The sequence below is a fragment of the Brachionichthys hirsutus genome, unplaced genomic scaffold (assembly GCF_040956055.1).
Source record: "Brachionichthys hirsutus isolate HB-005 unplaced genomic scaffold, CSIRO-AGI_Bhir_v1 contig_202, whole genome shotgun sequence".
NCBI lineage: Eukaryota > Metazoa > Chordata > Actinopteri > Lophiiformes > Brachionichthyidae > Brachionichthys > Brachionichthys hirsutus.
The window spans coordinates 510,515-571,462 of NW_027180319.1; the positions used below are offsets into that span (position 1 = coordinate 510,515).

The window sequence follows — 60,948 nt, forward strand, 5'->3', positions numbered from 1 at the left end:
TAGAGTACTCCGGCATATTAATAACAATTTAATCAGCATTATTCTATGAAAATATGTCAAGATAGAGAGATAAAAAAGCACAATTATTGAAACATTTGTCCCTTACACCCTTCCAAGATAATTATTTTATTGTTATTTGTAGAAGCTTTAAATATGCATGTCAAAGTTCACCAAATTTGAGTTTGATCACCATAGCCTAATTGAGAACATTCTATTGAAATGCACAGACTTTGTAAAAAAAACAACAACAAAACTGTCATGATTTTAATTGCAAGCAAGTCTATGCTATTAGGCAAGTAAAGGAAATGACACGAGGGTGTTTTCAAAAAGGAAGTGTCACAAGAAAAACTAAATGCTTCAAAGTTGACCTGTCCTATAAATTGAGTGTCTTGTGAATGGTTGGTGATTAAACTGCAGGTACCCAATTAAAAAGTAATTATTATTATTAATGAATGATTATGTGTCTGCTCCATTTTATGATGAATATTTGTATGCAAGAGAAATAAACCCCTTCTTTACTTAGATGGAGGATTTGGCTGACGCCCTCATTAAGAACATTTACAAGTGGAAGACCATTAAAGTCATTATCATTGCCAATTTTGAATTAATACAATTGATCAGACCTGAAACTTTCAATCGAATAAATTAAGAGATAAAAAAGCAAATGGCCAATAGGAACCTTAACCTATACTGGATGAGATAAATCAGATGATAAAGATAAAGAAAAGATAAAGATATTGTGTTGGTGAGTTTGTGGGAACTACAGTCCAGTGTCATTTCGATTTTCAGTTGTCAACAGATATTGGAATATCTGGAATATTGAACCAGATATTTCTCATGACTAAAGGGTTTCATCAGAGCAGAGTCTGTTCAGTTTAACAAGGTGGGGGCTCGTGAAGACAGGAACACAAGGATTTACTTAACACCAAACATGAATGTCATTTGTACTGGATTGTGGTTTGAAGGCAGGTTCACTACAGTCTTGTTGCTGAAGGAAAAGCAACATTCTCTACTTTGCTGAGTGGAGCTCCTAAAAAAAATGTGAGCAATTTGTATAATTTATTCATGCCTATGATTAAATCCACTCTTCCGCTCAATTCCTTCATCTGGCATTTTCCCACCACATCCAAAACATAACCAAACATGTATTTGTTTGAATGGATTGTTGGAAACCTTTGGATACACCGCACCATCACACATCCTGATTTCACCTGACTCAGGATATGATGATGATGGTCATTGTGAACGCATTTGCTGAGGAAGCATTTGCAGCAAATAATGCACAATCATGTGTGATTGCCGGAAGAGAGCGTAGGGTTATACTGGCAATGGAATGGAACATTTGCATATCCCAGTGTGTGTCACACAGGTGAAGAAGACAGTCATTTAAAATGCTCCAGGCTTCAGTTCACACCGTTCTGTGCAAGACTCTATGGATGCAGGCCGTGTAGCAGGGAAGATGGACAAGTCTGTATGAAGAACCCATCTGTTATGTGCAGCCAACCATTATAAATAAACAAATGTCTTTCATTACACCAATAATAAAGTCTTCTAATTCTCACATTTAAACCATCCTGCTTCTTTAGAGTACTCCTTTTGAAAGAGTTGCAACTACTGGCATTAAAACTAATCTGAGAGCAAAACGCGTCATTAAAAGTCAACAGCAGAAATGAAATCACGTTTGCTGACAAAGATGTGCAGGGCCGTCATTGTCCCTCTTGATGGGTTGCATCCAGTCTAATGTGGCAGTCATCTCTGCTGCCCCCCCATGATTAGTCTCACTACTTGGCGCATTGATGGAGTGAGCAGACTAAATTCTCTTCCACGGCATCATTTTACATGTTTCGAGAGGGTTACATCACACATGTTAGCTGCAATGGCATAAAATACACTAAAATGTAATGAACATTCAAATAACAGATACGAGAAAAATAAAACAAGAGAGAAGCTGTAAAAAGAAAAACAGTTTAGTGAAAGTCTTGGTTCAGAGGCTGTCAGGTGTAGAAAAAAGTCTCTCTTTAATCTCTTTAAAGCTTGTAGGAAATCCTTGCATCTTTGCTGACATTTTGGACAAGCTGCAGCATTGAAAGCCATCTTTGATTTAACCAAAAGTATAGTTTATTTGCAGTATGTAAACAAGGTGGGATAAAAGTGCCTCAAGGTCTGCATAAGGATTTAAAGACATTATTTTATCAAAGTTCCTCTGCTGCAGAAATCAAAACTGAGCAACCTCAAGCAACACTTAGATTTGTATTTTCATCATCCAGCTAAGTCCAGGGTTTTAAATAGTCCATATGTGTGTTTGAAGAGCACACACAGATGGCATGACAAGTGGCTATAGTGTGAAAGTATTTGCTGCACGTCCACTGCAAAAGCAGCTAAAAGGAGGATGTGCTCTATACAGTAGAGAAATAAATGGGGCCAACTATTGTTTGAATATATGTTATGGAATATACTGCATCATTCCTGTCATGTAATCAGTGGTCACCAGTAGCCAGCCTCCTTAGGTGCCCACCACTTAAATCATGAAGAGCATGATCTAAAGAAATCAACAACAACAACAAAAAGAATCAGCTGGACTTGCATAAGTTTGGTTGAAGGTGTTTCACCTCTGATCCAAGAGGCTTCTTCAGTAAATGACTGGAAGAGAGTCCAGATACAGAGCAGAAAACAAATAAAGCACCAAAACCACCAAGACAATAAGTAATACTCCTTAGGTTGCATTAACTTTCAAAAGGAGGGGGGGCATTGCCCACCCTCTGCTCTATTGAGATGCGCCCAGGTGTGGTTGGGGGTTGTGGATTTTGGGGACAGAGGGCAAAACTGCATTGAATGTTGCTGATAGACAGTGTCTTAAACATCCTCCTCTGTTCAGGGATGGTTGACAAAAATGGCTTCTTTATGTCCTCTCTCAAACCGTCCGTAACAAACCAGAGAGTCAGGTCTAATAGGCAGGAGCTGATTAGGTGAGATGTGTAACAGGTGCGCCTCGTTCAGTTCAACAATGTCTCCACAGGGAGGGCAGAAATCAACCTGCAGCCAAAGTCACCATAGCAACCCTCACAGTGAGTGTCTCCCTGGATGAGGCTTTTGGGCTACAAGCCTACCCATCTAACCTACCTATCGCCCAAGTTGCCCATCTATTATTTCTACCAGCCTACCTGTGTAAACCTGGCTCTGAATCCAAGCTGATTATGATGGAATTACCCACATTTCAAGGAAGTCCATCCAATAGTTGTCAACACATAACTCAAACTGTAAGTCAGGGGGAACCATCTATCTATGCTGTAACAGAAATGTATGTTGATCCATCACTCACATGTTGAAATATTTCCCGGGGTTAATGGAAATGTCCCCCTGTTGGTAGTACGGGAGGTAAAATCAGTGGTTTCCTCCAAAGTTATTCATCCGCTAACCGTAAATGTAATTGCACAGCAATTCAATCCACCCGTATTTAAGGTATATAGCTCTGCAGGAAACAACAGCAAAATAATTTCCACCCTTAGCTTGGTTGAAAAGGCATGTCATTACGCTCATTAAAGAAATGTTTACTAAATATTCAGAATTGAGGCAGTAGCTCTGACTATAATTAATTTTCAGACAAATATCAAAAGAATAAATCAAAATAAAACCATTTGAAACAGGGGAAAGGATGAACTTCTGGTTTAATAGATGGTTTGATATCTCAACTGAAAAGTACAAATAAAAAAACACAAGCATCATGTGGCCATTAGTATAGAATCTCCCTCCCTGTTTTTCAGCCCTGTGGCACTAACAACTTTCAGGATTTGTGAGTGCAATAAAGAGACCATAGATTCAAGGTAATTTGGTCCACAATGAGGTGAGACCCAGAGCGCTTACAAAAGGCTTGCTGCAATGTCAGAGCAGTTAACCTATTCATCGGTCAAAAGAAACAAGCCTCCCCACCAACTTATATCAAGCCCTAATTTCATAAACGTGATGCAAAAATGAGAGCCGCTGAGCGGTTTATAGAGAGACCGTGTTGAATGCTGGGAGATGGTAGTCCGTCAGAGCAGAAACCGCTCTGATCTACAGCAATCTATTGATCCAGCGATGTTGTCCAATCAATACAGAGACAGAAGAGGGGAAACAACATTAGATGAGAAAATAGCCTATTTAGAGGTCTGAAGGGGGGGGGGGGGGGGGGGGGCACCACATACGCACTGGGATAGGACAGCTAGACTCTGTATGTGAATCCTGCACACACACGTACACATACGATTAGATTAAAGGAAATGCATTTTTCCTCAGAGACCAAAAGAGAAACTGTATTATTTCCTTTGGAGTGCCAGGAATGTAATGAGAAAACAAGCACACAGAAAAGAAATCTGAGGAGATGCTGGTTGGGATGAGATAGGAGATGAGGCAATGGAGCAGAGCCGGCATGCTGAATAGAGTCATCTGAGTTAGGTAGACATTCCAAAATACATTACTGCACCAGCGAGAACAAATCAGGACTGTCAGCTCAGCATACAGATCTCTCCACCAGGCACCAGAACGACCAAGTGGATTAAACAATTCTAATTGTAACATCACATTTGGCCCACTTAACAGTCAGAGTTTCCATATCCAACCACATGTTCTGTTATTACTGAAACACCTTCCTCTTCCTCTTCATGGAGATCCCCCCAAAAAAACATTGAAAAGACTTCAACCAAGCTGAAACAAGTTCATTTGATTCTTGATTTACCTCACGCTGGATGAGTGAAAACCAAAACAGACATTTGGTGAATAAACCATGACTTTGTTTATGTTCTATATCTGTTTTTTTACATATAAATATATTTTGCAGGCCCTCTACCTAATCTGCCCTGTTGACCTCTCGTGGCATGACTGTGAGGAATGGCCCAAACTGCTCTGTTTGGAAATGCAGTTATTAACCGATAAAGGTTATTTTAGCATCCCTCTGGCCAGCAGCACTTCCTCTAAAGATAGCTTTCATGTTGACATTTCAGGTGCACATTGTAAAACATTTTATTCACAACCGTATGCTTAAGCACTCATCCTCCTACAGTTGAGGAAAATCATTAGTTACGTGGGAGAGGAAGAGCAGAGGTGCTACCGCAGCTGATTCTTTTTCCTGTTCTGTAACAAAGCAGACTGTTTTCCTGCTTTAAACGTGTTCTCAACAGTCATGCAGCTCAGTAGCACAACTGAGTTTTTTGTAAAAGCACTCTTGCAAGACATTGTAAGTTGTCCACGTTATTAAGGCTTGAATAATTGAAGTTGATATATAATGAATATGGCCGCGCTTAAAATCAGAACAAAGCATCTTCTCTACACATGACACCGATGCTGTTCACCCGAGAACCGGTGGAACTGGGACACCAAGGCACTGCGCTATAAAATCCTATCCAGCATGCCTTCAGTCAAGGAGTTTGCTGTCAGTTCCAATTTTTCCACATTTCCTTTTCTGCAGCATGCCACAATGTGTGCATGAGACATTTCCCTGTCTGCAACACATGAAGAAGACTCTTGGTTCTATGAGCAAGTCTCAGAGTCAGATGATGGTGAGTTCAAGGACGGGAAAGCGCTAGAATTATTTAACGATTTAAACCCCTCATTTAGGAGGAAGAATTTAAACTACTAAGTTCCTTTTTGGAAATGTTTCATTATACTAAGTTTATTAGACTGCGGCAGTGCATCTATTAAAACGAAGTTGATGGAACGTGCATATAGAATTTATATAATTTGCCAAAAATAAAAATCACTGCTTAGTATTTGAAAGAACTGTGACACCAGAGAAAGAGGACTAAACACAGACTCAGCTGAGCAGAGGTGACAAGTTTAATCACAGGGCCAATTGGAAAGGAGTAGATGAATGAGGAGGAAGGAAGCAAGGAGGAAATCCAGGTGGTGAGGCAGTGAAGGTTCAGGGAAGGCAGAGGAAACAAAGTGTGAGTGAATGGAGGCAGGAGGTGAACAGCTGAGACGAGGGAGCTGGGGTTGGAACGGATCCAGGGAGGCAGCGGCAGAGCAGGAGCTGGAGGATTCCACTCAGTGAACTGTGGCGATCCGGCAGAGAATGACTGGATAACCAGGGTATTTAAGATGCGTGGATGATTAGATGACGAGCTCGAGGGAGGGAGGTACGAAAGCATAGGCTCCCTAGCGTGGCTATGACAAGAACTTTAAATACCACTCCCGTCTTTGGAGAACACAGAGCACGACCCCCACAATCAGCAATATCACTGGTCAAACATGGCAAACAAAGGATGTGGTGCGTCGATTAGAAATGTCTCCGCACAGCATGATATATCAAAATACGGTGTCATATTCGGTCCACAAAGCTGCTGATTGACTTGCACATCAATTTTGTTGCCGGATGCTGGAAAGTATTAAGTTAATTACCTGACGACTGCAGCTCACCTTTGATATCAGCTATGGCATGAACATCAAAAGTAGAGGTCTACATCCTTAGATAAGGTAATTATATCATGGTAGGCATAGTGTTGAGAGCCCAAGGAAGCAGAAGGTCTTAAACTGTTTCTCAACTGCAAGCAGCAATACCACAGACTGATGCCAAACAGGGATGTTTAGAGTAGAAATATTTCGTGTCATTACAGTTTCAAATATTACGGATCACTTGATAGAAATTAGTTATCTGGTGAGGTCCTCCATATTTAACATCATCCATTGTATCTCATTTCACTACAAAGAGTTACACTACACCTAAATGAGGCTGCTGACGTGTCTAATATGGTCCAAATGAAGTTGGCCCATTTCTAAAGCAGTTAATGTGTTCATCAGCTCTCTAGATGTGGGGTTGTGTTCGTAGAAATATGATATTCACAACGTTTCTCATTTTTGAACGTGCTTGGAATAAAGTGGAACTACGGTTCTGAGCACATCCCAACACCAGTTGGGAAAAAAATATTGGCGGCACCTATTTATTTGCAGGATAAAGCATTAAATACATTTGCATAATCTGAGCAGTACTGCAGCTGGCCCGCAATAACATCAGCTCATATGGGCCCTAATTCCACTCTTATCATTTCTCTACTAAAAGAGGAGCAGCTAAAATCAACCATTCATCTCTTTTACATTTATTAGCATGACTGCATCCTCTGAGTCGCTCAGCTGCCACCGTTCAGTGAGTCTTCTGGGAGAGACATCATATGTTGTTTTATGAGCGCGTTAGCAACCATTGGCCATGAAACACCACAGGCTGACTGTAGTGCAGAAGCAACCTTTTAGATAAGGTGAGACAAGGCTCCCTAGAGTGCGTTTTTTGTTTTTTTTGCAAAGAGGTGCATTAATGTCACAAAAACATAAAAGCACATTTCCTAGATCTGGCACAGTAATCCACGGTGCAAAGGGTTAAAAATAAAGGCTTTTTGTTTACCAAAGAAACTGTTGTGGATGAGAATTTGACACAATTTACATAATTACATTTACATTAATATTGAGCCAATCGTCCATTTTCTTGTAAACGAAACAACGTCAATTATCTCGTCTTCAGCGACTTTATCTGCCTTGCGGGTTACGGGCGCAATGTACGCTAGTTATTATCTGATGTGCACGTTTAACATTACTTAATTTGTGTAACACTGTGTTTTATCCATCCATCCATCCATTTTCTTCCGCTTTGCCGGTCACAGGAGTTGCTGGAGCCTATCCCAGCTTGCTGTGGGCGAGAGGCAGGGTAGTAACCTGAGGGTACACCCCGAATGCGTCGCCAGTGAATCGCGGGGTCTTCTCCAGGTTCTGCTGCATCATCTCTCTCTCCTCATGCTGAGTGATGAGGTTGCAATCAATGTTCTCCAGGCTCACTTTGTTTGAAATACAAATTAGCCTGTGATTCTTTTTTTTTAAAGTAAACGCGAGGGTCTCTCACCTGCCTTGTTTTATGCCAGAAATTGTCTCAGGCAAAAACTCTGGAGACAATGTTTTTTTTTATATAAAAATGAATGAAAAAAGTAATAAATTGATTTTAATTTAATTTACATGAATTTAGAATATGTCTGGTCATTTCTTTCAAAAGCTTTGATGAAATACTTCATAATGGAACATAGACTACTCAAAGGCTTTGCTCCATCACACAGTCTGGTCAACACGTTTACAGTGGTGGCATTTAGCCTGCAAGCATTTTATTCGTGTTTGTAATATACCGGTAATAAACCCAAAAGCAGAGGGGGCAGCATTTCAAGGCGCAAAAGACTGAGGCCCCATCGGTTCATGCGCTTCATTTTTCCCATCACTAACTATCACTCAATAATAAAATCAGGCTTTCTCCGATCACAGTCACAGTTTTCTCTTCAGCCATATCACAGAACAGAGTGCAGAGGCGCAAGGCGAAGGACGACTGCAGCACGCGCGTCTTAAACCAGCAGGATCACCAGCTGGTCCAGCGCAGCTGCGGGGTTAGGGTTAGGATGTTTGTCCTGCCTGTATCAGATCTATTATTCCTTTCAAGTTGTGTTTTAATGAGTGTTTCATTATGTTTGGAATTAAGAGTTCACATGAAATGTAAATGAGTAATGTGAGTATTTAGTAGAGCCTGTAGAGGCATCCTGTTCTAGGAGGATTCGGTATGCACAGTAATGTGTTCAGGTTGTATGAGTTGTCTTGGAAATGTCTTTTTTGTTACTTATTTGTTAAAGAACATGGGCAGCCAAGTATACAATAGAAGAAGTAGTCATCATGATGAGTGCATCCTTATCTGTACGCTACAGGGAGCATTCCTTAAAACCATCCATCCATCCATTTTCTTGTAGAAAAGACAATCGTCTCGTCACCGGCTTCTCATTTGATCCTTCTTCTACTGAGACATGAGGCGTGATTATTTCTTCTCTTTATAACTCAGGCGCCATCATCAACAAAACGATTTCAATGTTACACTGTTCAGGATTATTATTTTTTTATGGGTCTGTGGACTGTGGCAGGAAGAGGCATCACAGCAATGCTGGACCTGTAATATATACAAGTATTTTTTCTTTTTTCATAACTCATTAGGTTGCACCCCCTCCACCATCCCTCACACCCTCATAACCCTACATGCAGCTTCATACTCCATGGAGTCCAAAGCCCTTAGGGCCCAACAATCTATCCTCATCCATCATTCTGTAGGGGGGGGGGTCAGGTTTCCTTAGGGCAGACATGGCTGGGGCTGTCAGCCAATGGTGATTGATCGGCAGGGTGATGACAGGGCAGCTGGGCCAATGCACACATCTCATTTTTGGGGCATGTTGGCTCCTCAACATCAGCCGGGCACTGTTATTCCCTCTGCAGCAGCAACTGTCTGGAGCGGAACATGTAGCAAAGTTGCACCTCCAGGAACAGCCATGGGTGAGTTCTCTGTCAAAAGAGCAATTCTTGTTAACAGCAGAGTTTGGCGGCAGCAGAGGGAAAGTCGTGCAGGCACCCACCACTGGGAGGATGACACAGACAAAGACAGGCTCTGACGCCACCGTTGCAATACAGTAACTAAGCAACAGGAAACCTCACACACTGACCACTGACACCACATAGTAATAGAAATGTGATTTAAAATATCACTCTCTTTTCACTGTCTCTCCATATTTTTTCTCTCATACCCAGCAGACCTGACTCCGCCGCACACAGCTGAACGCAGCCTTCTCTGCAGCCTTCTCTTCCTCCACCTACTCCAACACTATTACACAGCTCAGTTTTCCCTTTTGTAGTCTGTACTCCCCTCTCCTCTCCTCTCCTCTCACTGTAGGATTCCACACACCATCCACCCTCTACTGAGACTTCCTTCACCTCTCGCATAGCTCCCTCCCTCCAGCTCTTTAAGTCTTCTGTTCTGCACCTCCTCTAGCATCCTCTTGTGCAAGTCACCCTCCCATTTCCAGAACAGCATTTTCATCATCCTCATTCTTTTACCTCTACAAGACTCTTCTTCTCTGCACCACTAGCTTTCCATAATCTCTACAGCGTACCTCCTCATTGTCTTTATAGTATTCACCTTCTCATTCAATCCCTTTCCAGATCTCATGCAGCAAACAGGTGTGTATTCCCCTGTATTGTCATTCTACCAAGTTCCAGCGGTCATCCTTAATAGCCCCAGTCGCTCTCGTTACCTGTTCCTGTCTCCAGTCTGATGTTTCCTGCAGCCTGTTGGCAGTGCTAGGCTCAGCGCCTCCAGTGCAGAGAGAGGTGGAGGAGTTATATCAACCCAGACACATAGGAAGCTAAATCCAAGCTGCACAGAGGAGGAAGTGCAAAATTATATGATGCTTGTCTCACATATAATTTAGTGAACTTGGAAAGAAAAGGTTTATGTATATATTATGTTGGGGTTCGTTTGACAATCATTACCTCCGCAGAGGAGGTTATGTTTTCACCTGTGTTGGTTTGTCTGTCTGTCTGTTTGACTTTTCGCACAATAACTCTTGATGAAAGGTTCAGGAAATGTTGGGAATCTTACCAGGAACAGTTATATTTTGGTAATGATCCACAAGAGATCCTGGATCCTGGACCACTTTGAAATTTTTGATAATATTGCAGATAATGGAATCAATATCTCGGTTGATTATTGGCCGATGTTTATGCAATTTGACACAGTCATAAAGGGTCGCGTCCTCTATCTTACCACCGAATTGCATCTGTATCGCATGCGGATACTACCACGATCCGGATTTTCCCATTTACTTATAATTGAGGCTCTTTCAAAAAAACATATCTTGTAAAATAAGCATTCAATTCACTCACCAAAAATCAGAGTTTTCAGATATGAACTATCATGCACAATGTCTTCTGGATCTGATCCAGAACGAGGTCAGGAATGTGACGGTTGACATGTTGACTTTTGCTGCAGGTTGATTTCTGCCCCTGCACAGCTGCAGAGGCTTTGTTGAACTGAACAAGACGCACATGTTACATATCTCACCTAATCAGCTGCTGCCTCTATGGACCAGAATCTCTGGACAGTTCTCTGCCAGAATATCCTCTCTGTGTTCTATGTGTCACCCTATATTCCCTAGTTCTATCTTTAATACCTGAGGAAACAGATCCAGTTGAAATTGGGGTAAACTTTCACAATGGAATGATTATGTTTTTGGACAGTAATATATCTTACCTCCACAAAGGAGGTTCTGTTTTCGCTAGCCTTGGCTCTGGATCTAAATGCAGAAGAAATCCACCATTACTGAAAGTGTGCTTTTTGTGAATAGCATCTAAACTAATCAATATGCAAGAACCTCCATTACTTGTTTCAGATAGATAAAGAACAACGAGGTGGCCTACGCCTGTTATTTCATTGTTCTGACCAATAGTCTCTCATTTTAATCTGTAGCTCCAGGTTTTGAAGAGTCACATAAATTCCAATTAAAACTATTATTTCTCAACTATCAGTTGACAAAAGCTGATGACTTCTTATTACATCTTAGTCACTTGATGACATACAAATGTTGAATTAATTAGATTCAATGAAGGTTTGGATACTGGATTGAAATAAATAAATCAAAAATCAAACTCCAACCCACGAGAGGACAGTGCTATTCCCATCTCAATTTGAATATGTATGTGTTTTTGTATTTGTTAGTCCCATAATGAACTGACAGGTCATGGAGGGTGTTTTTATTTTCTCTCAACAATGTGCTCTGGGACAGTCTGGAGTCAATAGTGTGGGCTAACACGGCGATTTGTTGCCAGTTGTGATTGTCTCTTTGTCTAATATCATTTCCTGCCTGGACAACAGTTCCCCTAAGGCCACGGCAGCAAACACCATCACCATCCCTAAGTACCCGTAGTTTATTTATGGTTCCATATATTCACTTGCGGCAATGTGCACCTCCCACACAATGGCATTAGTTTCAATTCAACAGAGGCTTTTGTGACACTGTAGACTTGCATCACAAAATTATAAAACTTTAAAAGGAAGGAAAAGGGCTTATCTGATTGGTCATGACCAAAGCCAGGCACACAGATAATGCATTTCTCTGAATCCAACCTAATTTCAAGCTCTACTGTTTGCCTCTGGCCACATTATTAAAAAGAAATGACGTTGCCACACCCTGTTTACGCACATCCCTTAATCCAGAAACAGATCAAACAATGTTACCAAAGAAACATGCCCTTCTTTTTATCTTCTGTTTTATGACAGCAGCCCTTTCTCACAGTAAAACTGCTCTCAAGTGTCTTCATGCGCTCTCTTTTCTCTTACTTTTCTTCTACCCATCCTTGAAACTTTGCTCCCTCCCTACTGTTCCTTTCAATTCTGCCTTTCTCCTCTCAGATCCTACAGCTTTCTTTCTTTCGACTTTATAGTTTTGATCATTCCCTCTCTTTATCCACCCTTACTTCCCTCCTCTCTGTACAGTCTGTTTCAGTGAGGTCATGAAAGATCTTGTGTCCCTTGGTCTCTGTGTGCCAGTGTCCAGTTGGTGTAATTATGATGGATGGAGTAATTTCCAGAGGTGCCTTTTTCCAAGAGGGTTGAGCCCACCATGCTTTCTCTTAGCTTTAATGACTTTTTAATAGAGCTCACTCCCAAACCCACATCACACAGCGCCAGTGAGAGTCACCGACAAATCGTTGCTGTTAAAGAAAGCACTGACGCAGTCGGACATGGATGGGCCAGGCTTATCAAGTGTAAGTGCCACCTCTTGTTCTAAATGTCTGCTTGAGTTGCCTCAGAAATGGCTGAACAATCTTCTGGTTTGCCATTCAGATGTTACAATAAGGGCTAAAAAATGTCAGAACAGTCACTGTAATTACCCAGTTTGGTAGTGGTTGCATCCCCGCTGACCTTTTACTTTGTGAGAAGATCTCCAAATAAAGAGGATTTTAATGAATTAAGAACATTTAACTTGATATTTGTTCGAGATAAGGCCATTTGTATGTATCATTTTGTATTTGATCCTATTTCTTCCAAATCCAGTGTGAATAACAGTTTAAATTAATAGGAAAATATTCTTCCACCCGACATTGTAAGTAATGCATTTAAATGCAATCCGAGAGCAGAGGTAATTCTGTAGTTTTTGTAGAAAGGCCAAAAAAATGAATCAACCTAAAATGCTGTGTCACTGTGTTATTTAAGTTTTTTTTTTTTATGTGAATCTCACTCTTGGCTAAATCTAGAGAGAGGATTCATTGTTTAAAAGTAAACTTAGATACTTGAAATCCATATATTCATACGTTCACACTGGATAAGCGACCAATATAACCATTCTGCTATCTCACTTGACACTTGCGTTTGGAAGCAACTTGGGCCAGAGGCACTGCAGCTGCCTCTGGACCTGTTTGGCCACTTTCTGTCCACAAAGCATCCAAATACCCACACCTCCAAATTTTTGTTTTGTTTTTAGTCTGTGTACAACAGAAACTGAGCTTTTGTTTGAGGTTGATGCATGGTGTGAGTCACAAGAGAGTGAAGCACTGAATTCCAGCAGTGGAATGAATGGCTCCTTTGTCAAATCATCACATCTTGTCAACACTGAGTGAGATGACCTTGTTGTGCTTCAGCAGGTTGGGATGGAGACTCTGCCACCAGCTGGAGTAGGCAGGAGATATTCTTGCTGAGCAGCAGCCAGATCTCTGGTGGATTTCTGAGTACGTTTTTTTTTCAATAGGCAGTGTGAATAGTGGACGTACCAACCAAGCTGAAACACTAAGCTATACAGTGGTGCGTCAAAACTGCATTATGTCTGTTGACCAGCAGGCGACAACTCTGCTGGTTGCAAAGAAAATAAAAAACAACTTTTTATTAATTTGAAGATGACATTAAAAAAAAACAATTTGCAAATATGGAAAAATAATAATACCAATCAAAATTGTTGCTGTTGCAAACATTGGCCTTATGTAACCAAATGGGTATCTTAAGCCCAGCTAGAATGATTTTAGCTTTCTCTGAGCCATAATTTTTATAAGCGCCTGATCAATAATAATAAAATAATAGACACTTACATTTCCTGTGCTCCTACTCAAATAAAATGTGTATTTGCCACGATGTTCCCGCTCATCTTTTGCTGTTTCAGTATTTATTTATTTTACTCTATTGGATTTAAGCTCCACTCATTAATTACCACGCTCATTTCCAGATTGTTTTCTTCACTTTAATACAAAACTTTCCAGCACTCCTTTTGCTGACTGCCTGATTCTGACATTCCTACTCTGTCGAAGAATCCCTGGTAAAAGCCTGATCCCAGACCACGAGTTTAGCCTCTGCCCCTCTTGGTTCCTGTCTGTCTATTCCAGTTACTGTTTGGTGTCCTCTTGCGCAGGTGTGACACGTTCCTACGGATTCTTCCCTGTAAGTGTAGGTTTCTCCTCCCTGACCCGCTTACCTGGGCTCCCCTTGGAACCTACCTGCAGAGAACCCTGCCATTCACCCCCACTCGAGAGACTTCCTATACGTGTGTGCAAGCCCTTGATAATGCTTACCTGCCCATGCCCATTCCTGTGAAAGACTACTATAATTGTGAATTTCATACGCTTGAGTTGTGCTGTATTTGGATCCTATCCAGTATTGTACTTTCTCATTGTGTTGCTGTTGTGGTAGCCACTGTTCTCACTTCTTTATTTTTCTCCACCTCTGTCCTGCACCCATTTACACCCATTCATCCATCCATTTTCATCCGCTTATCCGGGGCCGGGTCACGGGGGCAGCAGCCCAAGCAGGGAAGCCCAGACTTCCCCCCCCCCGGCCACTTCTTCTAGCTCTTCCGGTGGGATCCCGAGGCGTTCCCAGGCCAGCCGAGAGACATAGTCTCTCCAGCGTGTCCTGGGTCTTCCCCGTGGTCTCCTCCCGGTGGGACGTGCCCTGAACACCTCACCAGGCTATTTTTGAATATTCTCCTCCTTTTACCTTCTTCTTATTTGGCCTAGTTTGGAGACTTTGCTATCTAATTTTCACCATCCTCTCTTTGACATGAGTATCTCATAAACATATTTTTGTCTCTCCACCAACACACAAATAAACCATGACTATTAATTCACACAATACTTGCTTTAAAAAAAAAAAAGCCAAAACCTCACTGTGGTCAAGTGGAGCTCGGTGACCTGAAACATGAAAGCTACTGGTCAGCATTTGCCGTAGCCCTCCACGTCCTCTCCACAGCAGCCCATCTCCTCCTCACCCCCACAGTGCTGAGCTGTGGACTTGGGGCCCGTAAAGAGGTTTAGGTGCAAACAAACAGCCCATTTAGTAGCATGTCTTCTCCATTTAGGCCATCATTACGGCCCTCAAGGCCCTGGCTCAGCATTGAATTATGAATTAAGTTGTCAGGAGACCTCTGCTCATGAGCTGAGGGGGTCATTTAAATTTAATTTGAAAAGGGATTCTGTTAAGAATGTATGCTCAGCAACTTCCTGTGGAATGTCTCCATCAGAGTGAAGAGGGGTATTCACAGACAAGGGCAAATGAAATAAAAATGGCTGAAAGAGCATTGACTGGCTGTAATAAAGTATAGACTATAGAGCATAATGGAATGAACTACATAAGACAGCGATGCAGAAATGATTTTAGAAAAAAATTATCAAAGCTGATTTTTTTTGTAGTCAGAATATTTTTACTTGCAGATGTCTTGCGCGAGGCATTGCTTCACCTCGGAGGATTAAAGTTCTGCTGAGCTGAGAGAAACTAGCACGTCCCTGCTGGAACTCAGTTTGTTATGATCATTCCTGATTCTCTAAAAGATTCTGCTAAAATGTATCCTACTGGAAAAAAATGTAAATCAATTATTGAAAAAACAGCGTAAAGTAAAGCCGTGTTTCTTGTGTAAAAATAAAGATTGTATTATTATTATTATCATTTTTATGGTATTACTATTATTATTATATTACAAGCTACATATGTGTGAGTGTAATAAATAGCAGGTATAAAGTACAGGCTGTAACTGTAGACAAAACAAGATTGCCAACCATCAGTATACCTAAAAGAAGAAGAATTGAGAGAAAAATGTACACAAGTTGCCATGATTCTTTCATTTCAACAAATATTGGCCATATGTGATGCTGCGTGGAAACAAAGAAATACAGTGATTGCAACTATTATAGGAACTTCTGAGAACGAACTAAGCAGATATAACAGCAGATAGAGCCTCTTTGCTCACTTGAACAGGAAACAGCCGAGTAATTACATGAATGTTAGCACTTTTTATCCCTATTGAACCGCATCAATCAAAAGTGAAGCCTGTGAACCTTCACCTCAAATGCCATCAGACACAGCTGACCAATGATGCAACGGTTTCCCAGCTCTCCCGCTGCTTGTCAATGCTACTGCTGCCCTTGAATGCGTAACGCTGCCCGCACTTTCACCCCACCAGCACCCACCTGTAGACTCCAGGGGGTTCATGAAGTTGGACCCCAGATGAAAAACACAAACTATTCTATGCTCCACTGTTATTATAATAAACATTTCAAACTCTTTCTGCGGTGCCTTCTTAGATGTCACACTAAAAAATGTACATAAAGGTCTATCAATGGCTGACTCGAACATGTTCTTAAAGGTAGAAGTCATTTACAGAGATTAAAGACATTCTTTGTAATGCCTCATGGGAAAGATGCTGCAGTGCATTGTAGTTCAACCAGCAGACAGTATTTAAATGGGTCTTCTACATGCACTATATACAACACAGTGTGGCATAGTCCCCTGGGCCTTCCATTCAAAAGCTGCTTTTGTCATTGCACAAATGTTCTGCAGAGTATGTTTGGTTCACAGTCTGTTAACGATGATAGCGCCGTCATACGGGCTCGTCAGTTCCACCATCTCTGCTAATAACCTTCTCGATCAGGCTGTGACTTTCCTACCTTCCGGCCAGATGTGTGGGTCTGCTGCAGCAGCTGTTGTCCCTCAGATCTCAGAGGACTCCGATGGGAAACATTGCCAAAGCAGAGCCATTCGGAAATCCCTCAGCGACCGTTGCCCATCATCGGAAAGGTTTTTGGAATGGGACCCGACCCTTCACAAGCCGCTGCCAACAATTCATCTAGAACAATCGGCATCTATGCATCTATGCATCCAAACACCTCTCATCTGATTCTGCACATTTGCAGGTTGGCAGTTGTTCTAGATTTGTAGCTTTTAGTTCAGGTTGAAATCAAACACTTCTGTCTCCGCTCTTTAGACATTATTATACAGTATTGAACCAGTGAACTCGCTCCAGCCTTCCTCCCATATGCTGCCAGTGACCCAGAGATGTCACAATGCTTCCATCCAGCTGGGGGTTGGTGGTGAACCTCCAACTCCAGCAGCCTATCAGATAGAATGTAGGTTTGAAATGGAGGCGGGACTGTGCTGGACGGTGGTGATGGTGGAAGTCGGGGTCAGTAAAGGGATAGTCTGTCCTGACAAAATGTCACCATGCTGCTCTGTAAGGGTATGACCTTACCTTCTTGCTGTCCATTCACACTGTTTTACTATCCTTCCTGACACCTCATTTGTCATCCATCCATCCATCCTCCACCTCCGCCACCCAACCCACACAACAGTCTGTTTTGGATTGACAGATCCCTGGGAAGGGGGGAAGGATCCGGGGCGATACGAAGGAGGTGGCAGCTCCAGTCAGGAGGAGTCACTCCGCAGGGTAGAGGTCTGACTGGCAGACACAGTCGTGTGTGTGTGTGTGTGTGTGTCTGTATGTGAATGTGTGTGTGTAAAACATAAAAAGAAGGGGCAGTATACAGATACAATTATACAAATTTAAATCTGATATACCTATATATGTAATAAATTATATATAACATCACAAATGCTTTATTACCAGCAAAATAACTGACACCCTGCTTTATTCATAAAGAAGATAGGAATGGAATGGTCTGGAGGAATGAAGATGTCTACTGCAGACTGGGACAGGAGGAGGAGGAGGCAGGAGTAGCGTCTGCCGTCTCCAACTGTTCATCGCACACAGGCTCTTGCTCCATCCTAATGGATGCAGAGTCGCTCGAGCCAGACTTACACAAAGCCGGAACAGCCAGCAGTAAATGATGAAAGATTTGATCTGATGATTTTCGAGGTTGATACAGCATCACACTGCACTATCTGTCGTACAGAAACGATCTCTCATAAATTCACACATTCTCATTTTTCATCATTAGGCCTCACCATTCGGAATAAAAATGAGCATTTTGTAGGGAAAAAATATGCTACAAAAAAAAAAAAAACCTTCCATTCATCTCTCGCTCAGGGCTGCATTATCTTTTCTGTTTGGAGCGCTGGGTCAATGCTGTGACTGCCTCCTCACCTCCTCACATAGTTTCCTTCACAGCTGTAATTTGCTAACGCTGTAGCCGCAAGTTGTACCGGGTCATTGAATCTGCTCAGATTTCCCGAGATTGCCTTGTGCTAATTGATTTACTAGAGATTCTTATAATAACAATGAATTAAACGGGGGAATTTTGGTAACAGACCAGTCCACCACCCTGGCTGTGTGAAAGCAGCCAGCCACACAATAGGTGCTGCATTTGTTGCATGCCTCTGACCTCTGATACATGTCTCTGATACAGTTATGGATACTCGTGTGGTAGAAATCCAGTGTTCTGAGGTTGTAAGATCGGATTTTTGCAGTTTGTTACTCAGCGTATCTTATAGTCGTGCACTGACAACACAGAAAATGCAAGATACCAGTAGCTTGAATATCTCCCTGGTGCAGCACAAAGTATTAATGTCTTCTTTCAAGGTTTACTCATCCTTTTCTTCAGCCCTGGCTTAATATATTAAAGGCCCCAAAAACACATCTGTTACTGCGAGACATGAGATCCTACATGAATACTGTTCTCGTTATTTCATGTGGGTAATTTATATTTTATGGGTGTTACCACTGCTTTAAGGCGGGTAATGGTTGGAAGGAAAATATGTCCCATACTTGGAAACACTAAATGGTTGAGGAGTTGCCTGTTTCTGAAGTAGATTAGACAACTTAATGTGCTTTCTGAAATGAGTGTTTATGCATATTAGTCACCCACCTATGTTTTTAAGGACTTTAATTCAGCTAAGATATCACTTATCACGTAATTTCTCACATTCTGCTGCTTTGTAATGTGTGCATGTGTAATGACAATGACATTTAATCTAACCTAAGGTATTGTTAGGTGTTTAGGAACGCTGGTGAGCATTCTCTCACCACCGGTTAACAAAAAGGCAAAACTCCCTTGTCAGAACTTGACAGCTACGTAAGAGCAGAACAAAATGGGACTGAAAGTGTGTCTGTTCCAGAATGATTATGGGTATGAAATTGATGCGGTGCTGTTTGCACTGCAGGATGGGAGCGTGGAACTAAGCAGGGTGGTGGTTAAGGCGCTTAATGTGGTCCAACTCAGTCGGGCTCCACGTCTTCCTCTGAGCCACGCGCCTTACCGGCATGTTTGTGTGCTTTATTGTGTCATCCATAAAGTCTAAATAACCTTCTTTATCAAATGTTTTAGGTAAGCTGCAGCAAATGACTGGCCTGCTCTCAGTCAATTCATTTGCATAAAATAAAAAACATCTTGCGTGTGTGAACGCAGCTCTGAGGGTTGTGTTCGCCTGCATTTTTTTTATGTGAGCAGAGATTGATTCAAGTTGACTCTACACAGCACTCGTCTGTTTCCTACAGATGGTTGCTGTCCTCTGGAGTCAAGCTTTGTTCATTAACTGCAAATGACACTGATAAGTCCTAGTGTCTGTCTGTCTGTCTGTCTGAGCCCACTATCACTGGCTGGCCAAGGTTCTGCCAAAAGATATGTCCAAAGCAAACACCAAAGTTCATGTACACAAAAATAGCAAATAATACATGTACATGTAATGCTGATCTGCTATCAGCATTACAGAAGAGGAGACACTGATGATATTATCTCAGGTCACCCAAATGAAGCCGAGTCCCTCAGTCTGACTGTGAACTTCAAAGGATTACAAGAATAAGGTGGACAGAAAAAAAAATCAGCATTTACTTTAAAATCAGTTTGAAATCCCGAGTGCGACTCAGACTGGTGTGAAGGCGACCGTGTGGCTCTGTTTGTGTGCCACCGTTTCTAAAGCTGCAGCACAGCTTGAGAAAGCATCAGCCGTCTCCAAGGCGCCTCATCCTCAGCATTTACCGCCTTTCTTTTACCCTTTTCAGTGCCAAAAAAAAACTTCAAGACCTTTCTGTTGACATTTGCTATCCTGTTGCCATCACGTGTTATCTAATTGGATGTAGAGGTAGATTGTGAGTCAGCCTCCAGCAGAAAGGGGGGTGAGGCGTTCATGAGCCCCTGCCTCTGCCTCTCTATGCCTGTTGGGGTGTTTGGGCGAGCTTGAACTTTTGTATGATACCAACACCATAAAATAAACCGACAGACTGTACAAATCTTTCTGTTTCAATATTATTTGGTAATAGAAAATGTATCGATTGTTACACAAAAATTAGAAACACTTTTTATATAAGTGCTTCACTGATTTTGCTCATCATTAATGATATTGGCAGCTTGTGATAGCCTGTCTATATTCACCCTGCAGGGTGCTTCATAGTTTATTTTTAATGCTCAATGCTCAAGTCTTTTTGATGTCCTGATCATGCTGGAGTTTGGAGGGTTGTACCTTGGCAGCATTTTGTTTGTTTTTTCAGCATTTATCTATCCTGTTATTATTTTGCCCATAGCAAACTGGGATAGACTCCAGCAACTCCTGTGATACCGATCAGAGCTGAAAGCTGTGAAAGTAAAGATAGAAAAATCAGACACTAAAGTCATTAACTCTTTGTCCCTGCAGATTCAAATGGAAAGAATGGGCTGATCTCTGGGAGTGGATTGGGAACATCACAATGCTCTTACCTCAGACAAATTATCGTAGCTATTCCACAGGAACATTAGCCTGCTACGATGGATATTTTCAGTATGAGTGAGCAGAAGCCAAGTTGAACAGAAAAGCTCTCTGCAGTCCCTCTCTCAGGTCACCACACAGGCATAATTATGCATCTCCTGACAGGGCTGCTCTGCAGCTGGTGTGTAAACACTGCCATCTATCGTTAGACACTGACAATCTGCCTTCGTCCGGGGCTCAGTAGTTCACCACCGGGAGCCCCAGCAGGCCCACACAGATCAGCATTCAGTGGGAACTCCAACCGGCAGCGATGCCGTTTGGTGCTCAGTATTCAGAGCTCAATATTAAGTCATTAAATGCAGCAGCTCTCAAAAGCCAAAACACTTCCAGCAAGACACATGCTATTAAGTTAATGATTGCCATTTAAGCTAATAATCCTCTGGCCAGACACAATGTGTTTATGGTAAGATTACAGATTTTAGGAAATGTGCATGAATGGTCCTAGGCTTGGATTTATCCGTCAGAATTAATAGCATTTCCCGAAATGCACTCACTCTCATATCAACCATGAGGACATGGTGAGGATTATCGCTCCAGCATCATTTAGAGAATGTTGGGGCATTCAAGCGGGAAGCTTGCATATTTAACTGCTTTTCGATCAAACACCGGTACTTTACCTGGGAGAATCCAAGACAGTATATAATAACTTTCTGACCAAATATTTGAAATATTTTCATGGTTTATATTACACTTTTCTTTTATGTCCTTGATTTGAGCCTTACTTTAGAAGCTGGTATTTTGTTAATGTTCACTTATGAGCCCTCTTTCTGACTTGTGTTATTCATTTATTTTCCTCATATTTGTCTATCGTCAATGTCAAAATGTCATCTAGTGAATTATCTTTCATTAGGCTACTCATGAAAAACACCATGAGGCCTTTCTTTTTGCCAATTTCTTTTACTAATGTATTCACTTGTTTGAATGTGCGGGAATTCTGGAGAATTATTTTTGCACCAGTCCTAATAATCTAGGATCAATAATAAATGAAGACTTCCTATCACTAGCATTGATTCCCTGAGCCACACTTTGCGTAAAAACACACAAAAAAAATTACTTTGCATCGACTTTCTACTTCTTATAAGCCAAAGTTGAGAACGGGTCTTATTTTAAGATGCCAGCATGAATCCAACTTAGTGGCATTAAACATATAGGTCAGTTCTGAGAGTAAAATAATTAAAAGAAAACATGATGCGTGCGTTGAAAAGCAATTTATTTATACAATGAAATGCACGTCACAGACAGAGAATGAAGCGGTTGACCTTCTGCATGTACGCTGGTTTCAGGTAGCCCTGCAGTTCACTTTTCTTCACCCACTGAAACGAAGCGTGCGTGTTTGCAAGGGGAGCCTGGCCTGACAGAAAGGCTTTGAAGAAGAAGACTTTTGTTCCGGCAGAGTCCTCCGTCCGAACAGCGCTGGGCAGTTTGTACTTGTATACTCCGCAGGGGGCGTTGCTAAGAAAGGTTCCCTGGATACCAGCAACTGTAAGGATAGAGGAGGCGGTGAGTTCATTCAGCTGAAGACAATAAAGTTCAGCTGAAGAGCAGATTTATACACTGTGTGGATGTATCACACAATATTCTGCATTAATCCAGTCTCATATAAAAACCATGTTCTCCCTCTTGGCTCAATATGCAGCAGCACGCCCATGTTGGAGTGTTCACTTCCCACCGAGTCTGAGCTAAGACTCAAACACACGACACACACTCATGTCAAGTGGAAAATCTTAATGGGCAAAGATTGATGGAGTTTGCACAATAAAAGATCAAGTGGTGAGGAAACAGTTTAGCATTCTTGGTCAATGCCTTTTTGTTCCCATTAAATGGAGAGAAGAAGAAATATGTTAAATACGTTGACTGTTCGTAACAGCATCACTGAAGCGCGATGGGCGTGATCCCCGCCCGGCATTATCATATCTGTTGCTGATCAATGAGATTTTCCCTGACCTACAGCTGACTGATAAGTGGGCACCACAGCCTGCAGCCAACTGCTGCAATACGACATTCTGATGGTATATTATAATACATAATGTCTCATGCATTAATTTCATTTGAGGATGGCTGGATAATATGGGAGATTATACTGAACATACACAGCTATTTTAGATAAGACCACATTAAACTTAAATGAATGGAAGGATAAAACTGGGTCATTGCAGCGTCCAGGATTCGGCTGTAACTACAGTAAAAAAAAAAAAAACAAAGCAAATGGAGCGTGTTAACAATAATGCGAGCTGTAACGGCACCGTACATGAAGCCTCAAGCTATGGGTTTCAGAGCAATTGAAATACATCATAAACATTTTCCCACTTGCCCTCTTCACTCGCCTGTGTCTGTCCCTCCCCCCCCCCCCCCATTTGTATTTTGTTTATGGCTGGTTTTGCCCTAAAGAGAGCCCAGAACCAACAATAAATGAGGCATTAAAGAATTTAACAAAACAGATAAAAAAAACATAAAAAAAAAAAAAAACATTGTCCACCATAAAGTAAATGCAATTTAAGCGGCACTGACAAAAGGGTAAGGAGCTCCGGCATTTCCATGTGGTTTTACTGTTGGCTCCGCTATCGCACAGACAAAAAAAGTCAGATCATCCAGTCAGGCTGCCTGACTAGAAGCAGATGGTGTCATTATTCTGAAGCCATTATGTTGCGCAATCAACATTTACTTCATGATGATATGTTAAAAAAAAAAACACTTGTCTATTGCCAGTTTTCAAAGTGCATTGATAATAGAGGCACGTCGCTAACCGCTGCCGTGCCATGAATATTGGAAATAGCAGTTTCTGAATGCACAAACTTGCAATAAGTATTTCAGAGGGCCATTATTTGCTATATTTTAGAGATTCAAATGGCAGCTATAGACTTCAGACCAATTTAAGAACAGGTAAATATTTTACTGCAACATGTTTAAGATGTAAAAAAACAACAGGAAAATAATTCTAATTCAGGGAGAATACAATCTGTGATACCTGCAGGGGATATAGTTTAACTAGAAAAGCACTTGCAGAGCGCAGACCTCCGCCGAGCACCTCAGTCTCCTTATATTGTGATTTACACCAAACAATGACCCTAAATTTATTTTATCTATATTTTTAGATGTTTAAATGTTTCTGCAGAGTTTCCGGAACTCAACAGAATTCAATAAAATTCAAGGAAACGATTCATTCATTTTCGGCATAAAATATAAGCAGCCGATACCTGATACCTGATTGTATCAGCCCATTAAAAACTCGTGTTCATATTACCTGGCAGGGAAGTCAGGGCTCTCTCTGCCGTCTGCCGCAACGTTTCTCCTTCTTGCCACTGAGTCTGAGGCAGCAGCCACAGTTTCTCACTGCCAACCTGCTGTTCAGCCAGTAGAAGCAGCGAGTCAGCCAGGCAGCGCTCCGGTGAGGTCAAGTCCTTATCTACATCAGCTAAAGAAGAGAAAAGGCCGTCAGCTATTGAGCAAAATCCACATAAACTTTGTAAATGTCACAAGGAAGAAAATGCAAATTTGGAGCGCTGGAGCAAATAAACTTTGAATGAAGCAGGCAAAGGGAGTACCGTCAGTTTCTTCCCTTCCTGGTTATTTATATTAAATTCAAGTTGCACACAGAATACTAAATTCTTTTCTCCATTCTGTTTTACTCTATGACATGATGATAAATGACTGCAGAAAGACAAACCGCTGAATAGCATTTTCTGTTTCATTAGGCACATATCTGTAATAATCCCATATGTCTTCAGTGTCTTTGCCGGTGAAAAATTGGATCAATTTCCTAAACTGACCTCTGACTCTCAAAGCTGGCTGGAAGCTCTTCAGCTTCTGCTCCCACATGTCATCCAGGTCTTGAGCCAAAAGAATATCCTGGTCCCCATGGCCGTCCTCTTCATCCGAGTCATAATCGTTTGCCTGTTGACGGAGCCTCCTCTCTGCATCCTCCAGAATCCGCAGCTCGTGGTCTGACATCACGCTCTTCTCCAGCTCCATCTGAAATAAGGTCAGACGAGGTCGCCATCTCAAACTGTTGGATCCTTTGCAAACCAATCTACCGACCTGATTTTTGAAAGTTTTGTTTGCCATCTATCTACTAATCGAGGCAGATCAAGATCATCATGATCTAACCCACATTCCTGTGTCTCTCTAATAAAGACATGCGTGTTGAAGTGTCATAGCGTGATGGGATTTAAATGGGGAAAATTATTTTATTTTGATGATCCTACCGTAAATATTTCCTGACTAACCATTAACATTCACCTCAGCATCAAAAGCATTTCTAGAATGCTGAGCTAGTATTATTCATCATGTCATAATTTGGCTGTGGGTTGATCTGTGCTGATTATTAATTAATTATTATATAATCATCTTTGGTATTCATATCGACATTGCAGAGTAAGACTTTTACACCATAAACCACGTTGAGAATGTTCACAATACATCTTACAATAAAGGGCTTATGGCATGCCGTTCAGGAACTTATTTTATATATATATCAAAAGTGAGGTCTGAGAATATGGACCAAACTCCGGAATATATATAACATTCTATCTAATAAATATATTCATCATCTTCATCACGGCGCTGCTGCGATCTTGTGTCATTAATAGACGAGTATCACTGAGCGAGTCAGCTCGAAATCTAGTGCCGGCAATCCTCAATAATGAGGAGATAATGAACGCCCTGGTGAATGTGTACTATTTTCAAATATATATTCGGTGCATGGTTTCATATATATATTCCGTGTGCATGGTTTCATATATATATTCCGTGTGCATGGTTTCATATATATATTCCGGAGTTCGGTCCATATTCTCAGACCTCACTTTTGATATATATATATAATAAGTTCCTGAACGGCATGCCATAAGGGCCTACAGTAAGCAAGGGCCCTTCATGGACCTATAGAGCCATACATTGAAATGCCCCTGACTATGACATTTCAAGATAATAATTTATTCTGTGAGCTGAACATACTGTCTAGAACTCTTATCTTCATTACAGTATGTTTAATTGTCATTTAACAATTAAACATTGTTTTAAAAAGCACATCTCACTAATAATGAGTCGTATTATTTAACTATGCGGGTCATTAAAGCGTCGACATATGATAATTGTATAACTGTAAACAAAATGTGCGCTTTTCTGGTACTAATAGAGATGGAAATGTCAATAGTCAGCCATTGCGTGTTTTTAGCACAGGTCTGCTGGGTCTTCAATATTTCGGTGTTTAGCTTCTCCTACTATGACGGTGCGCAGGTTCCACGGGAACACCGGCGATTGGGCAGCTTTGGATGGCCAGTTTTGATACATGAATATGAGACTGTTTTGCTGATAAGAATATGACTGTTTCGTTTTGAATAAACACACCTGACACATCAAATCTTTGAAGCGCTGCTCCATTAAGGTGCAGTCCGCTGAAACGACCGGGAGGCGTTGCAGGCACACCGCTGCCACCAAAGTCCACGGAGCAGTCGCTCTTTCTACTCCATCTTTAGTCTGACAAGTAGCCGCACAAACAGAAGCGCTGAAAAACGGACGACAGCCCGTGTTCCGGACTGCTGTCCCGCTACAACAAGAAAGAAAGCGTAGGACAGACCGAGTCGCCACTCTCCTACAGGGCGCCGCCATCTTCTCCCGAGACGTTCACGAAAACTCGTAACAGTATAAGAATGAATTTCAGACCCACCGTTCCTCAGGTGATCGCAAAATAAAACATACATACAATCAGTAACTCAATTTAAATGGTCTTTTTAATTCATATGAATTATGAGACCGCATCGATTGTTGCTTGAGGACGCTAACCCTGTGTGGATAGTTATGTTACCGAGGTTTTGTGAAGGCAGCAAAGTTATTTTCTTTTACCCACAATCCTGTGCAGGACAACGAATGATCTATTAAGGCAAACATGGGGGGAATTGTAATATAAATACTTTGAAATATACACTTATATATCAGTATATATACTACCACAATTAAAGAGTGTTTAATATCAAAAAACCAACACAAAACATTAAAACTTCTACCCCAATATTTCGACCGTAAAAGTATATATAATTTTATTATACACTCCACCCCTCGAAGATATTACTGACTTCGTCTGGATTTGCAGCTTTTTCAATGTCACGTTTTTCGTGTGTCGCATAGCTGACCTAGCAATACAATTGTTTTTAAACGTGTCAAACATGTATAAATTAAATTGTATATTGGTTAGTTCAGCGAATAACATATACCGACAGCTAAGCGCCTCCCTAAACTCAAATGTGAACTCGCTGTAAGTGTCATTTTGGGTATACCTTTTTAGCATCCTTATCAGCTAACGGCTAATTCTGATTAAGTCATTCTGCTGCATGTTGGGACTTGTGTAGCATCAGCTGATGTTCATATAACACTTATGGCAATCATGTCCGTGTTAGCGGCGGACACTGTTTTTTGTTTGTTTTTTACAGTGGTGCTAATAAACTGTTTTGTGCCTGTCGTTAGATGTGGAAGCAATGGGCTGCACAGAGCTATATGCACCACTGCTGTCAGACTTGCGGATGCTGCAGCTCCTACCACTGAGGAAACATTATGCACCACTGCTGTGAGACTTGATGCTGCAGCTCCCACCACTGAGGAAACATCCGGGGAATTCAGGTCAGTCACGTCCACAAACAGTTCTTGTTAAAACCCTGGCCACTATCTGTCAGCTGACAAGAGGATTCTCTACAGTAAAGTAAGTCTGATGAGATGGTATCGCGTCTTTCGTCCCTCAGCTACTTTCCTCCAATGCCTGGTGAGAAAAGTTTATTGAGATGGGATGGCAAGACCTTTGAAGAGTTACCAATCGCACACATTAAAGCCACATTCAACAAGTAAGTAGAACCTGCTTGTAAAACTACAGTGTGAAGTTTTACTCGTGCTCTCACTCCATTATAGCATCATTTGCATTGTGTAAACCTGCATCCGTGAGTTTTAGATATGTGGAGATATTAAATGAGATTAATGAAAGTAAATCTTTGTTAAAACAACATAAGTTAGGTCAGTGTATCCTAAAGTGATCTAATGAAGAAACTGTTGAGTACAAATGAATCTAATATATATTTAGAATGTTCTGGGGGGGATCTAGTGACTGATGAGTTAAGTAAAAGGGAATTTGTGCAGCTCCATGAAGCACAAAATGCTTGTGGAAGACAAGCAGGCAACTACAGAACACTTCACTCAGATCCTAAGCTGTGCCACATATCAGTTGCTCTGCGACTCCAGTCAAACCAGTTGCGCGTGATATGTAACTTGCAATCAGTGTGAATGAGTGTCAAATATATGTTTTTGTTGAAAGATGAAAATGTGTCTTGTCCTGTGCCAGCACACACATCCAGGTGACTGACAGCGCAGGACTGCCAATTACCAGGGTGTCTTGTGGAACAGAAGGCTTTAAGAATGTTAAGAAATCTACACCCATCGCTGCTCAGACTACCGGCATCTCTGCTGGGGCGGTAAGGTCCACATATGCTCCGTGTTGAACCTATAATTCCATAATGAGAGATCAGGTCCCGTGTTTACATCTTGAGATCTGTCTCTTTAAAACTGAGTACATAAATAATGAAAACTCCAGTTCCTTTAGGGTGTATTCAGCTGCCGATGCAGATTTATCTTATCTGAAGTGCCTTATTAACAGTTTGAAAATCACAGCATCAGTCATTTTCATCACTTTAGATTATTTATTTATTTTTGTCAGTGACGATCAGTAACTTTTTTTTTACATTTCAAATAACGCCATCGACAGTCTGCTTGAGCCACACCTCACGTTAAGGCCAACACCCCCATGGGGGCACAGATGGGAAGTGAATTTGCTGCATGGACAGCATGAGCATGTGAGGCATGAAGACAGAGACCGGAATATCTCAACAAGCTGCCTTCTTTATGACTCTGATAGGCTGCAGTTGATCTGTACTTTCCTTTGAACAGTGTTGGCTATAACAAGGTTAACGTCACACTATTCTGCAGGAAATGCTCTGGGGGGGGGGAATAGTCCGCACAGTTACAAAGCTTTAAGTAGCGTGTTTTACATGAACAGAGTATTTACTTTCGCTCTGCTTTGAATGGCGTCTGCGCTCAATTCAAAGCGTGTAGGAGACAAGCCAGTCTCAGGATAGACCAGTTACTGCAGGCCAGTAGAAACAAGATGCACTCAAAACATTGAGTTTTTTTTGTTACAGTTCGCCATTCATTGACTATTTAGACCTTTAACTTTCACATCATTTATTTGTCATAATGAGCTCTGCCATATACAATTTAAGTAGCTGTTCTTATTAAACGGTGTTTGCTGATCTGTTTTTCTCTCCTGCACAGAAAGCCAAAGTAAAGGGAGTGAAATTTGTCCGAGTTGTGGTCCAAGGTCTTGGTCTCGGACGTCTGGTCAGTGTACAGAGGAAACTGTTATTATTGTGCATTCTTGGTTGGGGAGCCCATTTCACTTTATCTGTAGGATTAATAAAGTCATAAATATTTAATATCAAACTATTCAAATAGCAAATAATTTCATTTTAATGTACTGATTATTTGTCATTGAAATGATTTAGTCAATAAAATGAACAAAACAAAGAAAATTTACATTGTTTTTTGTAATTGTTCACGATTTTAATGATGTAAAACAAATTCAAGAAGCAAATGCACACAATTGAAAACCTAGAATTATAAAATGTTATTCTTTAATTTATTACATCGACCGACTATAGTTTTATCTGATAACTAGTGGTATCCATTTATTATTATTATTTTAATAAATGCATTGTAACTTCAGAAGTAATGCCAGTCTAGAAATTTAGAAACCATAAATAAGTCTAATGGGCCCATAGCAATGAAGTGTCCACTGTACTGGCGTAACAGTGGGACAGGAACTAAAATAATCCTGGCTCTCCCTGAAGAAATAAGACCTCAAATGTATTTTTATATCGAGGATGAGTTTGAGAGTTTTAGACTCCTCGATCTGTTTCTTTTAGATTTTTTTAATGAATGTGTTTTTCTCTTTTGTGCAGTCAGCAATCCAAGGCCTGGTTATGGGAGGCCTGGAGGTTGTATCAATCACTGACACCACCCCCGTGCCACACAATGGATGCCGCCCACGGAAAGCTAGAAGACTTTGACCTCTGCAAACTGGAAAGCACTGCAGAGGAGGAAATGGCTGTTATAATATTCTAATAAAGTGTTTTGTGTATCAAATTCCTGTTTTTATTTTAAATTCATAGTCTGGATTTAATTTAATTGACTTGGGAGTTCCTGATGTTCCTGCAGCAGTGTGTGAATTGTGCTTTTCGTACTTTCCTCTTAGCTTTCCCTCCCTCCTAAAGCACACTTCTAATAAATAAGATAGAGTAAAACAATATGCACCCACATATTAAAGCTCTGACTGAAGGACTTTACTTTGTACCAGCAGGAAAACATGAAACGGCTGCTGACAGATAATATTGACATTTGAGATTATGCACAAAAAAAATACAAGTCAAAACTACACCAGAGTACAGATAATTCAGTCAATGACTGGAAACAAGCCCAGGTCTGAAAATAGAGCTTTTATACAAAATATACATCACTTTATTTCAAATAGAAATGAAGTCCCTCCTTTATACAAACACGTCAACTCTGGATCAGACGAATAATCAATGGGAGATATGATCCAGTCGCAAAATTCCCAGTCTTCCTTCAGCATTCGCTAAACACTCAGGAATGCATCAATCTGGGCATCAAGAACAATTCTACTTCAGAACAACCACAAAACACAACTGGTTTAATTGAATACATTAGAAACTCAGCTCACGGCTGAATAACAGCAGGACAGCTGAACGTTGATGATAAAGACGTTCCCAAAGGAAAAGAGTCATTTTTGCTTTGCTTTGATTTCGAGAGCCTGGAAAGTCATTTCAACATGACTCGGGAGAACTGGGCAGCGCACACAAAGTGTTACTTGTGATAATAATGGTAATGAGTTCCACAATCTTTCCACGCCTCAACACTAGAATGAGAAGGGAATTCTGTGAGGTGCTAGCCCTTCATTTTTAGAGACAATACAGCAGCGATGGTCGTCGTCGGGAGTATTGAGTATCCAAATATGGCATCACTTTTATTCTTCACGGTAGCAAATACACCATTTGTAGGATTAGTAATCTATTACATTGACTGTCGGCATTTGCGCATTAGAATTAATGCCTATTTATAGTGACTGCAGCACCACTAGAGAAGATTGTCAGTCCAGATCCTTCCTGGAAGATTTCAAGTGAACAACACAAAGAATCCTCAACACGTCGACGTTGCCCTGACGACGACACTAAACTGCAGGCTGTCCCAGTGCACAAGTCGTCAACACTGCCTGGAGTCTGATTGTGAGTGCTGAAGAAGAACTGCAGAATAATGCAGGCCCTCTGCGTTTCATACAGCTGAACGCCTCTTAAATATTGCACTTTAAAAGGAGGGAGAAACACAGTGGAAGTTAAATATTAGCGGGAAAGGAGTGATTGTGCGTAAAGCCCCCGGATTAGGAGCTAGAAAACAGGACTGCAAGGCAAGTGCAGGAGTGGATTTGGTGAACTGAAGGAGTGTCGGTCACAAGCCCGTCACCACGGCGAGGCAGTCCATTACTTTACTTGCCCTGGAGGTTGTTGAGCTCCATGTCACCCTTGCGACGCTTTTGCTGGGTGAAGAGGGAGCTGAAGGGGTAAAGTTTGGCTTTGGCTGAGTAGCGCTGGCCAGCAATGTCCAATTCGTAGTCCCCACGATTGATGAAGTCTGGAGTGATGGGTGTGGGGAGCCCCTCTGGGCTTGGTGGAGGAGACACAAAGCCAAGGCAGACGTGGCGCTCCAGAGTGTAGCTGTAGGCGCTGCTGGTGGTTGCGCCAGCTAGCTGACCGTTACAGTAGATGGGCTCGCCCCACCAGGGCCACAGATCGAGCTCTGTGTCGTGGTCCTCTAGAATCAGCATGACGAACCTGCGGAACACGCCGTCCTGACGCTGCTGCAGCAACGCCCTGCAACCGAGGAAATCTGTGTCCTGTGGGGAATGGGGGAGTTCAGAAGTGGAAATAAAGGAAGAGCAGCATCAGTTATTATGGGATGTGACCTAAAAACTATTAAAGATAAATGCTAATACTGCATAGCTCTGTTGAGGGCACCAGTAAACAACTTTTCTTTCCCTACATCTTCACAGTGCAGGTACAGATTCGGCAGGTGACTAATCATCTGAAGGGATTCTGGGAAACCGGTTCATTAATACTGCTCCGACATTCTTGCTGTGTGAAGCAGAAAGCCGACTTGACGCTTCCCCATTTTCAGAATGAACTTTACCACCGCTTGTGCGAAGCGCCACCTGTTGTGCCTGCAGGTGCAGCTTGGTGATCATTTTTCCAGCACAACACAGATGTTTCATGGTTTAGCAAAGCAGATGGCATTTTACTGATTATTATTCTACAGCCAGCCTCTCATCTTCAAAGAGCAGAAACATAATCCACACTGATATTGCAGCGATTGTTGACCGCCGGACAAACCTTGTCAAACTTCACCCTGAACTCTCGTCCACACTCCAGCGGGGTGGTGAAGGTGTTGAGGTCCTGACCCCAGAAAGCAAAGAACTTCTCGATGCGGAGGCTGCGCAGTGCGTAGTACCCTGCATTACGGATTCCATACTTCTGACCCACTGACATCACCTCGTTGTACACATGCAGAGCATACTGTCAGGAGGAGGAGTGGAAAATACTGTTTTAGACTTCATGAACTGTATTTCTGAAAATCGGTTATCAACCGTCCCGTACAATATTGATGACATTTGTATGTATTAATATGGGAGTGCAGATGTGAACCCACCTCTATAGGTATATAGAGCATGAAGCCCGGTTCCCCAGTGTGAGTCATACTCATCACTCTGATGCCGTTGGCATAGCCAACACTCATCTCCTGTGAACACAGACGGTCACTGTCAAACACTTGTGCTACTGTTAGCAACACTCAACGTACTTCAACGCATAATATCACCATTATAGGCATTATTATTGGTGAGAGTCTGCATCTAGCCTTGGTTTCCTACCTTACAGAACATGGAGGGGAAGTGGTCTGGCGTCATAGACACATACGACAGCTCAGCTAGAACGTCCGTTGCCCGGGGTCCAATCAGATTTAAAGCTGTGGGTAAAGGAGCAGAGCAATAAATGCTGCAGAAAGACCCTCGAATGAACAAAATTCAACCCGTGAGTTTTTCTTTTTACCATTTAAAGCCTAATATTAATAAAAACAAAACATAAAACTATGAATTTCCATTGAAATATAAAAAGAATATTGGGGGTCGTAAATCCTGTACAATGACACAGGTAGATTCTGGGATCAAGATCTCAAGTTTTTGTTTCATGTGTAGAACACAGAATATAGGCTGGCTGTTGCAAACCCTTCATATTACATTGTTGAGATTAATAATCCACCTGCTTGCTGACGTCAGATCCTCTCTCTTAACAGGTTTGATGCTGAACCCGTCCACCGACCCTTTAATAAGATCTGACCACTAGATGGCGACACCACTTCAGGTCCTCAGCAACATTTGTGCGTGTCCTTACCAGTGTACTTCCAGCTGACGTCCTCTAGGTGGAGGTTTGGGTCGTTCGGCATGTGTTTCTTTATCCACGACCAACAGTGCACCTGCTGGTCGGTTGGAGAAATGATGAAGAAGCTGGAAAGGAGACCAGTATGTTAGTTAAATGGTATATGTAAACAGAGGGACTAGAATTACTGTCTGTAGGGTTGCAGACCTATTCTTGCTGATGCGGACCACACTGCAGTCGTTCTCGTACCCCCCTCTCTCATTTAGCATGCCAGTGTGGACAATATGTCCAACAGGGACATCCAGGTCGTTGGCACACAGATGTTGAAGCAGGTCCAGAGCTTGGTCGTTTGCTGACTGGCATATCAGAACAGACCAGAGGGTTAGACTTCCATCACTTTAACATCACAGGCAAGCAAGTTCCTTCGTTTAAAATTTACTGCTGCATCAGTAACAAAGAACTGATACCTTCCCTGGAAAGAACCTTTTGATAATATGTTGGAATTATTTGGCAAAATACAGATCATTTTATAAACATTTTGTTTTGAAACCAATAAACTGTTACATTTGAACTCATTAGGGGAAAAGCAAGAGGAATTGCCAGTTAATTCGACTTCATAAGTGGCGCACCAAAACTTACAGTTAGTTCAAACTTGGTGAAGGAGGACATGTCAATGACACAGACGGCTTCTTTGCAGCATTTCACTTCTGCGCCAACAATGTCAAACCAATCAGGCTTGTAGAACGTCTTACTTTGGTCCAGAGAGAGCAGATCTACACTCACGTATACAGCAGAGCAGGGAAATACCAGTCAGTCGCATGCAATGAAATGTTGAGAATACTCAACTAAAGTACAGACGTTTGATTTGACTCGGCTACCTTAAATCATAAGCCAAAGTCACAAAGCTCCACCTTCTGCTTTGAAATCTGTACCTTTCCCTGTAGGAACAAAGTATTTAGGTCTTTCGAAGCCATGTTTCTCCATCCAGCGAGCTCCCTGGGTGTCTAAACGGTCATACAGCGGGCTGGTCCTCAGCTGGCGGCCAGTCTGAAAGTCCCAGCGAGGAACCTTCAGTTCAAACAGCAGAGCTGGACACAAACATACAATGACAGGACAAATGATACTGAAAAAGTCTTTATTCCTAAATCATTTGGTCACACTGGACACATCAAGTATAAAAAGAGCTCCTCACTCACGCACGACTTCCATCACTCTGTGCCTCAGGAAGGTTCTGCTGCTCTGCAGGTTGCCGAAGCGTTTGACGTCCAGTGGCCAGACGTTGGCAGTGGAGTAGCCAAAGGTTATCCACTCTGACAGGTACCTGATATCAAACCCACCAAAGATTTTGTTTGCGATTTGCACAAATACACATATTCTGCTCACAGTGCTAAACAATGGCATAAAAAAAAAAAAACTGAGGCTGGTTTATATGCACATAAAAGAGCTTCAATTGTAGAATAAAATGCAGACTCGTCTTGACAATAAATTGGTTTATCATGCGTGTCCTCACAGATCCAGAGAGGTTTTCCTCTCATTTCCGTGCTTACTTGCCAGCTCCACCAGCAAAGGCCAGGCCAGAGGAGTTCATCCCTGCCAGCACGTAGTAGCCAGAGATACCCGCCGTCTCGCCCATCAGACAGCGCATATCAGGAGTGAAGGACTCTGGACAGTTGACCAGCTGATTGATCTCTGCAGTCTCAAGTCCCGGCATTCTTCTCAGCAGGGCAGTCAACATTGGCTCTGCAGGTAAAGGACAGTAAATTTGCTATGTTAAGATATTCTCCAAAATGAATACCTGCCAGGCACACATGATTATTCAAATAATTCTGTTAAAGCGATCCCCGACTGTTTTGACAAATCAGTCTAAAAACACAAGAAGTAGTTTAATTAAGAATATTATGGTTATATTTCACTATTTATGTTTATAACCCAGATGATCAGGAATTAAAATATTAGGTTAAAAAACCCCTAATTATTGACATTTCTACACCAAACCGATTCACCGGACGTGAAACGCTTATTTATCTTTATTCACAGATGTGATCCACCAAGTGAGGAGAAAAACCTGAGACGTCCCTGTTTTTGCTTCTTATTGAAGCTTCTAGTCATTCGTGTAAACTGAGCTGGCATCGAGTCCAACCAAGTTCATTTATACCGACACAAACAACTTTGTCAAGTACAACTTATAAAATACAACCCTCAAATGCATGTCGCTTGAACAGCAAAAACAGAACTGTAACAAGTGATGTCAGCTGAGGGTGACTGTGTGTTGATGTACTTTAAAGAGATATACCGCTGTCTTCACGGCTTCATGAGCATTCTCAGATTACTTGCGTAACGTCAAGGCCAACAGTGTGCACGAGTGTCTGCAGCTATATGAGGGTAGGTGACATTCAAAAACATGCCTGTACTGAAACAACTGCTCGACCAACAAACCCAAACTGGCCCCTTTTCCTTTTGACCCATTATGCTGGCAACAAGCAAATGTTGTTCTTTACTGCAATGCATCATTATAATAACAATGTATAAGTTATAGAAAGCTGTTTTCATCTACATTTGGACTGGCTCCACATAACCCCTTTTTATAAAAAGAAATGTTGTCTGGCACAAGACCCAAAATCTCCCACAACAATGAAGGCCGACAGGGCCTTGTTCATTTCCACATAAAAAATAAAAAGATGTCCAAGGTCATCAGTACCAAAATGATATCTTTTTGGCGAGTGAAAATAAGATTGGACTAAATATAAGTCACAAATCACAATATAAAATCCAAAATGAATATTTGAAGTTAAGCGAGACAGAACCGTATATATCAGCGTGAAATAAAGATACTCAGTGTTCCAATAAATCTGTGACCTGTTCCTTTATAAAGTTTAGGATCCATTCTCCATGTTGATTGAGGTCGTCTCGTCTACAAGCAAATGGATGGGTGGACAGACAATCATTTCTAATAACGCATTAGGATTAGAGGCTGAATAATCCGCATTTAGAATAGTGATGTTAAGGAGTCAACTACAATTTGATTCCAAGAGATTCAGACCAAAACGTAGAATTAAATACTTAACTGGTGCTACACAAATCTGGAAAACATAGAATTGAGATCAGAATTCACGAGCATTTTTTTCTTCCTCAAATTGAAGTGTTTAATGGTCTCTCTCAAATGGTGAATACCAACATTTTACAACCTTGTGACAGTTTAGTTTGATCAAATATCAACTTTAAAAAACAAAACAGAAGCTAACTTCTATCACACTGTACTAAGTCTCATTTTGAAGCTAGCCTCCTCCCTCCCCTCCATTACCAAAGTGGTCCCAGTCCTCCTGCATGTTCTGGATCTCCTGCTGATTGCGGCCCTCGGTGAAGATGGGTTTGGGGTTCTTCTCAAAGCCCCCGGACAGAAGGCCTCCCTGCCACGGCCGAGCGTATATCCTGCCGTCCATATCCACCACCACTGAACACGAAACACAGCATGAGCACATCTGCCCTGTGGTTGTTTCTAATCACCCTGTTGCCTCATGTGACAGAGCAACAACAGAAATAATCACTTTGAATGTAAACAATTATTTTCATTGTCCATGTTCAGACTGTTTTACCAAAAGGACCAGGCGAGTAAATAATTTCAGTGCCAAACACTTTCAAATTAATGAACTCAATGAATCCAGGTTTGCATTTTATTCTTCTCCATCATTCTCTTGTAGCAAAATAGCAAAAGTCAATTAAGTTGCAAATGAATCACAAATCAATGATCGACACCCCCTGTAACAATAGAAAGGGTTTGATTGTAAAACCTGGAGTGTTGAGTGGAAGAGGCTCCTGGAGCGGTTTAGTGAGGAGGTAGAAGTGTTCACAGCCGTGAAGAGGAATAGACACCTTCTTCTCACTGGCCTGGCCAAGCTCATAAGCCCACTGAAGCAGAGACATGTGTCAGACTCAATCATCACAGACACCTGAGTGTGAGGCGGTATCGTGACTTGTTGTATGCCAAATCCCAACATTACTTTTACCTGTCCAGCACAGTTGATGAAGCGTTCACACTCAATGGTGCCACGGTCGGTCTCCACGGCCACCACCTGACCCCTCTCTATCAGGACCTGCTGAACGCCGGTTCGTTCTAGAATCTGAACTCCTGAATAGGATGTGAAAAACAGAGACGTAAGAGACGTCAAACGTAAAATCCTTGTTTTATTATATGTATGACGACTAAACTAAACGATGAGTTTCACATCTGGCTTATAAACCATTTTGCTGTGAAGGTTTATTTATGATCCACCAAAAAAAATAAAAAAGGACAGTTGTGAGTTTGACTCTCTCACCATGACCAGCAGCAGCCACAGCCATGGCATGGTTAACATCAGGCGGTGACACCACAGCATCGTCAGGCAGGTGGAGGGCCCCCAGCAGGTCATGAATATTAACAAGGGGGTGGAGTTTGGTCACCTCTTTTGGCTTAATGATGTTTGAACTGATTCCCATAACTCTAAGGATGGACAAAACAAGAAAGATGAGGGTAAATCAGGCTGGAGTTTATTGTACTTCATCCTAAACAACATCATGAAAACAATAAACTGTTAATCTCCTTTAGTTAGGATGTGAATGTTCAACTCAAGTATAGATGACAAGCACATATCTGTATTTAGATGTGATTTTGTACCAGTAATAAAAATATACAAAGTGTAAAAATAATCTTCCTTTTTAATATATTTAAGCTCTATACTTGGAATATGGTGCAACCACCAAGCAAAACGTTTATGTCCCTTAGTGGCCAAAATAGAGTCAAGACCTCAGTCAAGAATTTGTGGCTGGACATTAAAATTTATTCAATGTCCTTGTGAAACTTGGAGCGCGAGTTGAATTGTGATTAAAAGCTGTAGATGATGCCAAGGAACTGCGACTGAGTACTGATGAGGTTTTTGAGTCTTACTTTAGTCGGGATGCCAGGCGCTTCAGAGAGATGAAGCGATCATGATTTTGGGCCAGACACAGAGATCCCGTCTTCACGTAACCTAGAACACACAGAAAAGACACAAAAACCAAGAACTCGAGGCACCACTCAAATAAAAAGTAATGTCAAAATACTAATAATTCAAATATATTCATTTGAAGAGAATTATAAATCCAAAATAATTTGTATTCAGTGACTGTTTACTTTATTGCCTGAAATATTATCATCATAGGAAGACAAAATTATAAATTGAAGTAAACTAGATAATATAAATAAAATAAAAAGCATCTGAAAATGTTTGGAGCAAATTATACCAGCGCTATTAATACTTAGTTATATCATAAACCGTCATGAATGGGGTCAATTAAATGAGTGGAATTGTTTATCGAATGGGCTGACCTGTTTTGACTCCCGTCTCCTCCTCAAGTTGTTGGTAAAGACTGATAGAATAGTTTGCCATTTGACATTCAATGGAAATAGGCTTGGCCACACTGACAATACCAGCACACAGTCTGGTTGTTCCTGCTCCAAGTCTGCCAAGAGGATAACAGGGCAGGAAATACAGCATTGGCAGAGCAAGATGAATCCAACTATGAGTGGAAATGTATGTATTTGTCTCACCTGCCCTGCTCCAGCAGCACCACATCAGTCCAGCCCAGTTTGGCCAGGTGGTAGGCGACCGATGTCCCTACGATGCCTCCTCCACAGATCACCACACGGGCCTGGCTGGGTAATGGCAGCATCTGGGGGTCTCCGCTGACGGCCATACAATGGCCAGAGGTCAAGAAGCCTCTGTCTCTCAGTCTGTAGCTACTGGGGGGTAGCAGCAGCCTTGGGGACAGAGCCCTGGAGCGCAGCACACAGCTGCACATAGCTGTGCTTTCTGAGACCCCCCCCCCCAGACACACACACACGTTCAAGAAGTCAAGGCTACAAAATGCGAAGTCATAGCGCAAATCTTAAGTTGTAGATTTTGAAGAACGACATTTGCAGCGTTAGCGTTGTCTGTTAGCGCAGAAGCACCGCTGAGGTTATCAAGAAAAGCCACTTGTCTAGCTTTGCCTAACAATGTAAAGTATTCATATTTTCATAAACTTTTTATTTGACATAATAATAAAACTTGTTAACCTACACATTTGGGCAAAAGCGATTAAAAAAACCCATTGTCCTGTTTGTTTGTTTTTAGCTTCGAGGGTTTTAGCGACAGTAGCACTGGTAGCTAGCGAGCATAGCTTGGCCTAGTTAATGCTGATTATCTTTCGCTGTAAACAAACATCAACCTTGCTGTCTTTTTCCCTGACGTTTCTTGTTCGCAACAACTTCAAACTCACCGAATCAACCGGGTCCAGTTGTTGCGTTATTCAAAGGCTAGAGGTGAATCCCAGCAGCTCGGTGATATGACAGAAGTCTTGTTTGGCTACAGCAGGCAGTACGTCGAAACACGTCATCGACAGACACATCCGGCGGCAACTTTCAAAATAAAATCCTTCGCTAGCTATTAAAGGCCAATTAATAAAGCTATGTTTGAATTCACATTACATAGCAATGTCGCATTTACATATTTACCATTGTATTCCATTTAATTGTACATCAAATAAATGAATAAATAAATAAACATCAGGGTAGCTTTAGGTTGGCACCCAATGTCTGGTAAAAACAAAAGGTGGCTACTTTTCCTCGATGTGAGTCGGTTTTCTCGCTGTGAGTGACCAGACAAGATTACATTATAATATAATTGCTAAATTAACAATATAAAATAATGTTTCTGACTTCCAAATAAATTTGTTAAAAAGCCTGACTATGTTTTCCCATAATCCTATATAGTGGTAACATTTATAGAAAATATTATTCTTTTTTGTGTCGCAGATTTTTTCCCAGATAGTTGCTTATGTGCCATTTTAGATTACTTCTTTTATTTTATAAGGAGGGAAATTAGAATGCCTGCGATATCATTAACAGTCACATACACCCCGGACAGGACACCAGCTCATCACAGGGCCACTTTTACCCCTGTATTGCTTTATTTTTAATCTGTCAGACATGCGGGACTGACCACTGAGGGGTGCTCGGATCTGACTGGCATAGGCCTTACTGTCTTTTAACAACTGATCTACAAAAAGCAGAAATTCAAGAAACTCACCTGCATTTCTATATAATAAGAACAAAACACTTCATGACACCGAATCAGTTGCTGCATTAGAAACCACAAAGAAAAGAAAAGTAAACTATTTTTTAATGGCATATTTAAGTCCAGCTATTTACAAGTTTTCATACTGAGCACGCCATAACAAGCTGAAGAAGATAATAGCACACGCAGTTTTTACATTGTAAATCACATCAGTTTGGCAGAGATTAGTAGCATATATGCATGCATACTGAGGGTTGTGTAGTCCTTCACTTCATCTTTCTTCCTGACTCAGATGTCTTTTGACACAGACTTTTGGTTGTATTTTACATGCTTTCATTTAATTACCACAAATCATATACATTTTAGATCACTGCCCGACCCATAATGACAATTCATGAGCAAACAATGGTTTTGTCCTTTAGAAGAGAGTGGGTTATGCATTTTCTTGCCAAAAGATGGTAGTATAATAAACCCAGTGGTCCCATCAGAGAAGAACAGATTCTCACACAATTTCAAGATAAAGTACGACCACCCTTCAAAAAGAAACAAAGGTAACCACTGAACATGATTTATCACTCTTACAGACGACCCGACACAGGGCTTAATATGCAAAAATGTACAGGTGATTAGAAAAGCAATAACGCTGCCAAAGTAATCACAAATAACATTAATATGGAAAGTATATTCTATAACTGACTGCAAATCACTTTGGAACTACACTTCTAGGAATCCCCTGAATGAGAGCTCTCTTCATAGCTCTTGATGTCAAGTTCGTGGGTGTCTGAATAAATGAAGCATGACTTTTTAAACAGTGCATCCCATAAGGGCAGTGAGGTCTGACTCATAGTATCCAGAGCTGAACAGGGGGCCTGTAGTCTCACAGAACCTAAACCCTAACCCTTAAGAGGACAAACTAGTGGTCAGGGAGCCTTAAAATGGTCTGATTTTATGCAACAAGGTAAATTGTTCGTATATCAGTAAAATTGATTGATAATCTAAGAGGAAGGGTTTAGTTATATTTTATTTTTGAATTTGTTTAACTCTTGTTTGTACTCAGTAAAATAAAATCAGTGAAAATACAACAGGAACTAGTTTTATGATTTAGAGGTGCCCTCTGCTAAACTTCATTCTGTTGGGTCAGGTCCGCTGACACGCTGTTGAACTCAGTGGCCCGACTGCTCATCCCGAGGTACTGCTTCAGGAACTCACTGAACCGTTTTTGGTTGCTCCACTTGCGGGCTGACTTCCGAATGCCGATGAAGCCGCCATACCTCTTTTGGTAAGATCTTCCTGGATACAACAGCTTCCTGTAACCGTGCCTCCCTTTGACAAAGCCGCCAAACCTCTTGGAAAGCTTCAGATCGGCATCGCCCTCTCTATCAGCCCCTTTTCCTAGCCCTTCCTCATCCTCATCCTCATCCTCATCCTCAAGAGACAGGGTATTCTGATAGTTATAGGCAGTATTCAGTTGGCTGCCCCTGGTGCCCAGAGCCCCTTCATTCACACCAAGAGGCCCGGTCACATGATCGAACCGCTGCAAAGCAATTGGGAGCAGCAGACCTCCATCCAATTGTTCCTTCTCCTCAGGATAAATGGCCTCCACCTCCTCTTGAGATCTTTTCCACACGGTACCACTAAGCGAGGAAATTTGTGGGGAGAGCACCTTACGACAAAAGTCCCAGTAGGAGGATGGGGAGATGTTGTTGTGGCACTCAGCAAGACACACCTGGCAAAGACAACAAGTCGTCCTTATATATTTATTTAGGTCAGGTCAGCTCAGTCATTAAAGACTGGAAAATGGATATCATGTAGTTAGTAAATTAGTCGTTTCTTTCATCAGAATAAATGGTTTAACAAAACCTAAAATACATTATGTATACACATTCATGATTTTAAACATTCATCTAGATTCAAAGAGTATTTTCAACCAGCCCTATAGGTATATTGTAGTTTGTGACTGATGTTGGTTAAAGACAGAAAAACTTGGTGTTAATCTGAGTGTGTGGGATGTTGTTTTCCTTGGGGATTGCATTTTTTTTTTCTTAATTAAATTGAGGAAGATATAGATGTCCTTGGGGAATGTAGAAAACAATAGATGCACAAATAAATACATAAATGAAAAACCTTTATTTGTGTGGAAAGTGGAAAGACCTTAACAACAAAAATCAATATGACAGAAGGGTATTGATTTGATCTCAATGTCATTTGTCACTTATATCTTCCACTTCAGTGGCTGAGTGTGCAGATTGTTATTATGGGGGACATATCTCAAAGAATAAGTCTGAAGTCTTTTTCTATGCATGAAATGCTGCATTACTTTGAGTTCATCGGCTGTTGTTTTCATGTTCTGATCCCTTATCAATTTACAAGTAACACCCAGAAAAGTGTGATGGAAATAAGGAGCAAATTTTGATTCTTTAAAGGAGGATGTAATTCAAAAGGTTGCTGGTTGCTGGTCACATGCAACCTTTCAAATTACATCCTCCTTTGACAACTGTCTTTAAGCAACACAATGCGGTGTTTCGTGTTTGAAGTCGCGTGCTCTGCGATGTCTTTTCCTTTGAGAGACACAAACACGCCATCAAGTGAAACAACCACCAGGCAAAAGCACTGAGAGGATAAACACACATCGTTCCCCAGGAATCAATTAGGCACAACAAATTAAAAGTCACAGAGTCACAGACAGTACAGAAGGGAAGGGAGGCTGGGATGAAGATGGGGAGGTGGGGTGAGGGCGTTTCTTTTTTAAATTATAAGAGCCATGTGGAAGTTTTTAGTGTTTTGAGTTGTTTTTTTGTTTTCATTTTCATTTTTATTTCTTTTGTTTTGCTTCTGTTTGAGGGGCTATTTTGGAGTGACGGTGCAGTCCAGATTTCTTTTAGATGGAAGATTTGCCAGATTATAACTTTTAAATGAACCTTCATTTAATTTATTTTATATTATGTTATGTTTTATATTATTATTATGTTCCTCTATTGCAAAATAAAAATACAACAGCTAGATTTGCTATTGGACATTGGAAAAGCACAGACATCACTGATAACAGTCATTGTTTTTTTCAAATGTCCCATTAAGCCATTCAAATGTGGATATTTTTCATTTATTTTTTTTAATCTGGAACGTTCCAAAAATGTTTTCTCACCATGGTGTTGAAATCGAGCGGTTTGGAAAGGATGTTGCTGCAGGACAGGCAGTCTGTCCGGCAGTCAGCCTGTCCAGAATCACATAAAAAAAGGAGCAGGAGAGCCACCACAGTCCTCATGGTCCCAGCGTCGGCTGCACAACAAAGGACAGAACAAACACACAATTTCATAACAACAATTTGATACAACCTTTCTCACTTTTCACAAATTTCTTGGAAATTGTAATTTTTATGCTCAGCATATATGTAAGCCACTGTGTTGAAGAAACTGTATTTGATAAGAAATTGTATTATTAACCTAACATGTATGTTTAAAGTTATAAATGTACATATTTTAATGAAGTGCCTGTTGAAGATATAAAGCACTATACATTTATTTCCACATTACTATGACAACCATGGCAAGCACACACAAAACACACGTAATAGTCACACAAGTACGCGACACACAGATACCGGTACATGAATACTCAAGCTTTTAAGATGCATACACATATTATGTATTCTCTGTATTATGCATACAGAAATTCATTACATAGTACCTTGATTGACACACCTTTTCTGTTCTTTTAACTATAGGAAGTTATTATCTATTTATGAAACAGTAAGTAGAATTAGTTTGTCTTCCATCAAGCACTAGTTTATGACAGCTTTGATTTTTTTTAAAAATACTATAGTTGAAAGGCTGTAAAGTGTGGCAGCTTTAAAAAAATATATATATCAAAAGTATTCACTTCTCTGTCATTGAGATAAAGAAAAGAACAAATTTCTAGCCTGACAGGGATAAAATGGGTTTTTCAGTGAAGGGCACTGGAGCAGAGCAGCAATAGGCGGTGATATTGTAGAGCAGATAAGGGTGGGACAAGGCTGGCAGATGGCATTCAGATTTAGACGAACAGCTCGGGCATGTTCATTTGGCCACCATAGATCGTATCTGCCATCCTCGTCTCACTGACCCTGCCTCCAGAAATAAGCTGCCATCATTAGCGATAATACATTAAGGAGACTTCACTCCTCCTCATCTCTACTGAGCTGTGGCCATAGTGGAGATAAAACCTGAGTTCTATGCCAGACCATGTCAAACCTGATAGAGAATCCCGGTGAATGTATTGAAAATTGAGTTTCTTTCTTAGTGTCATGTATGTTCATCTTAGCATGTTGACTGGCTGAGGCTGATGAGAATGAGAATGAAATTTCTTTGGTAAGAATTAGATCATTTTATAACTAACTAGTCAAGGAGTGATTTCTAAATACATTTCTTAATTCCCTCATATATCAGACCAGTGAGGCCTTACAGTGATGACTTTCTTGACAGCCCTGAAGGCCCAATTACTCTTTAATTACCTGATTAACCCTTAAATTAACCAATTAATTAAGGGATTACTGTTTGGCACTGTGCTGAGACGCCGCTGAAGTCTCGCAGATAACAAATATATAAGATGAAAGAAACCTCTGGAGTCAGATATTTTATATCTGACTCCAAATACCAGGAGCTGGTGCTGGAAGATTAGCATTTTGCTACATAAATCCTATGGTGATTTGTTTTGTTAATACGTTCTAATACTCGAGTATTCAGACATCTCTGATAATACAACAGGAGCAAAAACATCGTACTAGATAATGTAAAAACAAATCCTCTATAATCAGTTTTTATCAATAATTACAATAATAAGCATTATACAGTTAAAAAGGTTTGTTCACATGAAGACAACATTTTTTATTTATCAGTTATTGTATTACTGTGCCCAGGGCATACAGTATGGTGATGTCATCACAATGGCATCACTTTGCTCCCTGTGTCAAGTAAAATAACACCAACTAAATTATTGGCACTGGAAACATAACACTATATCGGATGTTGCTTTTATTATTGGACAGATATGAAAAATATGATTCCTATCAAAACATATAACCGATTTAGGTGTATTTTTCATCAACATATAACTTTTGGCCTTTTATAGAAAGTAGAAATACTTTTCAAGACCCTGCAGACAATCAAAATATTAATAGCACTTCTGTGAGTGGAAATATCAGCATAGGAGATGTGGCCTGTCTTTTTTTATAACGGTATAATTCTAAATATTGTGGCACATTTGAATCTGAACCATGAGTACACGTTAACAGACAATATGAAACTGACTGTATATTCCAGTCAAAGTCTTGTCATTGCACAACTCATGACTCACTCTAAGTAAAAATATATTCAAGTTGCCTCACACCGTTATCAACTGTTTCTGCCATTATTGTCCTCCTTTATTTACATTTTCCCATCATGAACAGGAAGTACAAAATAAATTACTTCCAGCCTGGACAGCGACTTAACGCTGGATTATTCACGCTTGGATGAACGGTGCAGCACTGGACTTCCATCTTGTGCTTTTGCTCTCTTTAAAGTGTTTTTTTTAGTACGCTATGCCCCTGGGTGGCTAATTCTCTTGTATGGGTGCTTCTTATTCTGTCGTTTGGTATTTGCATCGCAAGTTCCTTCATTTCTCAATTTAAATCTAATTTAACAGTTCAATGTAGTTCAAATCCAGTCGATATTAATATCCAATTGAAATATCCAATTATTTTATTTTAATTACATTGTAACCTTTTGCTGAATCTTAATATATAAAGGTATGAAATGCGCTTAAAACAATGAAGGAGATTAAATAGTACTGGACATTATTAAACATTGTAGGATTAAATATGATATAATAATTAAAATGAGGAAGAATCACTTCTCCTGAGAAGGGCCATGGCTAACATGTAAAAATAAGTAAGTGTGTTCGTGATGTTGGTTTTGTTATTTGATGGATCAGTTTGACAGGTAATTAAATGCTATTTGCCTAGAGCCAGATTACAGGCTACTTTATCTGTCAGAAAAGCCAGTGTGATTGAAAGCTTGTCCCAAACCCACTCAAAACACATTGTGCGCTTTGTTTTAATGCTGATAGCTGGTCATTGATGTGACACATTTCAGGACACTAAATCTATACTTCCATTCAGGTTGACTGAAAATATCTAATCTATAATATCAATTGTCTGTCACTACCTACATAAACTATCTACCTCCTGATTCCTCACCACTACCATCATCTCTGCCTCTTTAAGTCTTACCCACTCACCTCTTCTTTTCTTTCCTCCTCTGTCATATTTGATGTATTTCACACATAAATGGAATAAAGCTGTAGCATGTAACATGCCGAAGAGGTCACCAGTCATGTCACAGAAATTAATATATTCACAAAATCCATTCCTAAAATACAACGGGATTGTCTGACCTGTTACTTGATACTTTCACATCTATTTTATATTTCTAGTTTTTTTTTTTTTTTTTTTACTGGGGTTAATTTTCATCAGAGAAAGCATCAGAAAAATGTCCAGACAGTAACAAAACAACTACTACAGTCATTACTTTTATTAAGTGTCATATTACATATGATACGTAATAATATATTAATATGCAATTTTATTTACGTAAACACATGTTTTAGGATATTAAGAAAAAGTCTTTAAAAAACAGTTTCAATAACCATCTAACAACATTTCTGACACCTGCATTCCATTTAGGTGGATGTAACAAATATAAATGTAAGGAATTAAAAATCTTATTGGATGACTATTGCATGTGTAAACGTGCAAAATTAGTTGCTCACTGTATATCTTTTTATTTTTGTAGAAATTGAATGGATGGATATTAGATTGCATTTGTACAGTATCTCTTTATGTGAGCTCCGTGATGTTTGAAAAAGCCATAATTTGTGATTAGGATTAATTATTTCATAGGTTTATATACTGAGTTTCTTTAATGGTGTTCAGCTATGGGAATGCTTTGTTGCAGTACAGTCAGTAGTGTGACAAATTGCATCAAATTTAGTCTGCTGTCATAATTCTATTCTAAAATATATATTTTTTTCAAATGCCAGATTACAGAGAATACAAAAAGGAGCTTGAAGGAAGATCAAAGAGGTACGAAAACAAGTTCACCAAAGTTTCCTTATCTGACTTTCCTAAACCTAAATAATCCTAAACATAACTCCTACTACCATAGACAAAAGACGAGAGAAAACAAAATAAATGCTTTGTCCCTGTTGCCTTTACAGAGCAAGTTTAATATTCTACTAAAGTTTGTGTGTATGTATCCTCATTCTTTCAACTGAAATTGGTCTCAACTGAAATTGGTCTTGGCAACAAATAAAAGACCATTCTTGAAACAAATTGAAAGCAGTGATTTTGAAGCTTACATGTAAAACAAGTGCACAGCTTTAGAGCTTCAGTCAGTCTCTGTTGGAGGCAGATATCAGCCTACAGAAGCTTAATAAAATGACTTTGGCAGGGCCTGCAGCCAATAGGGAAAAACTGGATTGAGGAAACGTGATGCATGCACCAATCAGCTATTTAAATGATAATGACTTTTTCCAGAGAATTGAATGGTGAGTAGGCAGGTGCTTTAAATGATTCTATGTGTTATCTCAAACACCATGTTGGATGTGCAGGATCATTTTCTCTGCTAAACATTAAATCTGCTTCTCAGTACAGGCTTTACTGATGTGGAGGAGAACGATCGAAAACGATATTTTGGACATGTGATTGCAGAAAAGTTTTAAATGTTTTGTGTAATCTTTTCCCTCCACTCATGTACTGGACATCTTCCTATTTTAGTCCAAATGTTAACAACAAGAGATGTAAAAATATGTTAATACATTTATTTTTCACCTTCACATTTGAAGGTTTATGCTCCAACATCTAATTTCTAACATTCTGAAGCCAATCGACAGGCGTTCATTTTTATCTTTAAAAAACTTAGATTAAAAGTTAATAATGTTTTTACCTCTGCCAAGGAGTTTATGTTTTTGACTTTTTGTTAGCATGATTATAGAAAAACTGCTGGACGGAAAAGATCTGAAGAAGGGTCTTGGTATAACTTAGATCCCATTAAATTTTGATCCGCAGTGATCCGGATACCCGTCTAGATACAAAACAAATTAAAAAATCTGGACTTTCCTAATTACTTATAAATGAGGCTTTTTTTGGGGGGGGGGGACCATTTCTTGTAAAATATGTATACAAATTATTCACCAAAAATCACAGCCAATATGCCAATCATGCAAAATCTCTTCTGGATCTGATCCAGAATGAGGTTAGGAAAAAACTATAACATTTTAACACTGAAAACCCCATTTATGGATTAAAAAATATTTTAAAAATACACATCAAGTCTGATTCACTTTTGCTTTTCATGGTTGGTGTATAAAGATACCAAGAACAATTTAGAACCTTTTAGTGATGATCCGGATCACCATGTGGCTCCAGGAATTTTATTTAATACATGCATTTGATATAGCCTTACCTCTGCCAAGTAGGTTAAGATTAACTACTGAAATAATGAGGTCTAAGTGAATATAATTTCTAAAGGTATGCTTTATTGTCATTGAATCTAAAAATGTAAATAAAATACAAATCATTTTTGGTGTAAATTCAATCACGAGGGGAATGAGCTGCTTGGAGGAGGATTGTGATCGCTGATGAATTTTTTTTTTTTTAAATGATGAACTCAACATTCAATTAAATAAATTGTCCGTCATTCATTTGTCTCAAGTTATATTGTGTAAACACCAAGTGACAGCATTTCTCTGCAAAGACAACCCTTTCAGTCAGAACTCAGGTGAGCGCAGCGCTAAATCAGGCCTTCAAGATTAATGAGTAATCAGAAAGAACGATGTTTCTCATTTCCTTCTTTACCAACACACTGAAAAAACGAACTGCATGTGTCGCCTGCAGCTCTCAGTAGTGTGGACATCCCTGCATCCTTATGCTTTTAACTCACTCAAGTGTGCAGTATTTAACCTAGGGCAAGTAGTTAATGGACATGACAGACTGTAATAGCGCTGATAGAGGCAAACCATTCATTCTATGACATCAAGCGTCAGCAGTTTGTTTGATGAGACGTCACCTTGTCTATCACTGAGGCCAACTTAAAGTATTTGATTAGTGTCGTAAGAAATCCGCTGTGCAGAGGTCAAAGGTCAGAAGGTCAGTATTGCAACAGTAGTTGCAGCGCTTAATCTGAGACCAGAAACACCTGGCATCCGCTGATGATGGGGAAATAAGGGATTCACTAGATATTACAAACATCTCATCGTTGCGTCTGATTGTTCCAGTTAATCCTATGAATATTAGAGTCTGATTACGGCTGGAAGGAAAAGCACCACTAGGAGAGAAAGTAAATGTTAAAGTATGTCCTTTCTAAAAAGGTAATTTTGACAGGTTTTTTTTTTTTTTTTTTTACAATGCATTACATTCTTCATGCCTGTTAATCAAATATTTATTATGGGAGGGGGGGGGGGGAATCCAAAGGATTTGCATCAAAGGTCAGAGGTCAAGCCTCCACCATTTCCCTCCCTTTTTCTTTTATCTTCTTACCTGTGTTGGCGTGAGATTGTAGTCGCCTCTCGGGGTCCCTCAGAAACAGGTTGGGGTTCGTCGGTGTATGTTTCCCTCCCTCGGTCTCAGTGTGGTTTTTCTGGCTTCATGGAGACTGAAGGCAGCTGCTCTTATAGAGTTCCACCCCTCCCCTCAAACCTCCTCCTCTGGTTCTCTCTCTCTCTTTCTCTCATAACTCCCTACCTTCATCACAGACAGAAAGTGATGGAGGGAGGAGAAAGAAGATGGGGGAGAGCAAGGAAATGGTGTGAAGCAGTGAGAGATGGCGAGTGAGACGTGGGGGTTAGTTAAACATATAAAAAGAAGAAGCTGGAAGGTGAAAAACAAATGGAGGAGGAGGTAGAGGGATTGCGTTAGGAGAAAGAAAATTGATTAAACATTTTGTAAAGGGTTTTAAAGGTCAGGTAAGAACAAAATAAAAAGCACAAAATTTAAATTAAAGATCTTCAGCCATGTTTCGAAAAATATATTTTAGAAATATTGTTAATGTCAAAATGTAACTGTAAGACAAAAGATATACGTTATTCTTCATTCAGTATTCTGAACATGTTTCCACATCAAACTAGTGGAAGTTTCTCTGGACCTGCGCAATCACATTTGATAAGATGTTTAAATTCATCAGCTGACCTTTATTCCATATTCAGTGTGGATTTAGAAGTGATATCCAGATCATCTTGTGATTGGTCCAGGATGTGTTTCACGAGACAAAACAAGCTAGTACATTGGTTACGTGTGTGTGTGTGTGTGTCGTACATTTGGTGAAAGTAAGAAGCTGCATGACATAGTTCATTTCTGTGTGAAGGTTGGGGAAGCTAGAATTTGTATTTCGGAAGATATGCTCTTGTCAAAATGAGCACGTTTCAGGGTCACTTAAAACCAAATGGCAGCCACAAAAATAACAAATATGTGGGGAAGGATTGTTGATGTGACACGATATAGTCTGCTCCAGACGGCCCAATGTTCCTTTTTTTTTACTGTTTCTTTAAACTAATTATAATTCATATGATAACAAAATCACATGTCGATGCTGTTAAGACAGAACGTCATTCTTACGCTTGTTTGAGGAGAGGTTGGAGGACATTTGGCTGACATTCTTCCACTGTGTTGTGGGAGTGACAGTCTGATGTCCTCCAACCTCTCTTCACTCAGCTGCAGGACTGTATTACTGTCATTTTGCTCACAGATACAAATCAGCACCGAAAAATAATAAACTCTGTATTTTGTCTGACACTAATTTCAATCCTAGAGGGCAGATTATGCTGGTAGCTATAAATCCATTGTTTTGATTGGAGATAGACATTCTGTGGGTTCTGTCATTCCTAAGAATTACTTTTATGTACCTAGACAGACTTTAAAGATGCAAAAGAGTGTCATTATTTGTGGATAACAGTAAATTCAGTATCTTAAGACAAAATATTCACTGATCTTCTGGCAAACTATATATTTAGTACAGTAGGGGTCAAAACAGACGCACACATTCACTGACATGCATGTAAAGTGTATGATTCAAACCTATGAGTAAATTAATTTACCTTATAATAAATGAACCACATTGATACACTGTATGTATAAATCATAAAAGCAGCTGTTTAAGAGCAACCCTGAAATTCACGCTTCACATCTCTGAACATTGTCATTATTGTGTATCTTTCGTCATTTCCTTTTAGTGAGCCAGATGATATAATCATTCCTATGATGCTAAATCATTAAATCTAAAACTGAGAAATATCTCATGTGTATTTGCATATTTCAATACAGCGTACTAAAAATCAAGGGCAAATAGGCAAAGCTTCCATCAATCCTAATTGAACTGATCTGGGTGAATTTGCATGGCTAGTTACCTGCATACACTGATGATAAATGTATACAACAATGTGTGCTTCTGCGTGGGTAATATTTGCATATTACGTAGAATAATATAAATGTCTCAGTCATTGTCATTTAAAATGTTGAAATCCTTGTTATCCAGCTTTGACTAAGATTTTCACTACCTCACCAGAACTCAGTTGATCACAAGATGAACAAGAAATTCTCCAGAATTAGAAAAAGTACAAATTTATGGTAAACCATGTAACACTACCCAAAATACTGTAATTAAACAATTTGACTCGTCTCAGCTCAGATCAAATAATATGGAATTAGCTCACACAAAAATCAAATTAACAGACAGCAGATAGTGCGTAATAATGAGAGCAAAGACAGAGTCATTGGATGCATATCTGCTTCAGCTCAAAGTTACACTCCATCACCAGAGACCAAATTAAATTTAGGAAACAGATCTTTGTGGCATCAGATGATCACCCACACAGTAATGACGGCTTTCAATGGTAACTTATTTTGCTTATTGCAACTCGTGCCCGCCCTTGATTACACATTCTAGTATTTTGGCAAACTGGGAAGAACAATTAAATGGTAAATGCGCAATTAGGTTGTATTGTGGAGTCAAATGGAGTTCACTGATCACTAACTGAGCCAAACAACAAAACAAAAACATTGGGCTTCTACAAACAAGACAGGCTGAAAGCAGTATAATCCAATAAAGAGAGTTAAAGAAGTGTGTGTCAAACCGTGTGAATGCCTGAGACAGAATGAGCGAGAGTGAGACACATTGCTCTGTCTGATTTCAGTGTCTGATCCATGAAGCATATTTTCCTCCAACAAATGAATCAATGTCTTCAATTAAATACTCATTAAGATTTTTCCTGGGGGAAATGGCTGATAGCTAAACAATAAATTAGATAAAACCACAATGAATGCTAATTTTGTCCCACTTCAAACCCATCGGAGGACAGAATGTAATAAAGAAGCAGAGTAGCTTTCATTTGGAAATTCTTGAGCACAGGTATTTTGCTTATATGCTGTATTATTCTGTAGCAGTTACCAGATACAGCCTGGTGATAAGCAGCCTTTTGAGATTGGTTATCCAAGCTCGCCAGTAAAACTAATAGTGAAACAGATGTCCGTTTGGAGGCTACTAGGCAAGTTCTCTTCCTGGACAAACTCTGAAACGTCTTGAATGTAGTAAAACTAGTTGAGTCATAAAATGTCTCGGCACCAACCACAATCCTGCATCTTAGAAGTTTTTTTTACCTTTTCTTTTCTTTCAGCATGTTTACCTCCTCTCCTTTGTTTCTTTCATTTTGGTAAGTGTGTGCGCGCCCACATAGACACAGAATCATGCACATGTAGTGCCTTCTTCTTCTTTGTTTCTGTCGATACTCCACTACAATGATTGCTGTCTGTCTCCACCAGGCTTATATAAACACAGGGAAGTATGAGCCTTAATCTGAATGGATGGAGGACAATTTTACGAGGATTAATTACCCTCTTGTGTGAATTGGGACAATGCCCCCTTTCACTATGGTTCATCATGGTCGTTAGACAGCTGGCCAATAGTGTACTTTCCAACATTACAATGTCATTTTTACACACATATTACAGTAAGAGAGTGTGTTGGGGACTGGTTTTGCCAGTTAAAGTTATCAATTGTTACCGCATTATGCCACTTCCTGTGATCTGTTGCCTTTGCTAATGAATATTGCCCATTTTCAATGCTGAAGTTAGTTAGTTAATAAATACAGTACTACTGTCAACACTACTGTTGTGACAGCAAAAACAGAAGTCCAGATATTTTAGAAACTCTTTCTACATTCTACTTTATGTTGTCTTTTATAAACATTATTACCACTATTGTTTTTTTTAATATCAGTCTTAGCTCATGTTTTTGTCTTTCCTCTCTTTGATTCTCATTTCATCTTCCTCTGTTTCCATCACGGGGAGGACAGAGGGAGGTTGCAGGTTTGTTGGAAGAGATAACAGGTCTTATCTTCTTCCAGCCAGATGCTGAGAGGCCTGATCCAATCGTGAGCTGTTTAAAGGAATTCATTGACTTTCAAACTAAATCCTCAATATAAAGTAGTAGAAAAACAAAGATGCTGATGGTGTGAATTGCTCTTTTTAAGCTCTGTTACGTTGAAATGGTATTTTAGTGTGTGAAATGTGGGAGAGTTTGCGCTGGGAAGCCTGTGTTCCCGGGGGGACACAGGCTTAACTTTCCCCCAAACCTTGCGGGCCCCCACACATAATTTGGTCCATGTATTAAAAATAGTTGTCCGTGATTAATCTATGAGGAGTAGTGGTAGTGGTAAGTTCTAGTAACAACTGCTATTGGCTTATGGGATATCTCAGGTGCAAGTTTATTTTATTTAAAAGAAACAAGGTACAGTTTCTCATCTGATGCACTATATCAGACACTGCATGAGAATAAACTCTGTACTCCCTAGTTTGGTTCAAGGACTGAACTATTTTTCAAATTCAATGCAAAGCAAGCTGTTGAGGTGACTGTTAACTCTGCAATGCCCTTCCACCATGAGGATACTATTTGTAACATGAAATGACTGTGATGTGCCCACTGGTCTTAGAAATAACATGGCTGCCACACTGAGAAACTAAAGTAGTAGGCCCAATGAAAGATTGCAAAATACTACAGCCAACGTTTCCTTCTCTACACTAGTTCCAAAAAACATGGAAAATCCAACAAGCCTTCCTTAGGGCCAGTGTTCTAACTTCTCTCACATTTACACCAGAGCTCACAGAGGAACCCCAATGACCCGGGAAAAACATGTCAATACACACAGAAGGTGGTGACAGCTCATTCATCTGAACAGTCAGTGACATCAAAGCCGATATGACCAGTAAGGAACCTTGCTGCCTAATCGTTATAGTCTTGACTGATGCTTGTGGTGACGATAGCCTTCGCCATTCCCTGCTTCATTTAACAGCATACGTAGAGCCTGGAGCCAATTAGGCTTTAATCCCACCTCCATCTCAATGGCTGATTTATCGGCCTGTAAAAGCCACGCCATGATGGCTACATCAGCAAGAACTCATAAGCAAATGATTGGATGAATATATTTCTCCATTGCTTTCCTGGGATGGCCTGTTGCATCTATAGGGAATTTAATGATGTCTGGTGTGGCGCTGTAAATTCAATGCAATTCACATTATTCATTGCAGGAAGTCATCAACTGGGAAATACTGAGAGCGTCAATAATGTCGCCAACCGTTGTTCAATAGAATGGCATTGGAGAGAGCAGACAGAAAAGGAAAAGGGTTTCAACACTCACCTTATTTACAAGATAAACGGGCCGCAATGACACATCTGGGCTTCCTACGTCAAATGAATTGATTTGTTCCCTCCCCCGGCCCACAGAGCTCCTTTATCTGGAGGAGAGGCAGCGGATTAATAGAGTTTAAGGTCTCTATTAATCGGTTGAGGTGAAGGTTTGGGGAAGCGGTTGGCCAGCAACAACAATTCTCAAATTGGGCAAATGAGAGAAGCCACAAGGCCAATTTGGGAAATGTTAGGTGACAGCACATTCTTCTTTAAAAAAAAAAGAAATTCTGAATTTCATAAATACTAATTTGGTAATGTGACATTTATAGGAGGGATACTGTATATCCAATGGAAAAATGTATAAACAACACTGAATATTTATAAACTACTGAACTGGTGTTAATGATATAAATTATTTATTATTATCATGTGTGACCTGCACATGCCACCTGGAGAATTGTTGGTGCCCAAAATGTGGCATTCTTCTTCATAATTCTGATTTGGATTAGGTGAGGACAGATGAGAAGGAAAACGTGCACTTCAGAAACAGGAGGTCTGGAAGCCATGACACACGGAGGAAGATAGAAGAGGTGAGTCTGTGATGGAAAAAGGGCACTAATAGAGGTTAGAGCCATTAGCTAGGAAATCTGGAAGCGGACAGCAGGCCAAAGCATCAGGGATAGAGAGGTCCATGGCACTTTGGTTTCCCCCCCCCCCCCCCCCCACATAAGATGCTCAAGAATAGGCAAATCTGCAAAACTGCAGACATATTTAACACATGTCCTCTAAGACAATAGAAGGTTCATTGTCACACACCCCTCCATAAAACACTTGAAGCACACACACTCCCTATCTATTTTCATTCCCAAGTGCTCTGGGCGAAAGAGGATTTGATTGGTGTTCAGCAGAGCAGAGAACAGAAACACTCTGTTATCTGCCAGTATTCCCAGGGAGCTTTGGTTCTACTGGCATGTCCGACACACACACAGACACACACACATACACAGAGGTGCAGCAGTAGTCAAACCTTTCAAGTTGCACTGAGCGTTTCATTTAAGTTTAAATTCTCTTGAAAGTGTGAAGGCGGGCTAAAATATAAGACAGAGAGGAGTTTCAGAACTGGAACAAAGAGAACCAATTCTGCTTTTTGACTGGTATTTCTGTCAAAGATGAAGATGGAAGACAAGAAAAAGATTAATAATAATATCAAAACCACAAAAGTTTTTCAAATTAGCAGAAAGTTGAGTGGAGATGATACGTGTCTACCTTGCTGCACTTACTGTTGCTAAAGAGAACAGCATTAATCGGGCAGATTGACCGATCATCGGGTGGAACCGGCCATCTTTGATGAGGGTCTGACAGTTACACCGTGGGAGGGTTTAAAGCTCATTATCATTTAACATTGTGTGTAGGGCGGGTATAATAGTGAGCAGAGCCTTGATGCATGTTTTTTTTATTTCCATTCGCTGCACACTTAATATGCATCTTTCTTTGATCTTCTTTTAAATTAATCATTTGTATTCTCTTAAATCATCCTTTGCGGGATTGCAGGAGGATCTAAACCTTCTTGCTGACTGCAGTGAATAGTCAAACATCAAAACACTGATCATCTGAAATGTGACAAGACTTTTGATGGGGCTGAATTACATTTTGTCAGGTGAAACATTTTCTTATAACCAACTCATTGAACTCCCATAATTGAGCATAGCACAATGAAGCAAAGGAACAATGTGCATGTTGGAAAATCTACACTCCAAAGGGAGTATGTTAGCAATGATTCACTTGAGCTGCTGACACCCTTGGCCTGAAAACTGCTTGAATTAACAATGCTGATTTTTGGAATACGGAGGGGAATGTGTGAGACGAACCACTTGCATCTCCCAGCTGAACACTGCAGACCCAGGAAGCCCCAACACACGGCAGGCTGATGAATTTATATTGGAAAAGTCAATTACGCCACTGCTGCTGTTTTCCATCACGGCCTGTTTGTGGGGCCTACAGATTCTGTGTCTACAAAAAATTTACCCACAGAATCTTGCATACTGTATAAGCATGCATATCGTCAAACACACTCAGATGTTATGCCAGATATTTCAGCAAACTTTACAATTTTGTCAGAACATGTGCATCAAAATATATTTGAGTCATCAGGTGGAAATACAGTCCTCCCCTCCTGTCATTAAAAGTCACTACAAGTACAGTATGTGGTTTGGAAAAAATGTATATGAATGTAAATCTGTGTCCCCATTTCAGCACAGGGAAACTATCAGGGATATTTTTACCCACACACCATCTTGTTTTGTCAGTGGTCACCTGCGTAGATGCTGATTAGATTGGCCTGTCTAAGTATTGAGCTCATGGCCATAAAACTGCTAAAGTTATTAACCTTATAGAGTCTGCTGCAATGGACGGCAGTTTGGCTTCTGTCACTGAGGCTATAAAGCGCAATCTCCTCTGGCTCTGCTTTTAGCTTCATACCTCCAACCCCCCTCCCCTCTCTGCATGCACTCGCCCAACACTAAATGCAGTCCCATTCCCCACTATGCCCTATGCAGAGGCAATCTAGGCAATAAAGACAATTATATTAAGCAACCATTTGGGATGCCATTAAGGTTTAGTCGGCTGGTGCTTCAGGTTTGGGATATGCGGTAGGTTTGATGCATTGCTTTGGCTTCTGTAACGGACAGGATGGCATCACATCACTCAGGTCATGACCATGTGGACCACTCGTTTAGATGTTAAACCTCACTGAATACTGCTGCTTTCCAATATGGATGACGCAGGTGGAACTACACCCATGTCAAACAAGGACGGAATACTAGCTATTTGTACTTCAACTGCACCGCTGCAGTGAGTGCTGTCTACCTGTCTGTAGACAGACCAGGAAATAAGAAATGCTGCTTAATGTGCACTGCATGTGGAGTATTTAATATATCGCATTATCACTACCTGCACAGAGAGAAAAACATGCCTTTGTATCCTGATCCCTTGTTTTAACTGTCAGCATGTCTTTGAGCAAAGCACACAAGATCTGAACAAAGGCAGTAAAATAAATCAATAAAAGAACTGAACTTATTCAAATAGAAACATACAGTATGAATTGACTTTAATTGAAAGAAAGGGGATCAAACCAGTTTATTAAAGGTTTATTTTAGTATAATACAGACAGCCTTGACCAATCAGGTTGCTCAAATAAAACTACCTGTCATGTAGACCTACTCTGATAATATTGAGAATCCTCAAGACCCATCTTTCAGCTAATCAGCACTCACACACACACGGACACTATCTCCTTATTTGGTCTGATTACTGGCCGGAACAATTACGGTAATCATGTCATCTCAATGAAGGAGCAGATAAGAAATCAGTAGTCCCTCTCCACCCTCAATCCTTATCTCTCACATTACCACATCCACACACACACACACACACACACACGCACTCAGAGCAAAGCAAAATAAATACAGGATTAAGCCTCCCACAGATATCCAGATGTACCCAAAGATTTAATATACACTGAAAGAAAAATGCTACTTAATTTTGTTATGTCAATCACTGAAGGAAATAATTTTGTTAAATACAGATATATTTCTCAATTGGGATCACTTGATGTCGAAATCCATGCTTTAGATTACCGGTACTTAAAAATATATGTTTTCAATGAATTTTTTTTTATCCATAGTAATGTCCCTGCAGCATTCAAAAATAAGACACTGTAGTAATTAATGTTCCTCAGAAAGACGGCCACCATGCCCCAAACTATGTCACTGAATGAACCTGGACTGTGTGTGACCTTTAGATGGGGCGTAGCTATGATTTCAGAACTGTAAAGAAATTAGATATTTAAAGTAGAAATTAAGAAGTAGGTTATGTAATAACTGTGGAAATTAATCTCAAATTTGCTTCTATCTTTTCGATCATAGTTCCTTAATAACTAGTTATCTCTTTAGCATGCATGCAAAAACATACATGTCACAGATACAGGAAGCGTATGGGACGTGTCCCACACTTACACCATATCTGCTGCGGTGAATTTGATTTGAAGAATTCATGATATTAAGCACTATGAATCCTCATAGTGCTTGACCTAGTCTCCACCCATCCACGATTAATCAGAATGTCACCTTTTGACCAACCCAGTTTAAATGCACTTTGACATAATACATATGTCAAAGTGGCAACTGCTATCCAAGTTGAATATGTCCAAAGGTTAATTATGTCAAAAGCGAAGGCCTCCGTCATCACTTATCGATCCTCTTGTGGTGTGTGACTCTACATGTGCCTGTTTTCTATCATTATTACTCTTTAGCGATGTCAAGTAAATTTTTTCCTCATCCCTTGGGGTGCTGTCTTATATCTCTGAGTCAAGTGTTCATTACATGTTGGTCGCTGGCAGGTGTAAATACATGCAAAATCATAGAATCACTCTATTCAAGGTCTTTGATAGAAAACCAATGTCATTCCATGTTTGTAACATTTTTAAAAAGTACAATTTATTGAGCCTTGAGAATTTTAAAAGTTTTAAAATGGCTTGTCTAATGTACAAGGTGTTACATGGACTTGGCCCGCCACCCATGTCGGACTTTTTTAAAAAAGGGCTCACAGCGGTTCCAGGACCAGAGCCTCCTCTAGAGGGGACTGTGAGGTCCCACTCGGAAAAACAGCCTTTGGACAAAATGCTCTTTCTGTAAAGGCCAGTAAGATCTGGAACAGTCTTCCACTCGCCATCAGGGAGCGTCCCACATTACAAACCTTCAAAACTCACCTCAAGCACAGTGGTTGAAAGTAAACCAGTCCTGTAACCTCTAGCTCTAAACCTTTTAGTAATTTACTGTATTACGCCGTGTTTTCACTGTAATCTCTTCTTTTTTAAGTCTTGTTGTGTCTTTCTTTTACCTGCCTAGGGACTACGGATGTAAATGAGCATTTCTGCTAAAATCCGGCATATTTACATCTATTCGATTTGTCTGTATTGATGTTCATTAACATTCATTAATGTTTTGTTATTGGACTTCTGTGCTCGTCACAGATTGTCCATAACAAACACCATGTTCAAGCATAAGGGTGTCCATATGTGCACTTGGCACCAGGACACCCTAGGCCGCAGTTCGATGATCGACTTTGTAGTCGTCTCACCGGACTTGCGGCCGCATGTCTTGGACACTCGGGTGAAGAGAGGGGCGAAGCTGTCAACCGACCATCACCTGGTGGTGAGCCAACTCAGATGGTGGGGGAGGATGCCGGACAGACCTGGCAGGCCCAAACGTATTGTGAGGGTCTGTTGGGAACGTCTGGCAGAATCTCCTGTCAGAAGGAGTTTTAACTCCCACCTCCGGGAGAACTTCGACCATGTACCGGGGGAGGCAGGGGACATTGAGTCCGAGTGGACTATGTTTCGTGCCTCCATTGTTGAAGCGGCCGATCGGTGCTGTGGCCGTAAGGTGGTCGGTGCCTGTCGTGGCGGCAATCCCAAGACCTCTTGGTGGACACCGGTGGTGAGGGATGCCGTCAAGCTGAAGAAGGAGTCCTACCAGGCCCTTTTGGCCTGTGGGACTCCGGAGGCAGCTGACAGGTACCGACAGACCAAGCGGAGTGCAGCTACCGTGGTTGCTGAGGCAAAAACCCGGGCATGGGAGGAGTTCGGTGAGGCCATGGAAAACGACTTCCGGACGGCTTCGAAGAGGTTCTGGGCCACCATCCGGCATCTCAGGAGGGGGAAGCAGTGCACGGTCAACACTGTGTATGGTGGGGATGGTGCGCTGCTGACCTCGACTCGAGACGTCGTAGATCGGTGGAGGGACTACTTTGAAGACCTCCTCAATCCCACCGACATGCCTTCCAGTGAGGAAGCAGGGCCTGGGGACTCGGGGGTGAGCTCCTCTATCTCTGGGGCCGAG

General features: G+C 40.6%; 4 protein-coding genes across 4 annotated transcripts; 1 reads left to right on the forward strand and 3 right to left on the reverse strand.

Annotated features, from left to right (window-relative positions):
* Positions 1-21,954: 21,954 nt before the first annotated feature.
* LOC137912634 (large ribosomal subunit protein mL46-like) lies at positions 21,955-26,368 on the reverse strand. Its single transcript, XM_068756770.1, has 4 exons — positions 26,108-26,368; positions 24,529-24,730; positions 24,003-24,173; positions 21,955-22,241 (listed from the first exon to the last, which is right to left on the reverse strand). Exons 1-4 carry the CDS (start codon positions 26,366-26,368, stop codon positions 21,994-21,996), a joined length of 882 nt encoding a protein of 293 aa, XP_068612871.1. The 3' UTR covers positions 21,955-21,993.
* A 484-nt stretch (positions 26,369-26,852) lies between these two features.
* LOC137912616 (small ribosomal subunit protein uS11m-like) lies at positions 26,853-29,929 on the forward strand. Its single transcript, XM_068756754.1, has 6 exons — positions 26,853-27,011; positions 27,221-27,373; positions 27,493-27,591; positions 28,083-28,212; positions 29,069-29,134; positions 29,755-29,929. Exons 1-6 carry the CDS (start codon positions 26,923-26,925, stop codon positions 29,860-29,862), a joined length of 645 nt encoding a protein of 214 aa, XP_068612855.1. The 5' UTR covers positions 26,853-26,922; the 3' UTR covers positions 29,863-29,929.
* A 1,422-nt stretch (positions 29,930-31,351) lies between these two features.
* On the reverse strand, positions 31,352-39,108 carry LOC137912615 (pyruvate dehydrogenase phosphatase regulatory subunit, mitochondrial-like). The gene is made up of 17 exons (XM_068756753.1): positions 38,858-39,108; positions 38,636-38,769; positions 38,216-38,297; positions 37,608-37,771; positions 37,299-37,420; positions 37,083-37,200; positions 36,596-36,745; positions 34,842-35,034; positions 34,491-34,615; positions 34,227-34,382; positions 33,934-34,067; positions 33,502-33,650; positions 33,310-33,422; positions 32,790-32,884; positions 32,570-32,659; positions 32,254-32,436; positions 31,352-31,760 (listed from the first exon to the last, which is right to left on the reverse strand). Exons 1-17 carry the CDS (start codon positions 39,106-39,108, stop codon positions 31,353-31,355), a joined length of 2,667 nt encoding a protein of 888 aa, XP_068612854.1. The 3' UTR covers position 31,352.
* A 2,373-nt stretch (positions 39,109-41,481) lies between these two features.
* On the reverse strand, positions 41,482-43,626 carry LOC137912636 (prepronociceptin-like). Its single transcript, XM_068756773.1, has 2 exons — positions 43,507-43,626; positions 41,482-42,090 (listed from the first exon to the last, which is right to left on the reverse strand). The coding sequence occupies exons 1-2, from the start codon at positions 43,624-43,626 to the stop codon at positions 41,482-41,484; spliced, it is 729 nt and encodes a 242-aa protein (XP_068612874.1).
* Between the last annotated feature and the right edge of the window lie 17,322 nt (positions 43,627-60,948).

What these genes read in the sequence shown, in the direction of transcription:
- LOC137912634 (XM_068756770.1), bottom strand. Translation starts at nt 26,368, where the DNA reads ATGGCGGCGCCCTGTAGGAGAGTGGCGACTCGGTCTGTCCTACGCTTT. An exon ending in TCAAAGATTTGATGTGTCAG is followed by an intron (nt 24,731 to 26,107) that starts GTGTGTTTATTC and finishes ACCTTATTTCAG; the next exon opens with ATGGAGCTGGAGAAGAGCGT. An exon ending in AGCCCTGACTTCCCTGCCAG is followed by an intron (nt 22,242 to 24,002) that starts GTAATATGAACA and finishes CTATCCTTACAG; the next exon opens with TTGCTGGTATCCAGGGAACC.
- LOC137912616 (XM_068756754.1), top strand. Translation starts at nt 26,923, where the DNA reads ATGTATAAATTAAATTGTATATTGGTTAGTTCAGCGAATAACATATAC. An exon ending in ATTAAAGCCACATTCAACAA is followed by an intron (nt 27,592 to 28,082) that starts GTAAGTAGAACC and finishes GTCCTGTGCCAG; the next exon opens with CACACACATCCAGGTGACTG. An exon ending in CCGGCATCTCTGCTGGGGCG is followed by an intron (nt 28,213 to 29,068) that starts GTAAGGTCCACA and finishes TCTCCTGCACAG; the next exon opens with AAAGCCAAAGTAAAGGGAGT.
- LOC137912615 (XM_068756753.1), bottom strand. Translation starts at nt 39,108, where the DNA reads ATGTGCAGCTGTGTGCTGCGCTCCAGGGCTCTGTCCCCAAGGCTGCTG. An exon ending in GGAGACGGGAGTCAAAACAG is followed by an intron (nt 38,298 to 38,635) that starts GTCAGCCCATTC and finishes TGTGTGTTCTAG; the next exon opens with GTTACGTGAAGACGGGATCT. An exon ending in CGTCAGCTGGAAGTACACTG is followed by an intron (nt 32,885 to 33,309) that starts GTAAGGACACGC and finishes CTTTACCCACAG; the next exon opens with CTTTAAATCTGATTGGACCC.
- LOC137912636 (XM_068756773.1), bottom strand. Translation starts at nt 43,626, where the DNA reads ATGAGGACTGTGGTGGCTCTCCTGCTCCTTTTTTTATGTGATTCTGGA. An exon ending in CGCTCGATTTCAACACCATG is followed by an intron (nt 42,091 to 43,506) that starts GTGAGAAAACAT and finishes TGTCTTTGCCAG; the next exon opens with GTGTGTCTTGCTGAGTGCCA.